We start from the raw sequence: 72,089 nt of genomic DNA on the forward strand, positions 1-72,089 counted from the left end.
CAGTGTAAATCCTTCACATCATATCATGAATACAATATGCTACAAATGTTTTTAATGATTATATTGATTTATACACATAATCTCCACCTAGAAAACATTTTTATTTAAAAATTTGGTGGAGTCCACTGAAAAAGAGTTGCTAATTGTACCATCTATCTGAAAGTTACACATGTAATTTGAAGTAAATTGATACTGCATGTGAAAAAGAGATATTTTAAATTTATGCTTAGTATGTTATTAATACTATGAGTAATATTCAGAAAGCATCTATAATCTTAAAAACAACTTGAATATCTGATGTTCAGGATATATCATTAATTGACAAAAGCCAGGTGGAGAAAAGTGTGCATGATGTGCTATCATTTATCTATCACATCATACGCTACCATAAGGGAAGTTCAAATGTACATACAGTAGTCTCTTATTTGTGGCTTCACTTTCTGTGGTTTCTGTTACTCATGGTCAACCGCAGTCCAAAAATAGGTGAGTAAAATGCAATGAGATGTTTTTGTGAGAGAGAGAAAGAAAGATGACATTTACATAACTTTTGTTACAGAATATTGTTATAATTGCTCTATTTTATTATTAGTTATTGTTGTTAATTTCTTATTGTACCTAATTTATACATTAAATGTTATCATATATGTATAAAAACACACAGTATATTTTATAGGGTTTGGTACCGTCTGTGGTTTCAGGTATCCACAAGACTAGGGGTCTTGGAATGTATCCCCCTCAGATAAGGGAGGGCTACTGTATGTACTCTATATTGTGTTCTTTTTTTTGAGACAGGGTCTGGCTCTGTCACCCAGGCTGGAGTGCAATGGTGTAATCTCTGCTCACTGCAACCTCCACCTCCCGGGCTTAAGCCATCCTCCCACCTCAGCCTCCCAAGTAGCTGGGACTGCAGGTGTGCACCACTATACCCGGCTAATGTATTCTTATAGAATGTATTTCTTATAGGAAAAAAGAAAAGAAAAAAAGATAAACCAAAAACTTGTTCAAAATGGTTACCTACATAGGGGGAAAGAGTAGTAAGGAGAGGAACAGAATGCAAATTAGACTTCTCGAAGGAACTGTTTTGTAGATTTGACTTTGGTACCGCATATATATTTTGCATAATAAAAATGTTATTAATGAAACTTTTAAAAAAAGTAACCATTAGGTCCGGGCACGGTGGGTCACGCCTGTAATCCCAGCACTTTGGGAGGCCGAGGTGGGCGGATCACAGGGTCAAGAGATCGAGACCATCCTGGCAAACATGGTGAAACCATGTCTACTAAAAATACAAAAATTGCTGGGCATGGTGGCGTGCACCTGTAATCCCAGCTACTTGGGAGGCTGAGGCAGGAGAATCGCTTGAACTTGGGAGGTGGAGGTTGCAGTGAGCCAAGATTGCACCACTGCACTCCAGCCTGGCGACAGAGTGAGACTCCGTTTAAAAAACAAAGAAAAAAATAACCATTAGAAATCAGAAACAAAATGAGAAAGATGACTTTGTATTGAGTGATCAAGGCAGGAGATGATGGTGGCTTGGTTACTATTTGGAGAGGACAGGCAATGGGATTTGCCCATGGATTGGATTTCAATATAAAAGAGACAAGAGTCAAGAATACTATAGGTTTTAGGCCTGAGGAACTAGAAAAGTGATACGTGGAAGACTTCTGGAAGAGGCTTAGCTTTGGATATGTTTGAGATACTTTAATTAGACATTCAAGCAGAGTGGAACAAGTGAGTATACGAGTCTGGAGTTCAGAAAAAAAGGTCTTCAAAAGATTCAAATTAGAATGTAGAAAACAGGTAAGCAAACAGCAAATAAGAAAAGTATCTCTTTTTAAAATCATTTCAGCTAATTTTGTCTGTGAATACAAAACTAGATTATTACCATTTTGCAATCCCTTATAAATTAGTGGCTCTTGGGCCTAGCAATGAGTATCGATAGCTGCTAACATCTCAAAAGGAGATATAATCAGATACCACGTACCATCTGATGCAAAAACACTCGTACTACAGTCCTGCTGAAGGGGTTGAGCCTCTGGGTTGGCTACTTGGTAAATGGTGACCTGAATTTTGAGTATGCAATCAGCAAACCTACACTGTGGGAAACTCTGTCAGTTCGTCAACAATAAACTGCAAGGGAAAAAGAAAAAAGAAATGGAGGGGGAATAAGTGGATTTAAAGAGATTTAAAAGACATCAAATTAAAAAATGGGCAGGATTGGGCTCCCATCTGAGGATGTGTATTTGGGTGCTGATGCAATGAAGAAACAGGGAAATGACTACTATGGAAGCTGGGATGGTGTCTGATTTTGCTGGGATGGTGTTTGATTTTGCAGGGATGGTGTTTGCTTTTGCAGAGATGGAGGAAGCGGTGAATGGGACAGGACATATGGTGGGGGTGGCTGGCAGTATTCCGTTTTCTTTGGCCTAGATGATAATTGCTGCTGGAGAGAGTCCCTTGCTACACTTCACAAAGCTATACATTCATTAGATGTGATATCTTTGTATCTCTGTTTTACTTACGATAGAAAGGTTAAAACAAACCTACTCTAAAAAAAATGAAGAGCCTTAAAAATAATAGAACCTTTCTTTTCCCTCACTTCTTCCTTTACTAGCAACTGTTTTCAAGACTGATTTAGGCCATACCATGTAATGTCCTAAGTGAAGCTTAAGAGTGATGTCCACTGTTTTTTGTTGTTGTTGTTTTGTTTTGTTTTGAGACAAGGTCTTGCTCAATTGCCCAGGCTGGGGCGCAGTGGTGCGATCACAGCTCACTGCAGCCTTGACCTCCCTGGCTCAGTTGATCCTCCCACCTCAGTTTCCCAAGTAGCTGGGACTATACAGGTGCTTGCCACCACACACAGCTAATTTTTTGTAGAGATGGGGTTTCACCATAGTGCCTAGGTTTGTCTCAACTCCTGGGCTCAAGGGATCCACCCGTCTCAGCCTCCCAAAATTTTGGGGTTACAGGCGTGAGCCACCATGCCCAGCCAGCCACTGTTCTCATTCTTATTAAAGATATTTTAAGGTAGATGTTTCCTTTTTCGTTAATGAAATGTTTTGGGTATACCCAAAAGAATGGAGAATAAGATAACAAGAACACTTTTAGACCTGTCTAAAAGTGCTAGACTAGTTAGATACAGTAAATATATCCTCTTTATACCCTTCCTTAAATTTATTTTCTGTTTTCCATTTGAAAAGGTAAACACTATCTTAATTTGGTGTTTATCATCTCCATTCCTGATTTTATACTTTTACAGATAGAAGTTCTCCTTTCTGAGGGTTCGATCAAGAGTATGTGTAACTAGTGTTTACGTCATCATCGGAATTATTTTCTGGTAATTGTTCAAAAACAGATCTGTATTAGAACTTACTTTACCTTCCCATTTGAATTATGGTCTTTGGTTCAGCTCTAAGAAGCACTAATCTAAGCACTTTTGCCACTGCTTCCTAAAAATAAATTGTCAGCATTTACTTTGCAGAAGATTGTAGTGTATTTCATTATTCTCCTCCTAAATTTATCAATGTTCTAATTAGTTTATTAAGGAAAACCAGTTCACTAGGAGAACTAATGAGTGGGGATTCATAATGCATGGTAACAGTCAAGTGATCCTGAAATATTCATATGAATCTGAAGAAAAATATTAAAACCACATAAATATACATATAATATACACATATATGTGTGCAAATATAGGTTGAACTACATAATCTTATTTTTATTTTTTGTTTTTTTTGAAATGGAGTCTCGCTCTGTCGCCCAGGCTGGAGTGCAGTGGCGCGATCTCTGCTCACTGCAAGCCCTGCCTCCTGGGTTCACGCCAGTCTCCTGCCTCAGCCTCCTGAGTAGCTGGGACTATAGGCGCCCGCCGCCACGCCCGGCTAATTTTTTTGCATTTTTAGTAGAGACGGGGTTTCATTGTGTCAGCCAGGATGGTCTCGATCTCCTGACCTCGTGATCTGACCGCCTCGGCCTCCCAAAGTGCTAGGATTACAGGCGTGAGCCACTGCACCCGGCCCCATTTTTACTTCTTTTGTGATACTGCAGTTGCTTCAGGCCATCTGGATCAATAATCTTATTTTTACAATCATATCTTATACATGGTTTCAAGGCTGGAAAGCACTATCTAATCAAACATCTTTTCAGTAACCACTAGCTACTGAAACTATAAATAAAATGTTAATAGTTAAGGATATTCATCTTTTATTTTCTGAATACCCTAAGCAGTCTTACCTTATTTTTTAAGATAAAAATTTTTATTCACTATTGTTCACTGATCTCTTTCTAAAAAACAAACAATTGCTAAGAACTCTTATACCTGTTTCTTATAAGGCTCATTCTTTGGGGAAAAATTTGTAAGATACTATGACTATCCAGAATAACTTAAATGTAATCAGTTATATTCAGTCCCATTAATTTACTTTAGAAGTGTTAAAGAAATCTGAAAGTTACCCGAGAAGTCTTGAATGGCTATAATCCCAATTAATTTTTCCATTTTCACAAAATAACACGAAATAAAAACTTTTATGGAAGGGTAAAAGTTATTATTAATGGTAGAAAGTAAAACCGGAAACTCTTGGTATTGCCTGAAAAGTCCCAGTGATATTTTCTAGGAAAGGATTTCCTAAAAAACTTGAAAAATTAAAGGGACACACAAACTCTCAATTATTAGTAATGGAACATATTCCCACATTTTCCCCCAAGTGTCTCTAATGTATAGTGTAAACATTGGTATCTTAGCAAAATTTGAAACAAAACAAATGGCAATATGAGGCAGTAAAATGAATGGCAAAGTGGGTTCTAGTTGTGTTTCTAGAATTAATGTGTTGCATGACTTAGTGACTTGTCTGGGTCTGTTTACTCGTGGGAAGAATGAAGAGATTGGACAGATGATCTCTAGGATCCCGTTCAGTGCCAGGATTCTATAATAGCAGTTAGTTGGATCTCATGATTAAACTTTGGTACTCATGTTTTTCAAATGGATATAAAATTTTTTATATCCTTGGCATTGAGGGAAGATGTGATACTTTTTTCTTTCCTTTTAACCTGAACTATTTCTTGAAGCTCCTTGCTATTCTTTTTCTCCTCCCTAGTCAGCTTTTTGCACAGCAGTCATTCCAGGCCTTCAATGCTCTCCCCCAATTATATACTGCCTTATACCTCTACTTTCTTCCCTTCCTGTATGCTTCACCAAGAGAGGTCACTTGGGGCTTATGAAAGATTTTAGTTTTCTCTCTCCTTTCTTAATTAACAAATTAAAAAAACATTTATTGAGAACTTACTGCCTATTATGTATTAGGCATTGTACACTGGAAAGACAGAGATGAAGACTGTCCCTGTCCTTGAGTTCGATGGTAGAGACAGACAAGTGAAAGAAGATTCTAATTCAGCCTGGTAAGTAGTTTGGTAGAGGAATGTAAGTTAACCTGTGTGTAGTGGAGGCTTCAAGGAGAAAAACTGAGAAGAGTCTCAAAGCATAAATGTTATACTGCCCCAAAATGGAGAAAAGTAATTTCCAGGTAGAAGGAAAAGGAGATGCAGAGGGAGACCATGGTGAGATTGCAGAACAGCACGAAATTCAGGACAGTTGGAGCACATGGGTATGTGGGGAAGGGAAGGAGATAACCAGAGAGGGCCTTGAGTGCCAGGCTAAGGAGTGTGGGTAATGTAATAAGTAGCCACCAAATTATTTTAAGCAGGGGAGTGATATGATCCTATTTGCTTTTAGGAACTATCATTGGGGCAGCAGTGTGGAAGTTGTTTTTTAGTAGGACAAGGCTGAAGTCTGGGAGATTAGTTAGGAGGCGTTTTCAATAAGCCTGGTGAGAGGGGCTGGGATGAAGACATGGTTCAGAAACAAGGAGATAGATTTGAGATATACTCAGGAGATACAAAACTGATAGAACTGGGTGATGAATGAATAGATGTGAAGCGGAAGAAGGGAAACAACTGGAGGTGACTCCCAGTTTCCAGCTTGAATAGCTCAGTAGAGCTACTAAGCAAGATCAGAAATAGTCATGTGTCACTTAACGACAGAGATACGTTCTGAGAAATGAGTCATTAGCCAATTTGCTTGTGTGCAAACATCATAGAGTGCACTTACACAAACTTAGATGGTCTAGCCTACTACACACCTAAGCTATTATGGTATTGCCTATTGCTCCTAGGCTACAAACCTGGACAGTATGTTACTGCACTGAATATTGTAGGCAATTCGAGCACAATGGTATTTGTGTATGTAAATGTCATAAACATAGAACAGGTACAGTAAAAATGTGGTATTATAATCTTATGGGACCACTGTCATATATATGGCCTGTCATTGGCCAAATCATCATTAGGCAGTGCATGACTGTATGCAAGGAGGAATCTGTTAGGAAAGACAATTAATTTAGTTCTGGACATGATATGTTCTATTAGGCAATCTAACTCAGGACAGAGATAACTTTGGAAGTGGGTTTGGCTGTAATCAGAGGAAAGGTGTCTATGGATGTGAATGAGTGTGTCAAGTTAAAAGAGGACTACAACGAGAACCTTAAGGAACACAGCATGTAAGGGATTGGTAAAGAAGAGAGCCCCAGGAGGAGACTGAATCATATGTCTATATTCACATTCTCCTTTCCTGAAGAGAAAGAGGGTATTCCCCTAATCTGAGGCTCACATCTCTACTGCCAAATTGGATTCCATCCTTTTGTGCCCCTTCAAGCCTTACTCCACCAATAGCCCCCTCATCTCTTATATCTTTGACCTTTTCTTTCCATTAGCTTAACTTACATGTGAAAGTTTTCCTTATATTAAAAAAATGAGGTGCCTTCCTGGATCATGCTGCATCTAGCTTTCACTCTATCTCATTCCCTTTCTAAATTTTTGAAGGAACAGTCTAACCTCATTCTCCCTACTTTCCTATCTCTCACTCATTTGGCCTAAAGGTACTGGGCTTCTGCCTCTGCTCTTCTCCCAAACTGCTTACAGTACAATCACCAATCATCTTCCCACTGTAGAGTCTAATGAACACCTTTTAGTTCTTGCTCAAGGTGTTGACTGGACTAGACATGAACTTATTGGGGACATGCTCAACTTACTGGGGATATGAGAAATTCTTGTAAATTTCTTCTTTTGGCTTGTAGGACACCACAGCTCACATTTGATGACCCATCTCTCTACTTTCTTCTTAAACCATGTTCTGCCTTTTGGTCCTCCTCTTTTCTCACTTTCTATACATTTCCTGGGCAGTCTTACCCATTTCTACTCCTTTTAACGGTCAGTCTTGACTCTCTGAATGCTAGAGCAATATATTCATTACCTACTAGACATTTTTCTGACTTAAAACCCTTTGGAAATAGGTGGAAAAATAAACACACATATAGATTTGGCCATTTTCAACAGGTAACAAAATTCAACATGTCCCAAACTCTATTCTTCTCCCCTACATTCCCTCCCACCATTTTTCTCCTCTTTCTATGTTCTCTTTGTAGTTCAATGCCACCTATGAAAAAATTCTGAGGCTTATCCTGTGCATTACCTTGTCCAGCATCCGACATATTCAACCAGTTATCAACTCCTGAGAATGAAGTTTAGAAAGTCTCCTTAGGGGCCGGGATCGGTGGCTTGTGCCTGTAATCCCAGCACTTTGGGAGGCCGAGGCAGGCAGATCATCTGATGTCAGGAGTTCGAGACCAGGCTGACCAACATGGAGAAACCCGGTCTCTACTGAAAATACAAAATTAGCTGGGTGTGGTGGCGCATGCCTGTAATCCCAGCTACTTGGGCGGCTGAGACAGGAGAATTGCTTGAACCCGGGAGGCAGAGGTTGCAGTGAGCCGAGATTGCGCCATTGCACTCCAGCCTGAGCAACAAGAGTGAAACTCTGTCTCAAAAAAAAAAAAAAGTCTCCTTAGGATCTGCCCCTTCTTTCCATTTGCACCATCATTGTCTTAGTGCAGGCCCATCCATTCTAAATGGATGTCACCCTCCCAATCTACCTTCCACATTGTAACCAGACCAAACTTATCAGAAGGTAAATCAGATCTTGCTATTCCTCTGTTTATAAATCTTAGTTGCTCCCCAGGTTCTCTGGGATGAGAAAACAGCTGTATATAGGACCCTTCATTTGCTGTCTTCTGCCCACTTTCCTGGCCTTATCTCCAGCCTCTACACCCTCATCCTTGTGTTCCAGCCACACTGAGGTTCGTGGGAATCTGCAGACACACCATGCTCTTTTCTCTCCATGGAGTTCTCATTCCCCTTTCCTGTGCCAGGCTAGGACTAATTCTTACAAGTTTATAAGCCAAGAGCCCATCTTGAAAACTACAAGAACAATCGCAACCTACCTCCGTTGAAATACTTTTTACACTCTAGGACAATTGTCTATAGCCCTTGGATATGAAGGGGCAACGCCAGGCTCATGTTCACTGCTGAATCCCTGATATTCTTTACTCTGGGATTTTGTGACAGAAATATGTTCAATAAATGTGTGCTGAACTGCAGGTCATTTCTCCGCAGGAGAAAGACAAATTTTAGGGTCTATCAAAGTTGGACCTGGGTTCAAATAGCCACCAAACCCAGCACGTGCAGCGCCAGCTCTGTCCCCTAGGTGACGCACGTGCGGCTGCCGCCGGGACGCCAGCCTCTCGCGGGGGCGGGGCCTCTTGCGGGGGCGGGGTCTCTCGCGGGGCGGGAGCTTGTGTCCCCCGAGCCGGTTCCGGACCACCTCGCAGCGCCGCGTCCTTAGGGGCGGGCTCGGGGGGCACCACCCTCGAGGGGCGGAACCCGTGGGGGCGGTGGCGTGGATCCGGAGGTAGCTGGTAAGAACCTCCAGTCAGTGTCAGCTCCGCTAGGACCGCTCGGCCATTAACAATGCAGCTGTAGATGATCGTCACAGCAGGCGGGCCAGTGAAGGAAAGGCTCCTCTGGACCTAACCGTCCGGGACAGCCTCGGGGCGGTGACCGGGGCGGGGCTTCGGGAGAGGGCGGTGCGTGCGCAGGCGCGAAGAGGGACTGATTGGCAGGGAGAGAGGCGGGGCCGTCTCCAGCCCTAGCGGCGCGTTTGACGGGACACGGGCGGGGTCTCTGGAGAAACCTGCTTTGGGTGGCAGCCTTTCTCCTTAAAATCATTTGTCGAGCGCCAGTGTACTTCATAGTGTTTACCTCCTTATGATTCATTCACAATCTAGAGCATGTGAAATGTAGACCTTGATTTTAAAGAAAATTAATTCATTAATCCAGGCATTTATTGAACTCCGGCTGTGCGCTAAATGCCTTAGATTCCTGGGTATGCAAGTAGGTCGGCCCCGACCTTGAAGTTGAGGAGTTCATATTCTAGTAGTAGTTACAGAGGCACATGCGGAGAAACGCCAGTCTCAAGTGGTATGCGTGTGCTATCAGGGAAAGATGAACAAAGCTGCAGAAGATGGGATGGAGAGCTAGCAAAGCTTTGAAAGTCCTTGACTTAGAGGATGGGTTGGCGTTCTCTAAGTGGGGAGGAAAGAAAGATAGGAGAGTCTAGGCAGAGGGAATAGCTTCTGTAAAGGCTTGAAAGAAGGCAGGTGGGTTTGGGGGATGAGTGTGGCAGAGAAAAGGTGTATGAGAGAGTAGGTAGGAGGGCAGAGTGGAAGGAGTGGTAGCATGACTTTTGTTGTCTTAGACCTTGGGTGCCTTGACAATAATTTTTTAAAAGTGTGACCTTATATATTTTCATCACCAAGGTATTGTGGTAGAGTGGAAAGAGTTTGCATTTGAAGTCAGACAAACTTAGATTCGTATGTGGGCATTGCCCATGTACTCCATGCGTTTATGTAACTTAATCTTTCTGAGAGTCAGTTTCCTAGTTCATAAAATGGGGGTAATTGTCAAGTTTAAATGAAATAATTATGCAAAAATATTAGCATACAGTAGTTATGCAATTGCAGTAATTTGTGATAAGTACATATTACTTTCTTGCTCCCAATGGTGTAATCTTTTTTTTTTTTTTGAGACAGGGTCTAGAGTGCAGTGGCATGATCACGGCTCACTGTAACCTCCACCTTCTGGGTTGAAACGATCCTTCCACCTCAGCCTCCTGAGTAGCTGGGACCACAGGTGTGTGCCATCACGCCTGACTAATTTTTGTATTTTTAGTAGAGACGGGGTTTCACCATGTTGGCCAGACTGGTCTTGAACTCTTGACCTCAAGTGGTCCACTCTCCTTGGTCTCCTAAAGTGCTGGGATTACAGGTGTGTCACTGCGCCTGAACCCAATGGTGTAACCTTAAAGAATGACAATCAGTATCCTTCTGGGTGTCTGGGTGAAGGCAGGTAGTCAATTCTGTTTCCTTTAACACAGGGTAATCAAATTGGATTTGACAAGGAAGGAGCGAAACTGGTCTGCACTATAGTTCCTGAGAAAAATGCCTTGTTGAATCATGTATCCTATATACAGGAAATCTCGAATCAGTGTGTCTTATCAGCTTGATAAGTGTGTCTGTGTTACAGGCAGGGTGACTGATTAAAAGCACTGGTCACATTACTTATGCCTGGGAAGAGGAAATTTGTTAACTCTGGGGTAATGCTTTTGTTTACCCCAGGGTCTTGCTTACAGTAAAAACAAACCGAATAAACCTCACCACAAATCTATCTTTTTTGAGCCCCTTCTCCCTGGTGAGCTTTCAGCACAGCAGTCATTCTAAGCCTTTAATCCTCCCCTCCAATTGCATACTGTCCCTTGTGCTTTCTTTCCTTCCTGTATGTTTTCTGTATGCTGTATTATTCCTGATAGCCAAGGCTTACTGTAGTCAATGCCAGGTTTCCTCACTTCACTCAGGATTTCTCCCTTTCCTTCTTTCCCCATGGGGTGGCATCTCTGAGTGTGGGAAACTTGGTGGAGGGAAAGAGCTTCCAATTAGTGACCTTCGTCCCTCTAAGGTGGAATCTGCAGCTAATGTTTGTTTTCTGTCTGTCTCTGATCACCAGTCACACACTCTACTTGGAACCCCAAGGCCCCTTTAGGTGCTCTGGTTCTCTTTCAGCCACTTTTTTGGTTCTCTTGGAGGCGAAGAAAAATTCCCACTGCTCCCACATGTCATTCTGAGGCTGCGGGTGGCTCCAGAGGCTGTGTCACAATATGCCCTCCTGTTGCACTCTCCTGTTGTGCTGTGTCACTGCTATCATGTGGGGAGCAGCTTTTAGACCTTACTTCATTTGGGAAGCAAGCTCTTGGATTCCCAATTTACTAGGAGTCTTCTCATCACCACACTATGTCACCTCTCACTTCCTAGAGAGGGCTCTAGCTAGTTGGAGTGCTTCCTTCTCATTCTGTCCTTCTCTGACATGTGGACATTCCAGCAAGTCTAGGTAGGTCAACTCTGACCACCCTGGGCGTTTTCCCAATTGATGCCATGAACATTGATTGTCTGAAACCTTTTTTTCCCCATATACTCTGTTTTCAGAGAGTTCCCAAAATCTATTTTGAAACTTTTTAGAATGAGAAGCTTTTCTGTCTTACCCTCTTCTTCCTCCATCTCTCCTTCCTCCTCCTCCATTTTTTTCATTCTCCATTTTTGTGCCAAAGAGAATAACTGAGAATGAAAACCATGGCAGGTAATATAAAATATCACAGACATTTCCACTTTCCCTTGATAGTTTGATACAATCTTGAGGATGCAGCAGAAAGAGTGGTGAGAAGCTAGGATCCTGGGAAGGTGAAATGGGACATTTCACTGTTGTTAATTTCTTTCACAACATGCTTTTAGACTCATCAGTACTTTGACTGGTGAATACTACTATCATTGCTTTTTATTTTATTTATTTTTGAGACAGAGTCTTACTCCGTTGCCCAGGCTTGAGTGCAGTAGCACGATCTCGACTCACTGCAACCTCTGCCTCCTGGGTTAAAGTGATCAGCCTCCTGAATAGCTGAGATTACAAGTGTGCACCACCACACCTGGCTAATTTTGTATTTTTAGTAGAGACAGGGTTTCATCATGTTGGTCAGTCTGGTCTCGAACCCCTGACCTTAAGTGATCCGACCCCCTCAGCCTCCCGAAGTGCTGGGATTACCTGCGTGAGCCACTATGCCTGAATTATCATTGCTTTTTAGAGGTTAGCTTCCCAGAAGGAAGAGCAACTAATTTTTTAGTCATCTGACTTCTTAGGTCATTAGAGAGTTTGTAAGTGTTTTTGTCAGCTGGAGACTTTCAAGCACTCACTAATTCAAGATGCGTCTTATTAAGTATTGAAGTTCTCTCATAAAGGACTGTTTTTTTAGTTATTGTTCTTGAAAATGGAACATTTTTATAATTTTTTTCTTTAAGTATGTGATCACTGTAAAAATTTAGGCTGGGCACAGTGGCTGAAGCCTGTAATCCCAGCAGTTTGGGAGGCCCAGGTGGGAGACCCACCTTAGCCCAGGAGTTCAAGACCAGCCTGGACAACATGGTGAAACCCCGTCTCTACAAAAAATAGAAAAATTAGCTGGACGTGATGGTGCGTACCTGTGGTCCCGGCTACTTGGGAGGCTGAATTGGGAAAATTGTTTGAGTCTGAGAAGTCAAGGCTGCAGTGAGTCATGATCGCACCGCTGCACTCCAGCCTAGGCAATAGAGTGAGACCTTGTCTTAAAAAAAAAAAAAAAAGCAAACAATACTAGAGTAAAAGCCTGTCTATTTTTACCATCCCATAAAAGAACCACTGGAATAATCTAATTTATATTTGTCTTTTCATTTTTGTGCATTTTATATACATTTTTCTGAAAAAAAATTTTTTTTAGACCGAGTCTTACTCTGTTTTCCAGGCTAGAGTGCAGTGGTGGGATCATAGCTGACTGCAGCCTCGAACTCTTGGTCTCAAGTGATCTTCCTGCCTTCGCCTCCTGAGTAGCTGGGAGTACAGACAAGTGCCGCCATGCTCTGCTAATTTTGTTCTTTTTATTTTTAGGCAGGGTCTCACTGGTCACCTAGGCTGGAGTGCAGTGGCACAATCTTGGCTCACTGCAGCCTTGACTTCTCAGAATCATGCTGTCATCCTACCTCAGTCTCCTGAGCAGCTGGGAATACAGGCACATGCTACCATGCCTGGCTAATTTTTGTACTTTTTGTAGAGACTGGGTTTCACCATGTGGCCCAGGCTGGTCTTGAACTCCTGGACTCAAGAGATTCATCTGCCTTGGCCTCCCGGAGTGCTGGGATTACAGGCGTGAGTCACCATGCCCAGCCTGTTCTTTCTTTTCTTTTCTTTTTTTTTTTTTTTTTGAGATGGAGTCTCCCTCTTGCTGCCCAGGCTGGAATGCAGTGGTGCGGTCTCGGCACACTGCAACCTCCATCTCCTGGGTTCCAGAGATTCTCCTCCTCAGCCACCCAAGCAGCTGGGATTACAGGTGTGTGCCACCACACCTGGCTAATTTTTATATTTTTGGTAGAGACGGGATTTCACCATGTTTGCCAGGCTGGTCTCGAACTCCTGACCTCAGGTGATCTGCCCGCCTTGGCGTCCTAAAGTGCTAGGATTACAGGCGTGAGCCACCGTGCCTGGCCTGTTTTTTAAATTAACAATGTTTTCTTTGACTATCATATATATATCTCAGATGTTTCTTTTGAGGTTTATTATTTGATTTTTCTTTTTCTTTATGGTGTCTATTTTTTTATTTAGACATTTTTGTTGGACCTTAGTGTCATACTAGGCAAGGCCTCTTTTTCTATCCCCATCCCCAAATGTAAATGTTTTCTTATTTTTTTCTGTTACTTTTATATGTTTGTTTTAATGTTTAAATCTTTAATCCACCTGGAATTTGTTTTTGTGCCCTTTATGAGGTTGGAATTTGCATCTTCCCAAATGGACAGCCAACGATTTTATTTTTTTAATTATACTTTAAATTCTGGGGTGCATGTGCAGAATGTGCAGTTTTGTAACATAGGTATACACGTGCCATGGTGGTTTGCTGCACCCATCAACCCATCAGCTACATTAGGTATTTCTTCTAATGCTATCCCTCCCCTAGTCCCCCACCCCCCAACAGGCGCTGGTGTGTGATGTTCCCCTCCCTGTATCCATGTGTTCTCATTGTTCAACTCCCACTTATGAGTGAGAACATGCGGTGTTTGGTTATCTGATCTCGTGATAGTTTGCTGAGAATGATGGTTTCCAGCTTCATCCATGTCCCTGCAAAGGACATGAACTCATCCTTTTTTATGGCTGCATAGTATTCCATGGTATATATGTGCCACATTTTCTTTATCCAGTCTAATATTGATGGACATTTGGGTTGGTTCCCAGTCTTTGCTATTGTGAATAGTGCTGCAATAAACATACGTGTGCATGTGTCTTTACAGTAGAATGATTTATAATCCTTTGGATATATACCCAGTAATGGGATTGCTGGGTCAAATGGTATTTCTAGTTCTAGATCCTTGAGGAATTGCCACACTGTCTTCCACAATGGTTGAACTAATTTACACTCCCACCAACAGTGTAAAAGCATTCCTATTTTTCCACACCCTCTCCAGCATCTATTGTTTCCTGACTTTTTAATGATAGCCATTCTAACTCGTGTACAATGGTATCTCATTGTGGTTTTGATTTCCATTTCTCTGTTGACCAGTGATGATGAGCATTTTTTCATATGTCTGTTGGCTGTATAAATGTCTTCTTTTGAGAAGTGTCTGTTCATATCCTTTGCCCACTTTTTGATGGGGTTGTTTGTTTTTTTTCTTGTAAAAGTGTTTAAGTTCTTTGTAGATTCTGGATATTAGCCCTTGGTCAGTTGGATAGATAGCAAATTTTTTCTCCCATTCTGTAGGTTGCCTGTTCACTCTGATGGTAGTTTCTTTTGCTGTGCAGAAGCTCTTTAGTTTAATTAGATCCCATTTGTCAATTTTGGCTTTTGTTGCCATTGCTTTTGGTGTTTTAGACATGAAGGCTTTGCCCATGCCTGTGTCCTGAATGGTATTGCCCAGGTTTTCTTCTAGGATTTTTATGGTCCTAGGTCTTACGTTTAAGTCTTTGATCCTCTTGAGTTGATTTTCATGTAAGGTGTAAGGACAGGGTCCAGTTTCAGTTTTCTACATATGGCTAGCTAGTTTTCCCAACAACATTTATTAAACAGGGAATCTTTTCCCCATTGCTTGTTTGTGTCAGGTTTGTCAAAGATCATATGGTGGTAGATGTGTGGTGGTATTTCTGAGGCCTCTGTTCTGTTCCATTGGTCTATATATCTGTTTTGGTACCAGTACCATGCTGTTTTGGTTACTGCAGCCTTGTAGTAAAGTTTGAAGTCAGGTAGTGTGATGCCTCCAGCTTTGTTCTTCTTGTCCAGGGTTGTCTTGGCTATGTGGGTTCTCTGTTGGTTCCATATGAAGTTTAAAGTAGTTTTTTCCAATTCTGTGAAGAAAATCAGTGGTAGCTTGATGGGGATAGCATTGAATCTATAAATTACTTTGGGCAGTATGTCCATTTTCACGATATTGATTCTTCCTATTCATGAGCATGGAATGTTTTTCCATTTGTTTGTGTCCTCTCTGATTTCCTTGAGCAGTGGTTTGTAGTTCTCCTTGAAGAGGTCCTTCATATCCTAGGTATTTTATTCTCTTTGTAGCATCTATGAATGGGAGTTCACTCATGATTTGGCTGTCTGTCTATTATTGGTGTATAGGAATGCTTGTGATTTTTGCACATTGATTTTGTATCCTGAGACTTTGCTGAAGTTGCTTAAGGAAATTTTGGGCCGAGACGATGGGGTTTTCTAAATATACAATCATGTCATCTGCAGAGACAATTTGACTTCCTCTCTTCCTATTTGAATACCCTTTATTTCTTTCTCTTGCCTGATTGCCTTGGCCAGAACTTCCAATACTGTGTTGAATAGGAGTGGCGAGAGCGGGCATCCTCGTCTTGTGCCGGTTTTCAAAAGGAATGCTTCCAGTTTTTGCCCTTTCAGTGATATTGGCTGTGGGTTTGTCATAAATAGCTCTTATTATTTTGAGATACGTTCCATTGATACCCAGTTTATTGAGGGTTTTAGCATGAAGCAGTGTTGAATCTTGTCGAAGGCCTTTTCTGCATCTATTGAGATATTCTGTGGTTTTTGTGATTGGTTCTGTTTATGTGATGGATTATGTTTATTGATTTGCATATGTTGAACCAGCCTTGCATCCCAGGGATGAAGCTGACTTGATCATGGTGGATAAGCTTTTTGATGTGCTGCTGGATTCGGTTTGCCAGTATTTTATTGAGAATTTTCGCATCGATGTTCATCAGGGATATTGGCCTGAAATTTTCTTTTTTTGTTGTGTCTCTGCCAGGTTTTGGTATCAGGATGATGCTAGGCTAGCCTCATAAAATGAGTTAGGGAGGTTTCCCTCTTTTTTAATTGTTTGAAATAGTTTCAGAAGGAATGGTGCGAGCTCCTGTTTGTACCTCTGGTAGAATTCGGCTGTGAATCCATCTGTTCATGGACTTTTTTTGGTTGGTTAGCTACTAATTACTGCCTCAATTTCAGAACTTGTTATTGGTTTATTCAGGGATTTGACTGCTTCCTGGATTAGACTTGGGAGGGTGTGTGTGTCCAGGAATTTATCAATTTCTTCTAGATTTTCTAGTTTATTTGCATAGAGGTGTTTATAGTATTCTCTGATGGTAGTTTGTATTTCTGTGGGATCAGTGGTGATATACCCTATATCATTTTTTATTGCATCTATTTGATTCTTCTCTTTTCTTCTTTGTTAGTCTGGCTAGCAGTCTATCTATTTTGTTGATCTTTTCAAAAAACCAGGTCCTGGATTCATTGATTTTTTGATGGGTTTTTCCTATCTCTATCTCCTTCAGTTCTGTTCTGATCTTAGTTATTTCTTGTCTTCTGCTAGATTTTGAATTTGTTTGCTGTTGCTTTTCTAGTTCTTTTCTTTTGTCAGAATCAGACTTTATTTAGCAATCTGAAAATGTGTTCTTCTGGCTTTAAGTCTTGCAAAATGGGTCATAAGTCAAAGATTTATTCACTGTCCTCTGAGTATGTGTGGTTATGTCTCTGTGTAGACAAGTGTCTGTGTCTATAGATACTTTTGCTTTTTATAGTGATTATAGCTCCACCTTAGTTAATGTATAAAGTCTTATTCTAATAATGCTAAAACCTGAATTAAATATTCCCTGAGTCTAATGTTCTCTTCTCCTCCCAGCCTGCCTCCCTCCATCCCTCCCATAAGGCTGCTCCTCCACCTCCATTAATGCCAGGTCTTTAGACAGCACCATCATTTTACTGAGAACCCAGGGATGGATGCTGTCTCTTATATCCCTCTGACCTATACCCTCTGGTTGAAGAGCTTCTCTGGGGAGGTGTGGGGCTTGGGGAATCTTGGCAGTTTCTCTTCAGAGTTGTGCATTTTCACTTGTAGATACCTCTTCTTGAGGTTCAGGTGCTGTGAGGTTGCTCTTGTCTGGTACTGTGGAGACTTTAAGCTGGTCTTGGCCCTCCGAGGAGTCAGCTGAGACAAGCTTATTATCATTTTCCTTGTCTTCCATCTTCTTTGCCTCTCCAGGCTCTGAAGCAATCTGAGATGTCATTAAGGTGGGGGAAGTACAAAGTTCTTCGAGGTTCTGATTGTGGATGTTTTCGTTTTCTTTGGCCTCAGGAGTTCTTACTGGCTTCTCTGGTGGTTCTGGATTAGGAGAGACCTCTAGGGAGGTCCTAGGACTTGGAGTCCCAGTCCCCAAGGAGGCCCTAGGGCTGGTGGGTGAACCCCCTCCAGAGGCTGGAGGGCTGGAGGGTATGTTCCCTGAGGAGGGCCTGGGGCTTGCGGTGGCTCTGGGTGGAGGAGGCCTACTAGGGGGTGCTGAGGTCCTCTGGATAGAGGCTCTCTTCTTTGATTGTTCAGATTTGTCACCTGCGGTGCGGGTTCGGAGGACTACTTCTGCGGCAGATGATAAAGGGTGTCATGAAGGGCTTAGGGCTCCACCTGGTGATAGAGCAGGGGAGCTGGGGGGAACTTCCTCCTGGGACCTGGCACTCTCAATGATAGGAGAGGGCTGGGCCTGGGAGGGGCCGTTGCAGGTTAGTAGAGGCTCTTCTTCCTCAGAGGAGCTTGCTTCAGATCCTTCCTTCCCTATTTCCTCATCTTCTAAGAGCTCCTTGATCTAAGAATTGTCTTCCCCCTGGGCTGCATCAGGTGCCAGATCTTCAGTTGCTGAGACGGATTCACTCTTACTCTTCGAGGAAAGTGTAGAGGGACTAGTAGGTGAGGTAAGTGGACTGGAGACTGTAGATGTTCGAACTGGGGGAGAAATGACTAAAGAGCGCCTGCTGCTGCTTGATAGTCTCTTCACCACAAAGACTTTACTGGAATGTTGCTTCTCCAGTTTGCTCATCACCTCGGAGAGATTGTGGTTCAGCTTGCTCATTTCCCTGTAGAAGACATCCCTCAAGTTGGAAATGTTTTGGAAGATGGTCACATAGAGCCAGTATGACTATTATAAAGAATAGGCAACTCCTCTAGTAGTTTGTTGATTTGCATATGTTGGTTCAGATCTTCACACACAGTCTGGGCTTTGTTGAACTATTCCTCTGCCTTGGCAGTCTTGGCCTCATCTTTCTTGGCATTCTGCACTGCCTCCAGGTGATGTCGGGCACTGTCACAGTCCACGAGTTTCCACCCCGCTTGGCAATTGTCTCCTTAGTTTTGCTGAACTGGGTAATGTACTTTTCCATGGTCCTCACAGCCCGGTCAGCAAGTTTCTCCTCTAGTCTTCCCAAAGGAGATCATTATTCTCTATGATGGCCTTCAGCTCCTCATGACCATCCCACTCACTGCTGTAGATCTCCTGCAGGGTTTCTTACACTCTTTTTGAGCTTTCATGCATCACTTTGACTGCACTAAGGAAGTTCTTCAGGTCCTTGTATAGTTGTGGCCTTCTGCCTGTTGTTGGTAGAAGTTGTTAGCACTTTGTTCAAATTGTTCATCTTTGGTTTCTACAGTTTTCCCTGATTTCTGCAGCACCTTCTCCTGGGCCCTGCTGAACTTCTGCACCTGCTTGGTGAAGAGGCCGGCTGTGCTGCCCGCCTTGCCCTCTGCCATCCTGCCGGCTCCCTGGGGGCTGCCACCCTGGCCCCATGCCCTGTGGTTTTCTTGCTTCCCTAGTTCTTTTAATTGTGATGTTAGGGTGTCAATTTTAGATCTTTCTTGCTTTCTCTTGTGGGTATTTAGTGCTATAAATTTCCCTCTACACACTGCTTTAAATGTGTCCCAGAGATTCTGGTACGTTGTGTCTTCGTTCTCTTTGGTTTCGAAGAACATCTTTATTTCTGCCTTAATTTCTTTTTACACAGTAGTCATTCAGGAGTAGGTTGTTCAGTTTCCATGTAGTTGTGTGGTTTTGAGTGTTTCTTAATCCTGAGTTCTGGTTTGATTGCACTGTGGTCTGAGAGACTGTTTGTTGTGATTTCTGTTCTTTTGCATTTGCTGAGGAGTGTTTTACTTCCAATTATGTGGTCAACTTTAGAATAAGTGCGATGTAGTGCTGAGAAGAATGCATATTCTGCTGATTTGGGGTGGAGAGTTCTGTAGATGTCTATTAGGTCCACTTGGTCCAGAGCTGAGTTCAAGTCCTGAATACCCTTGTTAATTTTCTGTCTTGTTGATCTGTCTAATGTTGACAGTGGGATGTTAACGTCTCCCATTATTATTGTGTGGGAGTCTAAGTCTCTTTGTAGGTCTCTAAGAACTTGCTTTATGAATCTGGGTGCTCTTGTACTGGGTGCATATATATTTAGGATAGTTAGCTATTCTTGCTGCATTGATTCCTTTACCATTATGTAATGCCCTTCTTTGTCTCTTTGATCTTTGTTGGTTTAAAGTCTGTTTTATCAGAGACTGGGATTGCAACCCTTGCTTTTTTTTTTGCTTTCCATTTGCTTGGTAAATATTCCTCCATCCCTTTATTTTGAGCCTATGTGTGTCTTTGCATGTGAGCTGGGTCTTCTGAATATAGCACACTGATGGGTCTTGACTCTTTATCCAACTTGCCAGTCTGTGTCTTTTAATTGGGACATTTAGCCTGTTTACATTTAAGGTTAATATTGTTATGTGTGAATTTGATCCTGTCATTATGATGCTAACTGGTTGTTTTGCCCATTAATTGATGCAGTTTCTTCATAGTGTTGATGTTCTTTACAATTTGATATGTTTTTGCAGTGGCTGCTACCAGTTGTTCCTTTCCATGTTTAGTGCTTCCTTCAGGAGCTCTTGTAAGGCAGGCCTGGTGGTGACAAAATCTCTCAGCATTTGCTTGTCTGTAAAGGATTTTATTTCTCCTTCGCTTATGAAGCTTAGTTTGGCTGAATATGAAATTCTGGGTTGAAAATTTTTTCCTTTAAGAATGTTGAATATTGGCCCCCACTCTATTTTGGCTTGTAGGGTTTCTGCAGAGATCTGCTATTAGTCTGATGAGCTTCCCTCTGTGGGTAACTCTACCTTTCTCTCTGGCTGCCCTTACCAGTTTTTCCTTCATTTCAACCTTGGTGAATCAGGCGATTATGTGTCTTGGGGTTGCTCTTCTCAAGGAGTATTTTAGTGGTGTTCTCTGTATTTCCTGAATTTGAATGTTGGCTTGTCTTGCTAGGTTGGGGAAGTTCTCCTGGATAATATCCTGCAGAGTGTTTTCCAACTTGGTTCCATTCTCCTCGTCACTTTCAGGTACACCAGTCAAACATAGATTTGATGTTTTCACGTAGTCTTATATTTCTTGGAGGCTGTGTTCATTCCTTTTTATTCTTTTTTCTGGAATCTTGTCTTCTCTCTTTATTTCATTAAGTTGATCTTCAATCTCTGATATCCTTTCTTCTGTTTGATTGATTCAGCTATTGAAACGTGTGTATGTTTCACGAAGTTGTCGTGCTGTGTTTTTTAGCTCCCTCAGGTCATTTGTGTTCTTCTCTACACTGGTTATTCTAGTTAGCCATTTGTCTAACCTTTTTTCAAGGTTCTTAGCTTCCTTGCATTGGGTTAGAACATGCTCCTTCAGCTCAGAGGAGTTTGTTATTACCCACCTTCTGAAAACTACTTCTGTCAATTTGTCAAACTCATTCTCTGTCCAGTTTTGTTCCCTTGCTGGCGAGGAGATGTGATCCTTTGGAGGAGAAGAGGCGTTCTGGTTTTTGGAATTTTCAGCCTTTTGCACTGGTTTCTGCCCATCTTTGTGGATTTATCTACCTTTGGTCTTTGGTGTTGGTGACCTTTGGATGGAGTCTTTGAGTGGACATGCTATTTCTTTCTGTTTGTTAGTTTTCCTTCTGACAGGCCCCCTACTGCCCATCTGCTGGAGTTTGCTGGAGGTCCACTCCCAAACCTGTTTGCCTGGGTATCAACAGCGGAGGCTGCAGAACAGCAAATTTTGCTGCATGATCTTTCCTCTGGAAGGTTTGTTCCAGAGGGGCACCTGTCAGATGCCAGCCAGTGCTCTCCTGTGTGAGGTGTCTGTCGGCCCCTACTGGGAGGTGTCCCCCAGTCAGGATACATGGGGGTCAGGGACGCACTTGAGGAGGCAGTCTGACCCTTAGCAGAGCTTGAACGCTCTGCTGAGAGGTCTGCTGCTCTCTTCAGAGCCATCAGGCAGGGACGTTTAAGTCTGCTGAAGCTTTGCCCACAGCTGCCCCTTTCCCCAGGTGCTCTGTCCCCAGGGAGATGGGGGTTTTATCTATAAGTCCCTGACTGGGTCTGCTGCCTTTTTTTCAGAGATGCCCTGCTCAGAGAAGGGAAATCTGGCAGTCTGGCCACAGCAGCCTTGCTGAGCTGCTGTGGGCTCCACCCAGTTTGAACTTCCCAGCAGCTTTGTTTACACTGTGAGTGTAAAACCACCTACTCAAGCCTCAGCAATGGCAGGCACCCCTCCCCTCACCACGCTTGAACATCCCAGGTTGATCTCAGACTGCTGCTGTGCTAGCGGCGAGAATTTCAAGCCCGTGGATCTTAGTTTGCTGGGCTCCGTGGGAGTGGGGCCTGTTTAGCCAGATCACTTGGCTCCCTGGCTTTAGCACCCCTTTCCAGTGGAGTCAGCGGTTCTGTCTCTCTAGCATTCCAGGTAACACTGGGGTATGGAAAAAAAGAACTCCTGTAGCTAGTTCGGTGTCTGCCCAAATGGCCACCCAGTTTTGTGCTTGAAACCCAGGGCCCTCGTGGGGTGGGCACCGGAGGGAATCTCCTGGTTTGCAGGTTGTGAAAACAGTGGGACAAGCATAGTATCTGTGCCAGCGTTCCTCAGGCTCAGTCCCTCACGGCTTCCTTTAGGTGGGGGAGAAAATTCCCCGATACCTTGCACTTCCCGGGTGAGGCGATGCCCCACTGTGCTTTGGCTCACCCTCTGTGGGCTGCACCCACTGTCCAACCAGTCCCAGTGAGATGAACCAGGTACCTCAGTTGGAAATGCAGAAATCACCTGCCTTCTGTGTTGATCTCACTGGGAGCTGCAGACCGGAGCTGTTCCTATTTGGCCATCTTGCCACAGAATCCTACTGCCAACTATTTTATAACACTTACTGAATATCCTTTCCCCACTCATTTTTTTTTTTTTTGAGGGATGGGGTCTCACTCTTATCACCCAGGCTGCAGTGCAGTGGGGTTATCATCACTCACTACAGCCTCGAACTCCTGGCTCCATCCTTCCATCTCAGCCTCCCAAGTAGCTGAAATTATAGGCATGAACCACTGCATCTGGCTTCCACAGTAATTTGAAATGCCACTTTTACCATAGGTTAAAGTCCCATATATATATATGACTTTATATATATATATGACTTTATATATATTGTATATTGTTCTATATATATATTGTTCATTGGACTTTAGGGTTGATTTCTGTGCTCATTTCTGTGCTAATATCACAATGATTCGGTAATTGTAGCTTAAATGACTTTACATTTAACAATTTGGAGATAATTAATACATTTACAATATTCAGTCATTGAGTCTTCCCATCTAGAAACGTGAGTTGTCTTTCTGTTTATTCTACTGACTTCCTATGATCTTTTTCATAAAGGCTTGACAAATTTTTGTTACATTTATTCTGGGATATTTTGGCTGTTCTTGTTAATGGAATTTGTTCTCCATAATGTTTTCAAACTGGCTAATTTTGGCATGTAGAAAATCTATTAGCTATATTTAATTATTTGCATATAGTCCATGCTCCATTATATTTTAATTTCCTTAAGGCCAGTGGCTTCCCATAGAGCTCAAAGAGCTTTGCTCAGCATGAACATGACATAGGATACTATTGCTGACTGTCATATTAGTCTTTTCCACTATGCTTAGCAACCAGTGGAGGAAACCTCAGGTAACAGTATTTGTGGAAACTGGATAATGATTCAAGGTAGCGTAGTAAGAAGACACTGAAGGGACTTTGGCATCAAGCATACCTGGATTTGAATCCTTACTTTGCATCTCTGAACTACACTTTGTTCCTTAGGCTCATCTCTGTGCCTAATTCATAAAATGAGCTAAGGCATATAAAGCATAAAGCATATAGTGACTGGCCTTTAGTAGGTGTCCATAATGGGGGTAGCTGTAACAGATGGCAGTTATGATCATGATGGTTTCATATTTTCATGTAACCAAATCTATCCATTAAGATGCACATTACATTTTTTAAAAATTTCTTCCTTTTTTTTTTTTGAGACCAAGTCTCACTCTATCGCCCAGGCTGGAGTGCAGTGGCACGATCTCGGCTCACTGCAACTTCTCCTCTTGGGCTCAAGCGATCCTCTCACCTCAGTCTCCCAAGTAGCTGGGATTACAGGCATGCACCATCCCACCAGGATAATTCTTTGTATTTTTAGTAGAGACGGGGTTTCGCCATGTTGGTCAGGCTTGTCTCAAACTCCTGACCTCAAGTAATGCGCCCGCCTTGGCCTCCCAAAGTGCTGGGATTACAGGCGTGCACCATTATGTCTGGCTAATTTTTGTATTCTTTTTGTAGAGATAGGATTTCATCATGTTGCCCAGGCTGGCCTTGAACTCCTGGGCTCAAGCAGTCCTCCTGCCTCAGCCTCCCAGAGGGCTGGGATTACAAGCATGAGCCACGGCACCCGACCCACACCTGGGTCTATATTTACAAAACTTTATGGAAGGTATATTAATATAAATAATAAAAAATCCATAAAAAGAGTTATTTGAAGTGTTGGGTGTGTGTGTGGGGAAGGGTGCGTGTGAGATGGGCTGGTCAGGAACACTACAAACCTGTGATTACAGAGTGGATGTATCAAATATTTCCTTTGACCTTCAGAAATACCATATATCCCAAATCCAAAAACAGTCATTTGCTACCTGAACCTTCTGCACCAGCTACCAATTGTGAAACTCAACATGATGGGCTTCTGTTCTTTGCCTAAATCATGGTGAAAACATTCACACAAAGCCATTAGTTCTCTCTCTCTCTGTGTCTCTCTTTCTTTCGATGAGGTGTCTGTCACCCAGGCTGGAGTGCAGTGGTGCGATCTCAGCTCACTGCAACCTCTGCCTCCCTGGTTCAAGCGATTCTCCTGCCTCAGCCTCCTGAGTAGCTGGGACTACAGGCGTGCGCCACCATGCCTGGCCAATTTTTGGGGTATTTTTTTTTTTTTGTAGAGACGGGGTTTCACCATGTTGCCCAGACTGGTCTCGAACTCCTCAGCTCAAGCTCGAACTGCCTCAGCCTTGAGTGCTGGGATTACAGGCGTGAGCCACTGCACCGAGCCCATGATGAATATTTAAGAAAGTCCAGCCTGGACTGTGTGAGGTACCTCTTTATACGTTTAGAGGACATGTTTGAGTCATCATTTAAGGCATATGTTATAGGAATTTTCTAAAATTCTTCGTTTTGAAAAGTGTGTTATATGTCAGTCTCCCCTCACTAGCTTGTAAATTTCCTGAGAGCAGGGGCCATGTATTACCAAATCTTTTTATCCTCAGTACCACGCACAGTTGTGGACACAAATTAAGTGGCTGCATTTCATAGTATGAAGTACAATAATTTATTTAATCATTCCCTTCCTGTCTCCACTTTTTTTTAATAATACAAAAGAGGTTGAATTTTCATTTTTTGCTAAGAAGTATAGCCATATTTAAGACAGCATGTACAAGTGGGAAACATTGCTGAAGGCCACCCAAATGTGGGCATTGTACTATCCTGTGGTTGTTTTAAATGTAGCTGGCATGTGAGAGCCAGCAGAGGGAGCACAGAGCACAGCGTTGAGGGAGAAAGCAGCCTACAGTTGTGCTAGGGAAGAATTGAAGAGGACACTCAGGGATTTTACAGAGGAAGGAAATGAGAGCTGGGAAGAAGGTCATTTCTCATCTTCATTCTTGTCTGCCTTGCTCTCTTTTGTAACTCATTCAGGCTCAGACAGGCTTGTTCTTATCTTTTGTCCCCTGCACTGCAGCTTTCCACAGCCCATTCCTGTCCTTTAGTTAATTACACAAGAAGACCCACAAGTGCCATCATGTTCTCCACGCTGGTTTCTCTTTGGGCCAGCTCAGTTACTTAGCTCAGATGCAGCAGGTAAGTATTGGTGAGATTCCCAGAAAAACACTGAGGAACCCAGGAGCCTTGATCACACATCTGTACTGAATAAAGCCAAGTGGGGACCTGAAGGATGGGAGAGAGGACTGGGCTTAGCTCATCTCTGCACTAGGATTTAAAGAGGCAAATGAAGCCTGGCCAGGGGAGTGCTGTAGGGAGTGGGGTTTCTGGAGAGAGGAAGGAATACCACTTCCTGTTATATTGTCTTGCATAAGCAGATCTGAGGCAAGCACAGAACCACATGTGACATGTCCCCGGTCACAAAGAAGCCAATGTAGGCTGGAGTTTCTCAGCTTTTCCTGTGCAATACTAGAGTGTTAATAGGTATTCTGTAAGAATAAGATTTGTCATCAAATGTGTGTGTGGATTGAAAAAATTAAACAGTTTTCTTTACTGTGGGAGTCCTTAGGTCCTTCATTAGGCATGTTAATATAGTTTGTGAAATTCTGATAGAAGGGGCTATGCTATGTGGGCTTTCCCAGCTTATGTGGACTGAATTTATTTCATTTTATTTTATTTTAGAGACAAGGTCTCACTATCTTGCCCACACCTGAACTCCAGTGCTCAAGCAATTCTCCCACCTTAGTTTTTTGAGTAGTTTGGACTATAGGTGCATGTCGTCATGTCTGGCTTAATTTTTAATAGATGGTATCTTACGAGATGAGTATACTATGAATTACATTTTGGAAAGTGTTGAAACAGATTTGCCTAATGTTTAGGAAATTAGGTCATTAAACCATGAAATACAGTCATAACACTTTCAAAAGGGCACTGTCTTCTAAGGTCTCCCGTGGCTTTTCATTCCCAGGGAGGTGTGGAGGGGTAGGATGGTGAAGGGAGGCATATCAGAATCCTGAGTGGGGCTTTTTGAAATCTCTTCCTCTCAGTTATTTCAATAACATTCTTACTATCTCTCCCCATAGTTGAGGACCTTTTGAATAGTGAGCCACTGCTATTACTGGAAATGATTGCATCTCTCAGGTGTATTGGAGGAGAGAAAGCAATTGTAAACCATTGTTCTACAAGTTGAGTCAAAAATTCTCTACATGGCTGGGCATGGTGGCTCATGCCTATAATCCCAGCACTTTGGGAGGCTGAGGTGGGAGGATCACTTGAGCCCAGGAGTTCAAGATCAGCCTGGGCAACATAATGAGACCCTATCTCAAAAACAAACAAACAAACAAACAAAAAAAACCCAAATTCTCTACATGTTGTTTAAGGTTTTCTATTGCATTCTCCAACTCCAGTGTTTTCCTTACTTTAACCTTCTTCTCCTCCCCATGTTAATCACTACCATAGCCAAATTAGTTTACTCACTTACCTGAGATTATATTATGCCAGTGACAGACTGGAAGCTTGTGGTTATATAATCTTTCCCATGTTCTCCTAATTCTTTCTCCATCTTTCAACATCTAGCTTAAGTCTTACTTCCTTCTGAGGTCTCTGGTAATCTACAAGCCTACATCACCTAATTTTTACATTATTGGCTACTGTAATTAATTGCATACAGCTGATTCTTTGTTATCAAATTTATTTGGTTTCAAAAGTTTGTAAAGTTGATTGTTTGGAATGTAGAGCACATTTCTCTGCAGCAATATTGTAGCTAAGTCAAGGCACATTTGCAATAAAAATAGTAGAAAGCAATCTCTAGCAATTAAACAAATCAGAACTCTAGTAATTAAACAAAACAGGGAATCAATAAGACTGAATTAGCTTATTCTCATTTATCTTGGGGTGCTGGTTTTTAAGGAATAGTAGGTTTAATTAAAAGAGGATGAAGAGGTATTGGAAATTCATGGATATTCTGAATGGGCCTTATGGGGCAATTTCACAGAAGACATGGGCTCTTTGTTATGTCTTCATTATTTCGCAACCTGTAGCCCTCCATTTCCATGATGCTGATATCTAGCTACTAGCGCTTTTGTACTTAGCCACGATTTGGATTATTTTTGTCTTAAAAAACATTGTGGGAGAATGTCAGCAAAAATGGCTGAGTAAGGACCTCTCAAAATTTTCCCTTCCATAAGAGAAATGAAAAAACTGGCAAAATTATTCAGAATTAACATTTTCAGAACTCCAGAAATTAACTAACAGCTTGTAGCAAACCAGGGATCATTTATTTAAGAAAAATGGCTGCATCTCAGTAAGAACAGTGAAGTCTGTGGCATTTTTTTTATTATACTTTAAGTTCTAGGGTACATGTGCACAACGTGCAGGTTTGTTACATATGTATACATGTGCTATGTTGGTGTGCTGCACCCATTAACTCATCATTTACATTAGGTATATCTCCTAATGCTATCCCTCCCCACTCCCTCCACTCCACAACAGGCTCTGGTGTGTGATGTTCCCTACCCTGTGTCCAAGTGTTCTCATTGTTCAATTCCCACCTATGAGTGAGAACATGCGGTGTTTGTTTTTCTGTCCTTGCAATAGTTTGCTCAGAATGATGGTTTCCAACTTCATCCGTGTCCCTACAAAGGACATGAACTCATCATTTTTTATGGCTGCATAGTATTCCGTGGTGTTTATGTGCCACATTTTCTTAATCCATTTGGGTTGGTTCCAAGTCTTTGCTATTGTGAATAATGCCACAATAAACATACATGTGCATGTGTCTTTATAGCAGCATGATTTATAATCCTTTGGGTATATACCCAGTAATGGGATTGCTGTGTCAAATGGTATTTCCAGTTCTAGATCCTTGAGGAATTGCCACACTGTCTTCCACAGTGGTTGAACTAACCCTAGTCCCACCTTCTACTTTCCAGCTATGCAATAGCCTTAAAAAGTAACAACCCATATTTTTGGGGGCAGCCACCAGAGTGGGTCTATAACTCTTTCAAAGCCTTGTGCTCTAAGAATTGTCATCCAACTTGTCTGATGGTTCCCTAGAAGACCCCACCTATAAGGCTGACTGAGAACTCACTCAGTGTTAAGTCCCTTTCTGTCCTAGGGGGCATTGTAAAAGACAATTGTAGGCAAGTGTTTTAACTTTGCCTACAAAGTTGCCTGAGGTGATGGACAATAACTGGGGCAAAATAGACTAACAAAAAGCTTAAAAGGACTAACTGGAGAATGAAATATGCATAGGGGCTTTGCAAAGCTTTAATATATTCCTGGTATCTGGAAGGTCATTTACATGAAAGGGCTGTAAGCATGCTTAGAAAAGAATTGAGAAGACTCTAAGCTAAGCTCTCAACTCTGGTTTATCTTGAGATTCTGTACAAGCAGGAAGTGAAGGCTAAGGTGGAGTTGTAAGATTTTCTGGTCTTAAAGGTGTGCACTAGTACCCACACAAAGTCACTCAGAATACTCTGGGAGATGTATTGGTTCCAGATGTAAGGAAATCTCTGTTTAATCATTAGCTTGTCAAAAGTTAACCAAGTAGAGACAGGAACATGGCAATGAATACAGACTTTACAGAATTAGTTCTGAATAGTCACTAAAACAAACAACAACAATTCCTGTAGATGAGGAGGGAGGATCTGATTGTAAGAGTTGTAACATTATATTATTATATTTTTTTATTTTTAATGTTTTTTTTTTTTTTGAAATATAGTCTCACTCTGTTGCCCAGGCTGGAGTGCAATGGCGCGATCTTGGCTCACTGCAACCTCCATCTCCCGGGTTCAAGTGATTCTTCTGCCTCAGCCTCCTGAGTAGCTGGGATCACAGGCACCCGCCATTATGCCCAGCTAGTTTTTGTATTTTTGTAGAGATGGGGTTTCACCATGTTGGCCAGGCTGGTCTTGAACTCCTGACCTCAGGTGATCTGCCCCCCTTGGCCTCCCAAAGTGCTGGGATTACAGGCATGAGCCACTGTGCCTGGCCAACATTATATTATTTTAAATGTCCAGTTTTCAACAAAAAATGAGTGCGCTTTACTAAGTTTTGAACTTACTTGGGATCCATTACTCTTTCTTATATCCTATTTTTCCCTTTTGGTATGGGAATGTCTTTCCTATGCCTGTCCTACCATTGTATTTTGGAAGTGCATAACTTTTTTAGTTTTACAGGTTCATAGCTGGAGAGGAATTTTGCATCAGGAAGACTTGTCACTTGTCTCACCCACATCTGATTTAAATTTTTTTTTGGAGACAGTCTCACTCTGTCACCCAGGCTGGAGTGCAGTTGCATGATCACGGCTTACTGCAGCCTTGACTTCCTGGGCTCAATCGATCCTCCTGTCTCAGCCTCCTGAATAGCTGGGACTATAGGCATGTGTCACTACGCATGGCTAATTTTTGTATTTTTTGTAGAGATGGGGTTTTGCTGTGTTGCCCAGGCTGGTCTCAAACTCCTGGGCTCAAGGGATCCTCCTGCCTCAGTCTCCCAAAGTGCTGAGATTACAGGCATAAGCCACTGCACCTGGCCTGATTTAAATATTTAAGTGAGACATTGGACCTTAGACTTTAGAGTTGATGCTGGAATGAGTTACCATTTTGGGGGCTGTTGAAATAGAATGAATGTATTTGGCATATGAGAAGGACATGAATTTTGAGGGGCCTGGAGTAAAATGCTATGGATTGAATATCTGTGTCCCCACAAAATTCATATGTTGAAACCTTATTCCCCAATATTATGGTATTTGGAGATAGGCCTTTGGGAGGTGAGCAGGTCATGAGGTTGGTGCCCTCATGCTGAGATTAAAATGCTCTTATAGGAAGAGACATAAGATAATTTACTTCTTCCCTCTCCACTGTGTTAGGGTACAATGAGTAGGTGGTGGTCTACAAACCAGGAAGAGCCCCTTGCCAGACACTGGATCTGCTGGTGCTTTGGTCTTGGACTTCCCAGCTCCCAGAACTGTAAGAAAAACACGTTTGTTGTTTAAGCTACCTAGGCTATGGTATTTTTGTTATAGCAGCTGGAACTAAGAAAGAGTCCTTTAGGTTGAATCGAAAGAACTCTATACAGTAACTCAAACCTATATGAAGAAATAACACAAGTAAAGTAATCATGTAGATAAATATTAAAGGCATATAAATGTATTTGTTGTTTATTATTTATCTTTTTTTCTCATATCTGACTTAGAAGGCAATTGCATGGGGCAATAACTATAAATCTGTATTGATGAGCACATAATAATAATAGCATAGAGGAGTTGAACTATTTAGAGCATTTAAAAAAATATACCATTGGGCTGGGCACGGTGGCTCATGCCTGTAATTCCAGCACTTTGGGAGGCCAAGGTCTGTGGATCATTTGAGGTCAGGAGTTTGAGACCAGTCTGACCAACGTGGTGAAACCCCGCCTCTACTAAAAATACAAAAATAAGCTGGGTGTGATGGCACTTCCCTGTAGTCCCAGCTACTTGGGAGGCTGAGGCAGGAGAATTGCTTGAGCCTGGGAGGCAGAGGTTGTAGTGAGCCAAGATTGCACCACTGCACTCCAGCCTGGGTGACAAAGCGAGACTCCATCTCAAAAAACTATATATATATATATATATATATATATATATATATATATATATATATATAGTTGAAATTAAGTTGATATTAATCAGAACTAGATCGTTATAAACTGAGATGTTAATGGTAACTCCCAGGGCAGCCAATAAGAAAATAACTCAAAAATATATAATAAAAGAATTGACAAGGGAATTAAAATGGTACATGAGAAAATATCTATTTAACACCAAAGAAGGCAATATTGGGGGACTTGAGGAACAAAAAAGACAGGTAGAAAACAGATAGCAAAATGGCAGACATATATCCTACCTTATCAGTAATTAAATTAAATATAAATGGGTTATGCTCTCTGTTTGAAAGCAGAGATTGGCAGCATGAATAAAAAAAAGATCCAACTGTATGCCATCTACAAAAGACTCACTTTAGATTCAAAGACACAAGTAAATTGAAAGTAAAGGTTGGATAAAGATATGCCATGCAAATAGTAACCAAAGAGATGGAGTAGCTATACCAATATGAGACAAATAGATTTTAAGACAAAAAATGTCACTAGAGACAAAGAAAGACATTTTGTCATGCTTAAAAGGTCAATCCATCAGGAAGACAAATTTATAAACATATATGCACCTAACAACAGAGTCCCACATTACACAAACTAAAAACTCATAGTTGAATTAAAAAAATAGAAAATTAAAAAACAATAGTTGGGACTCCACTTTCAGAAGGGGAGAGAACAACTAGGCAAAAAAGTAAACAAGGAAATAGAAGACTTAACACTATAAAGCAATGATGCCTAATAGATAACCATAGGACACTCCAACAGCAGAATGCACAATATTCTCATGTACCCATAGAATGAATATCCTCCCAGGTAGACCATATATTAGGCTACAAAAGAAGCCTCAGTAAGTTTAAAGGGATTGAAATTATTACAAAATATGTTATCCAACCACAGTTCAATGACATTTGAAATCAGTAGCAGAAGGAATTTCTGGAAATTCAACATATGTGAAAATTAAACAACATACTCCAAAATAACCAAGAAGTCAAAGAAGAAATCACAAGAGAAATTCAGTCACACTTGGAAATGAATAAAAATGAAAACACGACCATGAAAACCTGCCAAAATATAGGATGCAGCTAAAATGGTACTTAGAGGGAATTTATAGAAATATAAATTATAAATTCAAATTCTATCAATTAAACAGTCAATCAATAACTCTTTAGATTTAGTAGAAAATCCTAAAGAATCCACTAAAAATCTGTTAGAACTAGCAAACTATTTCAGCAAGATTGCAGGATACAAGATCAACATACAAAGGTCAACATACAAAGATTAATTATAGTTTTAGACACTTGCAATGAGCAATCAAAAAATAAAATTTAAAAAATTCCATTTATGATGTTATCAAAAATAATTAAAAGAATAGGAATAGATTTAACAAAAGAAGTACAAACCTTATAGTCTGAAAACCAGAAAATATGTTTGAAAGGAATTAAAGAAGGTCTAAATAGAAGAAATCCTATGTTTATGGATTGGAAGACTAAACATTGTTAAGATGACAGTATGCCCCCAATTAATCTACAGATATGATACAATTCCTATTAGAATCCCAGTTGACTTCTTTATAGAAACTGTCAAGCTGATTCTAACATATGTCAAGAGATATTAATAGCCAAAACAATCATGAAAAGGAGGAACAAAGTACAATAGCTCACACTTCCCAATTTCAAAACCTACTACAAAGCAATGGTTATCAAGACAGCATGGTACTGGCATAAGAATAGACATGTAGATTAATGGAGTAGAACCGACAGTACAGACATTGGTCCTACATTTATGGTCCACTGATTTTTGACAAGGGTGCCATAACCATCCACTGGGGAAAGAATAGTCCCTCCAACAAATGTTGCTGGGACACCCGGATAGTTACAAACAAAAGAATGAAGTTTACACTGTATAAAAAACTAACTCAAAGTAGATGAAAGACGTAAATGTAATAGCTACAACTATAAGACTCTTAGAAGAAAACACAGCCAGTAGGTAAATCTTCATGACCTTGGATTTGGCAAAGCAGTCTTAGATATGATACCAAAAGCATAAGTAACAAAAGGAAAGACAGATAAATTGGACTTAATCAAAATGAAAAACTTTTATGCATCAAAGGACACCAACAAGGAAGTGAAAGGCAGCCCACAGAATGGGAGAAAATATTTGCAAATCATATATCTGATAAGGGACTTGTACCTAGAATATATAAAGAACTCTTACAACTCAGTAATAAAAGACAAGTAACTCAATTAAGAAATGGGACCTAAATAGTCATCTCTCCAAAGAAGATATACAAATGTCCAATAAACACATGAAAAGATGCTCAGCATTATTAGTTATCAGAGAAATGCAAATCAAAATCTTTTTGAGATATCACTTTAAACCCAGTAGGATGGCTTGAATCGAAAAGCCAGATAATAACAAGTATCACTGAGGTTGTGGAGAAATCAGAACCTTTATACACTGCTATTGGGAATGTAAAATGGTGCAGCTGCTGGCAGTTCCTCAGATGATTAAACATAGAGTTACCGTGTGACCCAGGAGTTCCATCCAAGAGAAATGAAAACACATATCCACATAAAAACTTGTACATAAAATTTTACATTATTTTTAGTTGACACATAATAATTGTACATATTTATGGGGTACAGTGTGAGATTTCAATACATGTATACAATATATGTGCAATGATCAAATCAGGGTAATTAGCATATCCATCACCTCAAACATTTATTATTTCTTTGTGTTGGAAACATTCAAAATCCTCTCTTCTAGTTATTTGAAAATAAACAATAAAATATTGTGAACTATAGTCACCCTATAGAGCTATAGGACACTAAAACTTATTCCTCCTATGTTGCCATACTTTTGTATCCATTAACCAATCTCTCCTTATTCCCCTCTCTTCCCACATTTACAGCCTTGAGTAATCACTATTGTACTCCTTATTTCTATATGAACTTTTTAAAGATTCCATCCAACCCCACCGGAAATGAGGAAAAATAAAAAAAATAAAAAATTAAGATTCCATATGAGTGACAATATGTGTTACTTATCTTTTTTGCCTGGTTTATTTCACTTACTAACGTAATCACGGCTATACTAATTTACATTCCCACCAACAGGGTGTAAGAACTCCCTTTTCTCCATATCCTTTCTGACATTTGCTATTTTTTGTCTTTTTGATAATTGCCATTCTAACTAGGGTGAGATGATATCTCACTGCGGTTTTGATTTGCATTTCCCTGGTAAGTGATGTTGAGCATTTTTTCATATACTTCTTGACCATTTGTATGTCTTCTTTTGAGAAATGTTCAGTTCCTTTAAAAATCAGATTATTATTATTATTATGTTGAGTTGTTTCAATTCCTTGTATATTCTGCATATTAATCTTTTGTTGGATAAATAGTTTGCAAATATTTTCTCCCATTCTGCAGGTGGTCTGTTCATTCTGTTGATGGTTTCCTTTGCTGTGCAGAAGCTTTTTAGTTTGACAGAATTTCATTTATCTATTTTTGCTTTTGTTGTCTGTACTTTTGAGGTCTTATCCATAAAATCTTTGCCCAGATGAAGGTCCTGAAGCATTTTCCCTGTTATCTTCTGGTAGTTTCTTAGTTTTGATCTTACATTAAAGTCTTTAATCCATTTTGAGTTGCTTTTTGTATATGGTGAGAGATAGGGGTTTGGTTTCATTCCTCTGCATCTGGATATCTAGTTTTCTCAGCACTATTTGTTAAAGAGACTATTCTTTCCCCAATGTATGTTCTTGGTGCTTTTGTTGAAAATCAGTTGGCTGTAAATATTTGGATTTATTTCTGGGCTCTCTGTTCTATTCCATTGGTCTATGTGTCTGTTTTTATGCCAGTACCATGCCATTTTGATTATTATAGCTTTGTAGCATATCTTGAAGTCAGGTAGTATGATGCCTCCAGCTTTGTTCTTTTTGCTTAGGAGTGCTTTGGCTATTCAGGGTCCTTGGTGGTTCCATATAAATTTTAAGATTGTGTGTTCTTGTATGTGAATTTTTATAGCAGCATTATTCATAGTAGCTGAAAGATAGAAACAACCCAAATGTCTATCAGCTGACAAATGGATAAATAAAATATGATGCATACTATAATGGAACATTTTTAAACCATAAAAAGAAATAAGGTACAGATAAATGCTACAACTTGGGTAAACCTTGAAAATACACTAAGTGAAAGAAGCCAGACACAAAAGTCTACGTATTACATGATTCTATTTATAAGAAAGTCCAGAATAGGGAAATAGATGAAGACAGAAGGCAGAATAGTGATTGCTTTGGGCTGCAGGAGAGATAGCAGCCCAGAGGGAGGGTTATAACTAAAAGACGTATCACCTTTTTTGAGGTGATGAACTGTTCTAAAATTGGCGATGGTTGCACATATCCGTGAATTAAATCTTTGAACTAAAAATCATTGAGTTGTATACTCTAAATGGGTGAATTGTATGGTATGTAAGTTATAGCTCAGTAAAGCTGTTTTTTTTTTTTAAGATATCAAATCTACAATCTCATCTTCCATCTTAAAGTAGAAAAAGAAGAACAAGGCCGGGTGTGGTGGCTCACACTTGTAATCCCAGCACTTTCGGAGGCTGAGGTGGGTGGATTACTTGAGGTCAGGAGTTCCAGACCAGCCTGGCCAACATGGTAAAACCCCTTCTCAACTAAAAATACAAAAATTAGCCAAGTGTGGTGGCACATGCCTGTAATCTCAGCTCCTTGGGAGGCTGAGGCAGGAGAATTGCTTGAACCTAGGAGGGAGGCGGAGGTTGCAGAGAGCCAAGATCATACCACTGCACTCCAGCCTGGGTGACAGAGTGAGACTCTGTTTCCAAAAAAAGGAAAAGAACAAATGAAACCCAACATAAACAGAAAGAAAAAAATTAGACTGGCAATAATGAAATAGAGAATAGAAAAACAGTAAAGAAAATCAACAAAGCCCAGGTGCAGTGGCTCACACCTGTAATCCCAGCACTTTGGGAGGCTGAGGCGGGTGGATCACAAGGTCAGGAGATTGAGACCATCCTGGCCAACATGATGTGAAACCCCATCTCTACTAGAATACAAAAAAAAAAAAAAAATTAGCCGGGCATGGTGGTGCACACCTGTAGTCCCAGCTGCTTGGGAGGCTGAGGGAGGGGAATAGTTTGGACCTGGTAGGCACAGGTTGCGTTGAGCCAAGATTGCGGCACTGCACTCCAGCCTGGTGACAGAGCAAGACTCCATCTCAAAAAAAAAAAAAAAAAAAAAAAAAAAATCAACAAAACTAAATGCTGGTTCTTAGAAAAGACCAACAAAATTGAGTGAAAAAGTAACTAATAGGAAGTCAAATAAGAATAATAAGAATTATTTTTATTATCTTTAGAGATATGGTCTCATTCTATTGCTTAGGCTGGAGTGCAATGATGTGATCATGGTTCACTGCAGCCTTGAACTCCTGGGCTCAAACGATCCTCCCACCTCAGCTTCCTAAATAGCTGGGACTATAGGCGTGTATCACCACACCTGGCTAATTTTTAAATTTTTAGTAGAGATGGGATCTAGCTATGTTGTCCAGGCTAGTCTTGAACTCCTGGCCTCCAGCAATCCTCACGCTTCAGCCTCCCAAAGTGCTGGGATTACAGGTGCAAGCCACCGCACCTGGCCAAATAACTATTTATGTACTTGGGAAACTGGATTTGAGACCTAAATCTGCTACTAAGTTTCTGATGTGAGTTTAAGAATTTTCCTTAACCTTCTTAGGTTTCACTTCCTTATCTTTAAAATTAAAGCAGTTCATATGGATTCAATAAACTCTATTTCAACAAATTCAGCATTAGCAAGGTCCTACCATTAATAAGATATAATTCCTGTTGTGCCAGATGTGGAATTATTCTGTTTTGCAAACTGACCTAAGCCAATCTGGCTATTGTCAACAGACAGATTCTCTCAGTAAATGTTGGTACCTGTGATCATTAGAGGTGGGTGGAAGCTGTATCTCCTTTGCTACAACCTTGCTACCTAGAGCTATTTTTTGATAAAAGCAAGCTTTGAATCAAATTTTGCCTCAGGTACAAGGATCTATTGTTCCGCAAGCACAAAAACAATTATATAGCCAGTTCATATAAGCACAGTGAAGTCCTCATTCTCTCTCCTTTTAGGTTTCTGAGCAAGATGCTTGCATGAAAGATTCAATCTAAGGCCAATGCAAAAATATTGTGAAAGCAGCAGGATCAGCTAGCCTTCCAGTTGGGTGAGGCAATCAAATTCTTTGTTTTGATGTAGGTAGGGGGAATCATAGCGTTGAATGCACTTCTATTTCTAGAGTCAATTCTAAAGATGTTAAGCTGCTAGTCTTGGCTGATTCTTACATCAAAGGGCAGAAGTGACTGCACAATTTATTAAGCTAACTACACATTAAGAACATCACTCATTTCACCAATGAAACATTGTATCTAACCTTGTATCAGCTATCTGTTGCCACAGTGATACTGCATAACAAAGAATCAGAAAGTCTTAGTGCATAAAAAATAAGTTTATTGCTAAAGTGCCTGAGTTCAGTGGAGGGTCAATTAAGCAGCTTATCTGATCTTGCCTGGGTTTGCCTACATATGTGGGGGTCAGTTGGCTGTTGGCTGGGGCTACTGGGGCAGCATAGTTTTGTTCCATGTGCCTGTCGTCCTCCAGAAGACTATGCAGGGCATGTTCTCATGGTGATAACAGAGATGCAAGACCAAATAAGCTCAATCAGCAAGCTCTTTCCAAGTGTGTGCTGATGTCATGTCTGCTAACATCCTATTGGCCAAAATAAATTATGTGACTGAGCTAGAGTCAAGGGGTGGGGCAAACACACTCTCCATAGTGGAAGGGCACTGGTGTTCTCACTGTGTTATTCTCTGTAATGTTGCTTGTTTCTGTTTTTGAATTAGGTGTAGAATTTTAAAAACCCAAGATAAAAGCAGTGAACATCATGTTGCTTTCATTATCCAAGGTCTGTGGCTGTGAATTAACACATGCCATGAGTTCATATGTCAGAAAACTGCTTCAGTATTGTATTCTAGTCATTGGTGTCCATGGAGGAAATATTTATCTACTGTTACACATCTTTATCAGCAGTGTTAGATACCATGGTTTAAATGGTACTGGAAAATGATTTTTAAATCTGGCTTATCTTTTGAGGCTATCAGTCTTCAAATAGTGAGTCTTGCTGGGGCTCTATTAACTAGGCCAAATCAAGAACGCTTTGCTAACCTGTGAAGTTGGAGAATAGAAATGGAGAAAGTTGAACATCATATAAGCTAATTTTTGTATTGTCCACTTGGTGGTAGAATTGTTTTCAGAAAGTAGTGTGAAGAGTAATGAGCCAAGTAAAAGAGAAATAGAATGTTATGAATTCTTAGCCAGGAGAAAAATGCAGCACGTTTTAAGTAGGTATTCTAATCAGCATTATTACTTTTATTAAAGTATAAAAGATAGTATAATCCAGGGTAGGTGTGTTTATATAATAAGTTTTAAATGTTTTTAATTTTTTTTAAGGAGTAGTGATAATTCTATTTCCCAACACATCAAATGAAGCTACTTGCTTACTGGTTAGAGTTCAGTGCTCAGAAATACAGATTTTAGAGATTGTCTTAATTTGGGTATTCCTTAGCACCATTTAATCTTTTCTTTCTCCTATTAAAATTAGAAAAGTTCTTGTATATAACACTACTCTTACAATGTTATGTAAGTCCTTCCTACTCAAATTGTGCCGGGAGTTCACAATCAGTCTGGGCAATATGGCAAAACCCTGTCTCTACAAAAAAGAAAATACAGAAATTAGCCAGGCATGGTGGTGCACACCTGTAGTCCCAGCTACTTAGGAGGCCGAGGCAGGAGGATTGATTGAGTCTGGGAGGTCGAGGCTGTAATGAGCCGTGATCATGCCATTGCACTCCAGCCTGGGCAACAGAGCAAGACCCTGTCTCAACAAAACCCCCAAAACAAAAAACAAAAAACAAAGTGTGGTGAGCAACATTGGCATCACTTGGGAGCTTGTTAAAAACATGTGGAATCTTGGCTTTCATTCCACATCTACTCAAACAGACTGAAATTTAACAAGGAGAATCTCCCAGGTGATTTGAGTATAGTTTTACATGCACTGTTCTCCACTGGTAGAATGCAAACAGTGGATGATGAGGTACGAAGTGAAGAAAAGTGGGACAGATATCAGGACTGGAACCATTTAACAGGTATTCATGGATCTATTCTGAACTTTCACTTGCCCATGCTCCAGCACTGTAGATTGTGTTTAAGAAGCCATCTGTAGTTCTTTTAGATTCTAAAAGAAAGAAGGCAGAGTGTGTCACTAATTCACCCACTTATCAATCAATCATCAAAATACAGGAGATTCTATTTTGGCCTAGCCAGCCACTGATGGTGTGACATTTGGTAGGGCATTAATCTCTGAGTCCTTAGCATCCTTATCTGAAAACAATGAGATGGTTGGGCAAGTTCATCCTTTTCAGCTTTTTGGAAGATGCTATGCTTTTAGGCAGGGTTGATAGTCAACTGGTAAACACAGGTGGCCCTGTCCCCATCTTTAGACTGGGTTTTGTTTGGACTGGCTGGTGCCAGTCACCTACTGGTACTTAGGTGGTTTGAATATTTTTCCAAACAATGATTATAGGGGAACTTGCCAGGTGCAGTGGCTCTGCCTGTAAGCCTAGCACTTTGGGAGGCCAAGATGGGAGGATCGTTTGAGCCTTGAAGTTTGAGACCAGCCTGGGAAACATAGCAAGACTCTGTCGCTATCAAAAAAATTTTTTAGGCTTGGTGCAGTGGCTCACACTTGTAATCCCAGCCCTTTGGGAGGCTGAGGTGGGCAAATTGCTTGAGCCCAGGAGTTTGAGATCAGCCTGGGCAACATGGTGAAACCCCATCTCCACTAAAAACACAAAAATTATCCAGGTGTGATGTTATGTGTCTGTAATCCCAGCAACTCGGGAGGCTGAGATGAGGGGATTGCTTAAGCCTGGGAGGTCGAGGCTGCAGTGAGCTGTGATCATGCCACTGCACTTCAGCCTGGGTGGCAGTGAGACTCTGTCTAAAAACATTTATTTTTCTAAATTTAAAAAATAATGATAGGGGAGCTAAGTGTCAGGGACTGTTAGGGACTAAGTAGTACCATCATAGGTTCCAGAGTACTTGTTTGTCATGGACTCAGATACATGTCTATGTAGAACTGAGGAATCAGAAAGTTGAATTAGGCAGAGCAGAGAATGGAAGGTACATGGGCTTTAGTGTCAGTCTTGGGTTTCTATGCTAGTTCTGTTGTTTACTAGTTATATGGTTTTGAGTATATTACCTGAAATCACTTAGTATCTTTTTTAGGCTATAACATGAGATTAACATAATAATAACATGTACCTCAAAGTAAAATTGTGAGGAATTAATAAGAGAATTTATGTAGAGGGTCTGGCAAGTGGCAGATGCTCGGTAGATGTTAGTTTCCTTTTCACATGTGTGTCCATACCCAAATAGCTTGTATGTAGAGCTTTACTTCTGCAAACTTCTATAAGGTGATACAGCAAATGAACAAAGACACCAGGTACCTTAATAAATTACAAAAAAAGCTAATCATTAGGGCAATTCTAGTTGGGGTGGAGGGAGGTTATACATTCACCTGAAACTCTTGCCAAAATCAAAGATGGACTTTCTTCTTTCAGCCAGTGATCTTTCAACATTTTTGCTTGCATGCTCTCTTCAAGCATTTTGAAAAAAACAAACACAAAAATAGCTATGTATTCCACATACATTTTAGAGTTGACATCTAAAATTAATCATCATAAGTTTAAATAGTTGCAAAGGATGTAATTTCTGGCATAATATAAATATTACCATTTGAAAATAAAACTATTGTTTATCTATCATAGATTAGAATATTTAAAGCAAGAAGCAAGAAGCACACTGGGAAATACCAATTTACAAGGTGGACCATTCTGAATTTTTACAGTTCTTAGTGAGAAACAGCTTGGTGAGGACTTGCTTTCCCAGCATCTCATTCTGTGTCCTGGGTGCTCCTTTAGGTTTATTTCAAGGAAGAGAAGGTGAAAGTTTACATATTTATTCCTGACAGTTCAACGCTGCATCTTTGAATAAAAGCTGGGGTTGGCAAACTTTTTTATTTTTATTTTTTTGAAGAGGAGTCTCGCTTTTGTCACCCAGGCTACAGTGCAATGGCACGATCTTGGCTCACTGCAACCTCTGCCTGTCAGGTTCAAGCAATTCTCCTGCCTCAGCCTCCCGAGTAGCTGGGATTACAGGCGCCTGCCACCACACCTGGCTATTTTTTTTGTATTTTTAGTAGAGACGGGGTTTCACCATGTTGGCCAGGCTGGTCTCGAACTCCTGACCTCAGATGATCCGCCTGCCTCTGCCTTCCAGACTGTTGGGATTACAGGCGTAAGCCACCGCACCTGGCCGGCAAACTTTTTCTTTTCTTTTTTTTTTTTTCTTTCTTTATTTTATTATTATTATACTTTAAGTTTTAGGGTGCATGTGCACAATGTGCAGGTTAGTTACATATGTATACATGTGCCATGCTGGTGTGCTGCACCCATTAACTCATCATTTAGCATTAGGTATATCTCCTAATGCTATCCCTCCCCACTCCCCCCACCCCACAACAGTCCCCGGAGTGTGATGTTCCCCTTCCTGTGTCCATGTGTTCTCATTGTTCAATTCCCACCTATGAGTGAGAACATGCGGGTTTGGTTTTTTGTCCTTGCGATAGTTTACTGAGAATGATGATTTCCAATTTCATCCATGTCCCTACAAAGGACATGAACTCATTATTTTTTATGGCTGCATAGTATTCCATGGTGTGTATATGTGCCACATTTTATTTCTCAAACTTTTTCTTAAAGGACAAAATAGTACATACTTTAGGCTTTGAGGGTCATACAGCCTCTGTTGTAATTACTCAGGTCTCCCATTGCAATGTGAATGCGGCCATAGGCAATACATAAATGAATGAACAGGCCTATGTTCCAATAAACTATGTACTCTTTTAGCAGTCACTCCTCATCTCCCCCATCACACTCATAACCCCTATCTCCCATCCTCTGCCCCCATCCCTAGGCAACCACTTACCTACTTTCTGTCTCTGTGCATTTACCTATGCTGGACTTTTGGAAGCCTAGAGCTCGCTCTGTGATTTTGTAAAAACCCAATTCTCTATATTAAATCTCTTTTTGCTTAAAATGCCTTGAGTGGTTTCTGTTTCTTGTACTGAACCCTAAGTGGTTCAGAGTTAAAGGAGAAAAATGAAGAATTTTCATCTTTTAAAGAAGAGGTTTTTTTTTTTTTTTTCTGAGAGGGAGTCTTGCTCTGTTGCCCAGGCTGGAGTGCAGTGGCATGATCTTGGCTCACTGCAACCTCTGCTTCCTGGGTTGAAGTGATTCTCCTGCCTCATCCTCCTGAGTAGCTGGGATTACAGGCATGTGCCACCACTCCCAGCTATTTTTTTTTTTTTAAATGGAGTCTCGCTCTGTTGCCCAGACTGGGGTGTACTGGTGTGATCTTGGCTCACTGCAACCTCCACCTCCCAGGTTCAAGCTATTCTCCTGCCTCAGCCTCCTGAGTAGCTGGGATTACAAACACGCACCACCACGCCCAGTTTAGTTTTGTATTTTTAGTAGAGACAGAGTTTCACCATGTTGATCAGGCTGGTCATGAACACTTGACCTTGTGATCCACCCGCCTCGGCCTCCCAAAGTGCTGGGATTACAGGCGTGAGCCACTGTGCCTGGCCTAATTTTTGTATTTTTAGTAGAGATTGGGTTTCACCATGTTGGCCAGGCTGGTCTTGAACTCCTAGCTTCAAGTGATCCGCCCTCCTCGGCCTCCCAAAGTGCTGGGATTACAGGCGTGAGCCACTGCGCCTGGCCAAGAGCTTGTTTTTTAATGAGTGATAATGAGTCTCAAATTGCTATATTTAGATTCAATTGTACACATGTTAAGACACCAATACTTACAGCACGCCAAAAATTATCCTTTTAAACTAATTATATTTATAATAAAAATTTAGATGTTTCACTTAAAACTGTGCAGAAGAGCACTAAAGTCATAATGGCAAGCTCACTAGTTTTGCAAATTTCTTAGAGGTGAAATGCAAGTGCAGGAGTCTGAAGACTTGCTTCAGGCTGCACATGATTATCTCCAGAATGTTCTTGGAACCTAAGCCTTTGACTTTATACTTTCTGGCTTCATTCTTTAAAATATGTCTATTAGCATTACAAGTCATTTTTGTTTGATTCCTTAAATGTCAAAACACCATGTATTTATTATTTAAAACTTTCTAACAATACAGACATGAAGGTTCTACCTTTAACTACACTTTCTAGGGGTCACCGTAATTAACATATTTTATCCTTTGAGATCTTTCTCTGAGACAGGAGCTGTAAGGGAAACTTACTCTGTATAGTAGATGACTTCTTGAGGTGTCTCCAAGGATCTAAGATCTACATACAAAATTAGTGTATTTCTTTGAAAGCCTAGCACAGTGCCCTACCTGTGGTACTTAAATGAATCTTTGTTGATACTCTTCTCCAATTTAAATGATTCAGAGCCGTGACAAGGAGTTAAAAAGTAAATCATTTAAGACATGAGTCTGAACTGCACATCTTTATAAGATCCTCTGCACAGCCAGTGCTTTTTTTTTTTTGTAATTACGTTATTCACCTTTTAAAGAATGTGGATACCTATAACACAGAAATAACAAATGTCTTTTTTTGTCAAGTGTTATTTTTGTGACGTGAACAAAATGAGGTGATTCTTTATGCTATATCATATTCAGTAAAAATAATACTGATAATACCTGAATTTATAATTGTTTTATTAAGTGCTTTATATTTTACTTCATAGGACTTTGAAATGTATCTTATTTGATCCTAGTGAGGCAGACTTAATAAGGTCATGCACATTTTAGAGATGAGTAAATAGAGGCTAACAGAGGTTCATCAACTTGTGAAGGTCACACAGTTAGTGGTAGAACTTCAACAAAAACATTTTGACCTTAATGTTCTTTTCCCTATGAATGCACCTTACATTGTCTAGCAATTGCCTTTATTAATTGGGTAAGATGACTTTGGGGGACAATTTTGAGACAGTTGGCATATGCCTCTGCAATTTTTGCTTATTATTGCATCACTTTCTCGTTTTGGAAGCCAAATGATAGTTTAGCACAGTTACTATAACTCAATAAATTAGTTGTGGCCTGATGAGGGTGCTCTTATCCAATGCATGATTTGAGAATTGATGTTCAATCTAGTTTATAACATCACATATTGCTTAAGTAAATGAGTGTGTGAGTATATTTATCTTGGACCAAATAGAGTATTTTAGTTTAGATCTTCCTCTCTTTTCCCACCTGTGCAAAGAACTGGAACCTCCACTTTCCCCCTTATTCTGAAGACACCACACTGTAGTTTTAAAATAATAATGAACCTTCCAGAGATCAGATTGATTTAACTCTGATTCTGGAGGGAGAGTATGGGAATATGGGAAGGGAGGCTGGATCTGTCCAGCACTGAGAATGGTCAGCAGCTGAGGAAACTCCTTTAAAAAGCCCTTCTGACCCTCTTCTCCCAACCCGAGTCCTAGCAGTCCAGGCATCACATAGGTAGGATTCCTTTGTGCACGTCCTCAGCTCTTAGATTAGCTTCCCTAAACTTTTGGCTGATGACAAAAGTTCTGAAGCGTAGATCTGTCCTTCTTGATTTACTGATGGAAAAATTACCTTTAGGTTCTGCTTTTGTATCCTATCTGCTCATTTATGGACTGACATGGATAACGCCTTCCTGGCTGGACCTTCTTCTCCGCTTCCGCCATCATACACACACACACACACACACACACACACACACACACACACACACACACACACACACACACACGTCTCTCTCGAGCAGGTGCCGTTCCACCCCCTAATCCTGGGAGGCTCTAGATAGTACAGGAACATCCTGTGCTCTGTCAACCCATTAAGCACTTTCATTGGCTTGCCTCTGGACAATACAATAATTTATTGAAACCCATTATAACTTGGAACATTTGATTCCTTAAATTAAATAGTATCAGACAGCAGTGACTCTGCCACTTCCTAGCCTGGAAACTCTGGACAAGTTACCTAACTTCTTTAGTTTTCGGTTTCCTCTTTTACAGAGTAGGGCTAATATGATAGTACCTACCTTAATGTGTGGTTGTGACAATTTAAAGATTCTGTAGGAAAACCAGTTCGCTTATGGCCTGATCATTATGTCTAGAATATCCTTTAAAACAAACTGACTTTATACTTTGTGGCTTCAGTCTTTTAAAAAAAGTTTTTTAACTTTTAGAAATAATTTTTCTTTGATTCCTTAAATCAGTGGTCCCTAACCTTTTTGGCACCAGAGACCAGTTTTGTGGAAGACAATTTTTCCATGGACTGGGGAGGTGGGGTGCAGGGACATGGTTTTGGGATGATTCAAGTGCATTACATTTATTGTGCACTTTATTTCTATTATTATTACATTGTAATATAAAATGATGTAATTATACCACTCACCATAATGTAGAATCAGTAGGAGCCCTGAGCTTGTTCCCTGTAACTAGACGGTCCCATCTGGTGGTGATGGGAGACAGTGACAGATCATCAGGTATTAGATTCTCATAAGGAGTGTGCAACCTAGATTCCTCACAGGCACAGTTCACAATAAGGCTTGTGCTCCTATGAGAATCAAATGCTGCTGCTGATCTGACAGGAGGCGGAGCTCAGGCAGTAATGGGAGCCATGGGGAACAGCTGTAAATACAGATGAAGCTTTGCTCACTCACCTGCCACTCACCTCCTGCTGAGCAGCCCAATTCCTAACAGGCCATGGACTGGTACTGGTCTGTGGCCTGGGGGTTGGTGACCCCTACCTTAAATGATAAGACATCATGTATTTATTATTGATATATGACAAATACTCAGTATTGTTAAACATACTTGGTCATAGGCACTAACTTTAGGGACCAGGGTATTTTGGAGTGGGGGCAGGACTAGTAAGAATAATCTTAGGAACAATAGCTTGAAATAGGGACCAAAGAATAGATCCTATAAAGTCAAAAGCAAGAACTTAATGATAAAAACTTAGGGTAGGGGGAGAGATTCAGGGTCCACACAGGAAATTAGTTATCATTTTGGGATATAGCATCTTGGGTATAAGTGGCAGTAAAGGGTGCTCGGATTACATTGGGAATCCCAGTCATTCCCTCCCTAAGCAGCCTAATAGGAAGGATGACTCAGTGTGAAACCTACCCAGGTTGAGTGCTGGAGCAGCTCAGGGAAACTCGGATCAGTCCATGCATTATACTCAGAAAGGCAGAGGTAGAAAAATCTACAGATTGGCACCTGAAATGATAAAATACAAGTATTTGCCTTCCTCCCCCAGCGTTTTACTCTTTCACAGTTTATTTTTATACATTTGAGATGATGTAGGTGCCCAGGATTTTTCTAGTCAAGAAAGTGCTCATTTGGAGATCTCAGATATTTTTGGTTTGGCACACTCTTTATAGTAATGGATTACTGAATTCCAGAGCATTTGAAATGATACAATTGATATGATTTTTAGTGCTGAAAAAAGAGGACTCTCCCAATATATATATAAACTTTCAGTGATGTTCTTTTTCTTACCATCACTAAGTTGGTGTTTTAAACTTATCCTTGTCTTCTTTCTCTGTTTTCAGCTTCTTAAATGCTGCATTGAAAGGATGAAACAGAACGGATGTGAACAAGAGTTCCCTGAGAAAGGACAGCTCTTAGAGAGATAGGATAATTACTGGACTCAAGAAGATACCAAATCATGGTGTGCATTTCTGCGTTGTGTTTGGAAGAGGAACTAGGATTGTTATGAAAAGGAAGGATGTGTTCAACTTAGAAGAATTAAACCTCAACCATCTGTCTCTTCCAAATGGCATTCTTGATTCCAAAATCTTAAGTAGAGTGTAAAGTTATTGATGGATACTGTAGTAGCCAGGCTAAGCTGAGCTATTCAGTGGAACAGATAAACCCGAAAATCTCAGTGGCTTAACACAACAAGATTTATTTCTTTTTAGTATCACAATCTGATGTAGATTGGGTTGGTCTCCTGCTTGGCTTTCCATCAAGTGACAGCTCAGGGATCCAAGTTGCTTTTATTTGGAAACTGTCATCTTGAGAGCATTTTGTTTCCAGCTGTATGGACAGGAGATCCAGAAGGTGTGGAGAAGTGCATCCTTCCTGGATCACAAATGATACATCACTTTAGCTCACATTCCATTGTTAAGAATTAGTGACATGATCCCACTGGGATTCATGGGGTCTGGGATATGGAACACATGGATATTTGGCGAGCATGAACAATCTTTGCAATAGAAACATTACCTCTATTATGTTATTCTGTATCCCTTATCTTCTCATGGTAGATTTCACATAGGATTAGTATCAGGAAAACGTTTTTCTCTCCTAAAATGTTGGTATTCTTCTTTTTTCCCTCTGGAGTCAGGAACTTTAGATTTAATATTAATGACTATCTAATCTGAGATTTTTAGTAGCATCATGTATGCTATTTCTCTATTGTGTTTCTGGAATAGTTTTATTATTGCATTTTAACTGACTAACTGTATTTGATTTTTTAAAAATTGCCATAATCCTTTCTAGTTTTAGCTGTTCATTTAATGAACACTTACCAATAGCAGATGTGTTGATAAGGATGAAGGATGTTTTTGGCTGCAACAGAAAAACTAATAAGTGGTTTAAGCAATAAGAGTTTAATTATCTGACACAAGAAGTCTGGCAGTTTCAGGATAGGTTAATTCAATGGTGTGATATCATAGAGGATCGTGTATACTCACTTTTTCTGTTTTATAAACGTCAACGTTTGATGGTGTTCCCCCTTCCTGTCACATACAGCTTAGTAGTTCCAAGTGTTGCTTGTCATGGTAGACCCTAGTCAGGCCTGGGTCTTGTGACGCAGGAGACAAATATGCTCACAGACTGGTCGTTATGACATGGCTGCAGTGTGGTGCCACCAGGCCTGCATCACGCCTACTCATCATATAATATTAGATTATATAGTCTGTGGAAAATGTTGCAAAATGATACTGGTGGCAGGGTCAGAAATTGTATTCAGACTTGGATGTTAGATCCAGGCAAATGGCTTGTTGAAAAGAGATTTCTCTTTAGAGAGAAATCATGTTGGTGTACCAGGTGACATGTTTGGTTGGGGGTGGGGTGGGGGGACTGCTTGGATAGCATGGTAGTGATAGAAGTGTGATAAGCTGGATGCTGGATATAGTTAGAAGGATTTACTGATCAATTGGATGTGAGGAGTGATATAGAGAGAGATGTTGGGAATGACTCCAAGTTTTGGCCTGAGTGATGGGAAAAATTGAGTTGCTATTTATCAAGATAGGGAAGACCAATGAGTTTGGTGCTGTCATAAAATAAAATGTATCAGATTTTTAGCAACAACTGGAAGTAAGACATTGCAAGGAGTCTGGGCTGGGCTGAGATAGAGTTCAGATGGCGAGCTGGAATCAGACTGCTGCCCCAGGTCCTGGGACCCTGCCATGCAGAAAAGACACTTGGCATGGGCAAGGACTCCAGTATGCCAGAGCCTCTTCCTCCTTTCTCAGGCCAAATTTGTGTCCTTGCAAAATTTGGCTACAAATGTTAAATTTACAAAGACCTCTGATACCCATTATCCCACCCAACTCTCTGGAGAACCTTTGTAATGTGGTAACTGCTCTTAAGCACATAGCCAAAGACTTGAAAACAGTCTCAGAAAAGTTGTAATTTCTACCTTCATTCATTTAAAGAACACTTACTAAACACTTATTTATTTATTTTTATTTTATTTATTTATTTATTTTTGAGGCACAGTCTCAGTTTGTTGCCCAGGCTGGGGTGCAGTGGTACGATCTCGGCTCACTGCAACCTCTGCCTCTCGGGTTCAAGCGATTCTCCTGCCTCAGCCTCCCAAGTAGCTGGGACTACAGTCATGCACCACCACACCTGACAAATTTTTGTACTTTTGGTGGAGACAGGGTTTCACCATGTTGGCCAGGCTGGTCTCGAACTCCTGACCTCAAGGGACCTGCCTGCCTCTGCCTCCCAAAGTGCTGGGATTACAGGCATGAGCCACTGTGCCTGGTCCCAAACATCTATTAAGTACTTGCTGTATGTGGTGAAATAAACCCCAGCTCTCCTGATTCAAGGTTAGTGTTCTTTTCACAAATCTACTTCAATACATCAAATCCTACTTCTCTTTCTTTCTATATTTAACTCATAAATATTCCTCTTCTGTCATTTGTGGTTTTGAAATGTCTGCAAACTCATGGATACTATTCACTTCTAATGAATAGAATAAAGCAGAAGTGATGGAATATAACTTCAGAGGCCATTTCATGAAAGCCACTGTGGCTTCCTACTTGTTCTCTTGCTCTCTCTCTTAGAACACTTGCTCTGGGGAAAGCCAGCTGCCATATTGTGAGCAGACCTATGAAAAGGCCCACTTGGTGAAGAACTGAGGCCTCTGGCTGATGGACACATGGGTGACCTTGCAATCAAGTCTTCTGGCCTCAACCAAGCCTTCAGCTGAGACTGCAGCCTCATGACAGATCCTGAGCTAGAAGCATCCTGCCATCCTAATAAGCCACTCTTGAATTTCTGACCCTTAAAAATTGTGAGATAAGCACCTGTGCTTTTTTTAAGTATTAGATTTAAAAAACCCTGAAAAAATAAAGAAGAAAAAAGACAACTCATAATCTCACCACATTAAAAAGAATAGCTATAGAAAAATTCCAGTAGTATAAAAAGGAAAAATGGAAATAACTCCCCACCATCCCTGATCTTTAGTTCTTTTTCCCAGTGACATTTTCTTTCCCAAGAAATGTTCATGCATATGCAATATATGTGTAAACCCTTTAAGATGTTCACAAAAGGATCATGTTACACTCATTCGAAAAACTTAATATTATATCTTGAAGGTGTCTTCATATCAGTATACATACATCTATCTTAGTTTGTTAATAGATTTCCCATAATTTAAATGTACCATATTTCTTTTACCAGTCCCCATATATGGACATTTAGGATATTTCCAGTATTCTTTTCTGTTATTAAAATATGGTGATAAACATTTTCATGCTTTTTTGAGTATCTTCAAGTAAAGTCCTATGGGTAGCATTCTGGCATCACATTGTATATGCATTTAAAGTTGATGCTATTCACTTGTTCCACAATCTTTGCTCCGAGTTTACACTGATGAAGCATGAGAATGCTATATCCCCACAAACCTGTGCATATTGTTGATAGTAAGCATTGTTTGCTATTTTGACTATTTATTTTTCTTCTTTTGAGAATTGCCATGCCTAGAAGAGTGCCTGTCTTATAATATATAAGATAATAACTTGATAGCTAGCATTTCTGAGGCTTCTTGTGCCTTTAACGTATATTTACTGTTTTGATACTTACAAAGACCCTATGAAGTAGGCACTATTATTATCTGCTTATGGCTGGTGGGAAAACTGAGCTGTAGAGAATTTAAACAAACTGTCCCAGGTCACACAACTAGGAAGGGTGGAGCCAGGATGCAAATGATATGGAATTTTAAAAAATGGATAGTTGAGTGAATGAATAAATAGATGACCTGTTTACATCCTTTCTCATTTTTAATTGAATTTTGTTTCTTTTTCTTTCTTATTTGTAGGATCTTTGTATATATTATGAATATTAACTTCTTTCCTTTTCTACATGTTGCAGATATTCCCTCTGGTCTGTTATTTGTCTTTAACTTATTTATTTGCCACCTTTTGATATTCATTTCTTATTCACATTAGAAAACCCTCAAAGTACTTAAAAATATGACTCCAGATATTGTTGTTAGGACATGTTTGAGGAAAATAGTGATGATAATTTAGGTGTACAGAGAAATTCTGACGTGGGTAATACAGAGTCTCCCTAAGTTAATCTAAACATGAAAAATAACCACAGGGGAATTAGTCGCTTTGTTCACACTGCGGTACTTTAACATTATAATTCCCCTTTAGGCATATTTATAATTGAAAAAGAAGGTGTTGGGGGCTTTTGTATTATTAGATTGACATTTGAGGAAATGAATTTTTACTTTATCTGCAACAAATGAATCCCAATTAGTTAAGTGGCTCTGGGCTAAAGGAACTATAGCGACTTTCTCATTTTCTTTCTACTTTTTGAAATGCCCTTCCTTCCCATTCCTATGAACTTCTCTCATCCTGCTGAGCCAAGTCACATTTCGCTTTGCTTGAGGCCTCTAACCCTTCTCTGATGTCCTGAAGGATTCTTCAGGGAGACTCTATGGCAAACGTCTTTCTTTCCTGTGACAGCCCCACATTTGATTAGGTGTTCACTTTCCATCCTGTGTCCTCAGGAATGTGATCATATCTCTAGCTTCAGAGTTTAAGTTTGAATTAGTCTAAGCCTAAGCCAGTGTTCTCAAACTCTAGCATGCATGAGATTCACTTGGGGAATGTATTAAAACACAGGCTGCTGAGCTGCACCCCCAGAATATCTGATTCCATAGGTCTTGGGTAGGGCATTTCTATTAAGTTTTGAGGGAATGCTGATGCTGATGGCCCAAGGACCAAACTTTGAGAATCAGTGTTCTAAGCCAGTCATGATGATCCAGTATTCTTTGCCCAGGATTCGTTTAGGAATGGACGTGTGCCCCAAATCCTGGTCAATGGCACTGAGGGGACATCTTCTGTAGAAGGGTTGTCTCACTAACAAATGCATGGATGGAGACCCTCCTTCTTTGCTGGGTATATTCCTGGGTTTTTGTAACATTTGGAAGTTCTGTGGTCAGTTTGTGAGCAGAAGGAAAGACTGTTGATAAATTGAGGATTGCAAAGTGAGCAGAAGAGTGGAGAGGATCTTGATCCTGGATGATGTCATTGTGCCACTGAAGAGCCAGCTCTGGATCCAGCCTAACCCTGGGCTTTTTTGTAGAGTTGTCATAGATACTTTGTGGAGTTTTATTAATAATTTGTGTTAAGCATTAAATAGCATTAAATCTATAAAATACAGAGAATAACAATATATGAACACGCATTCACACAAAGCCTAGCATAAGAAAATGATATTACCATTACCCTTGCGGTCTCCCAGAGGCAATAATGGGTATTGAAGGTAATAAGGGGATGGAAGCTCCTGCTTCCCCTAACAAAATTTCCATCCCTGTAAAATTTGTGTACATCATTCTCTGGCTTTGTGTATGTGTTTTCAGTTCATTTGTTTTTAAATGTTTTTTTTTCCCACATGTATTTGTATTCTTAAAAGTATATTACTTAATTTTGCCTGGTCTTCAATATTGTACACATGGTATCATACTGCATATTTTTTTAAACTTGTTTATGCTGGACATTATGTTTCTCAGATCCATTCATGTTGTTATTGCAATTTATTTGCTTTTACTGCTATATTCTGCTACATGACTCTTCTGTTAATGGATATTTTGATTGTTTCTAGAGTTTTCTATTCTTTCTGTATTTCTCCCTCTCTTTCTCTCCCTCTTTTTTTTTTTAGAGTCAGGATCTTGCTTCTGTTGCCCAGACTAAGGTCCAGTGGCATGATCATAGCTCACTGCAGCCTCAAACTCTTGAGTTCAAGCCGATCCTCCCACCTCAGCCTCCTGAGTAGCTACAGGAGAGCACCACGACTCCTGACTATTCTTTTTTATTTTTAAAATTTTATTATTATTTTTTCCAAATAAAAAAAATAGAGACAGAGTCTTGCTATGTTGTCCAGGCTGCTCTCAAATTCCTGGGTCAAGTGATTCTTCTGCTTCGGCCTCCCGAAGTGCTGGGATTACAGGCACGAACCACCGTTCGTTTGTTCGTTCTTTCTTTCTTTTGTTCTTTCTCTCTTTCTTTCCTTCTTTCTTTTGTCTTTTCTTTCTTTCTTCTTTCTCTTTCTCTCCCTCCCTTCCTTCCTTTCCCTCCTCCTTCCTTCCTTTCGTTCTTTCTTTCCTTCTTTCTTTCTTTCATTCCCTCCCTCCCTCCATTTCTCTCTTTCTTTCTTTCCTTCGTTCCTCCCTCCCTCCCTTGCTCTTTCTTTCTTTTTCTTTCTTTCTTTCTTTCTCTTCCTTCCTCTCTCTCTTTCTTTCTCTTTTCTCTTCCTCCCTTCCTTCTCTCTCTCTCTCTCTCTCTCTCTCTCTCCCTCTCTCCCTCTCTTCTTTCCAGGGTCTGGTTATTCATGTGATCTCGGCTCACTGCAGCCTCAACTTGCCAGGCTCAAGCGATCCTCCCACCTCAGCCTTCCAGGCAGCTGGGACTACAGGCACACACCACTGTGCCCAGGTAATTTTTATATTTTTCATAGAGATGGGTTTCGCCACGTTGCCTAGACTGATCTCAAACTGCTGAGCTGAAGCGATCCTCCCATCTTGATCTCCCAAAGTGCTGGGATGACAGGCTTGCACCACTATGACCGGCAGTCTCTTATTTCCTATGGTGAACATGTGAGAGTGTTTTTCTACAGCAGCATTTCTCGAGTGATGTGCTTTGCACATTGCTGTGCTGCAAATGGGTTACAGGGGTGTGGAGATACTGATTCCCTCTGGCCCTTGGGGTGACTGGGCAGGGCCTGGGCAGTGATAGCCCTGGAGCATGTCACCCCCTGGCCCAGTCAACTCTGGTTCAGAGCAAGGAGGGCTTCCCTAAAGATGGAATTGCTGGGCTTCAGGAAGGTACTTTTCAACCCTGCTAAGGATGAAGTGATTCCCAAGATGCTTATATTTATTTATCCTCTTTCCATGGAAATAAGTGTTCTCTTGTTCTACATCCTTGAGAATCCTTGCTGTCTGACTTTAAAATTTTTGACGATATGTTGTTGTGAAATATTTCACTGATATTTTAATTTGTATTTATATGATTATATTTTTGTATGTTCATTAGCTATTTGGCTTCCTTCTCTGAAATACTTAATTTTTTTGCCTGTTTTTTCCTATTTTTTTTCTATTGGATTCCATGAATTTTACTTATTTATTTTTAGAAGTTCTTTATATATTTTAGATGTGAATTCTTTAATAATTACATAACCTACAAAGATCTTTCAGTGAAGACTTAATTTTTGACTCATTTTATTGTGCCTTTTGTTGAATAGAGTTTCTTAATTTTAAGTTACTCAAATTTATTATTTTCTTTTATGGCTTCTGCTTTTTGTGTCTTGTTAAATAAATCCTTACTTTGAGTACACATTATCTTCTAACAGTTTTATAATTTTGCCTTTCACAGCTAAATGTATAATCCACCTGGAACTGGTGTGAGGAAAGAGGTCCAATTTATTATTATTACTATGATTATTATTTGAGGCGAGGTCTTGTTACATTGCCCAGGCTGCCTTTGAACTCCTGGACTCAAGTGATCTTCCTGCCTCAGTCTCTTGAGTAGCTGTGACTACAGGTGCACACTCCCGTGTGCAGCTTTTATTATTTTTTTAATACAGTTAACCAATTATCCTAGGAGTATTTATTGGTGTCTGTCCTCTTCAGTGATCTATCTTACCAGCTCCATCGTATCAGGTTTCCATATGTGTGAAAACTGCCTATCCCTTCACCAATACCAGTATCTTAAAGCCTTGTAATAATTTTTGATATCTGGTAAGATAAGGCCCTTCACCTCCAACTTGTTCTTCTTTATTGCTTTCTTGGCTATTCTTAGCCCTTTGCTCTTCCATATTTTTTTTTAGAATCATGTAGTCAAGATCTGAAAAAGAGTATCTTTTGGGAATTTGATTAGTGTTACATTCAAACCATGGATTGGTGTGATGAGAATTAACTTTTTTTTTTTTTTTTTTTTGAGACAGAGTCTCACTCTGTCACCCAGGCTGGAGTGCAATGGTGCGATCTCAGCTCACTGCAACCTCTGCCTCCTGGGTTCAAGCGATTCTCCTGCCTCAGCCTCCCTAGTAGCTGGGATTACAGGTGCACGCCACCACGCCTGGCTAATTTTTGTATTTTTAGTAGAGACGGGGTTTCACTGTGTTGGTCAGGCTGGTCTTGAACTCCTGACCTCGTGATCCGCCCACCTTGGCCTCCCAAAGTGCCTGGATTACAGGCGTACCACCACGCCTGGCCTGATAATTAACATTTTTATGATACTGAATTTTCTAATCTGTTAATATGATATTTAGCCTTTTTTTTAAAATGAAGTTTTATAGTTTTATCAGAAAGGTATTGCTCATCTTCTAATAAGTTTATTATTAGGGACTTTATATGTTTTAGTGCTATTATATATGGTACGTATTCATTAAATATTTCCTTTTTGTTGATAGTGAATGGAAATGCAATAGATTTTTATACCTTGATTTTGTATTGTTCAACTTTGCTAAACTCCCTTATTATTAACTCTTTTATTAACTCTCTTATAGGTTATTATTTAATCTTTTACATAGACAATTACATCATCTGTAAACATGACTGTTTGTTTCTTCCTTTTGATTCTTTATTTTTTTTTCTTGCATTACTACACTGGTTAGGATACCCAACCAATGTTGAGTAAGAGTGGAAGTACAGGAACTCTTGTCTTCTTCCTAATCTTAAAGTGAATGCTTTTGGTATTCTTTTCTTTTTTTTTTTTTAGTCAGTCTTGCTCTGTCGCCTAGGCTGGAATGCAGTGGCGTAATCTTGGTTCACTGCAACCTCTGTCCTATGGGTTCAAGTGATTCTCATGTCTGAGCCTCCTGAGTAGCTGGGACTACAGGCACCCGCCACCACGCCTGGCTAATTTTTGTATTTTTAGTAGAGACAGGGTTTCACCATGTTGGCCAGGCTGGTCTCAAACTCCTGACCTCAAGTGATCCGCCTACCTCAGCCTCCCAAAGTGCTTGGATTACAGGCATGAGCCACTATGCTCGGCCACTTTCAGTGTTTTATCATTAAGTGTAAAGTTTGCTATAGGTTTTTATAGATATTCTTTATTTTTATTTTTAAGTTTTGGGGTACATGTGCAGGATGTGCAGGTTTGTTACATAGGTAAACATGTGCCATGGTGGTTTGCTGCACCCATCAACCCGTCACCTAGGTATTAAGCCCAGCATGCATTAACTATTTTTCCTGATGTTCTCCCTCCCTTTACCTCATCCCCCACAGGTCCCAGTGTGTGTTGTTCCCCTCCCTGTGTCCATGTGTTCTCATCTTTCAGCTCCCACTTATAAGTGAGAAAACGTGATGTTTGGTTTTCTGTTCCTGCATTAGTTTGCTGAGGATAATGGCTTCCACTTCTATCCATGTCCTTGCAAAGGACATGATATTGTTCCTTTTTATGGCTGCATAGTATTCCATGGTGTATGTGTACCACATTTTCTTTATCCAGTCCATCATGGTTGGGCATTTGGGTTGATTCCATGTCTTTGTTAGTGTAAATAGTGCTGGAATGAACATATGGGTGCATTATCTTTGTAATAGAATGATTTATATTCCTTTGGGTATATACCAAGTAATGGGATTGCTGGGGTCAAATTTTTATAGATATTCTCTACTAGGTTAAGAAGTTCTAGTTTGCTAAAAGTTGCTGTTATGAGATTTATCAAATACTTTTTCTGCATCTGTTGAGGTAATTGTATAATTCTTTCCATTAATTTTTAATGTGGTAAACTATATTTTCTGATTTTCTAATATTAGACTAAGTTTTCATTCCTGGGGTAAAACCAACTTGTTTGTAATATATTTTCTCTTTTATGCATTGTTCTGTTGTTCACCGATATTTTCCTTAGGATATTTGCATCTGTGTCCCTGAGAAATACTGGGCTGTAATTTCTTTTGTCCTTCTGCCCTCGACAAGTTTTTGAATCAAGGTTTTGCTAGACTCGTAATAAAACGAGTTGACTTGTAGATGTATCAGTCCAATCTCTGCCTCCATCACCAAGTGACATTTTCTTCCTGTCCGTGTGTCCAAATTTCTCTCTTCTTTTAAAGATACCAGTCACTGTATTAGGGCCCACCGTAACTCAGTATGACCTCATCTCAACATCTGCAAAGACCCTATTTCCAAATAAGGTCACATTCATGGGTATCGGGAGTTAAGACTTGAACATATCTTTTTGGTGGACACAATTCAACCCGTAACATAAATATGTATATTTAAGTCACCTAAGTCTAAAATTAGCCAATGTCTTTACTTTCCTTTAGACAACATAATAATGGTAGAACATTTCACTGCTTTCTGTCTCCTTAACTTATGTGGTATCATTGCTGTTTTTCTTTACCACACAAGTCCTTTTTATTATTGTGTTTATAGTCTGCATTTGTTTAGATTTAAGCATGCATTTGCCACTTTGGTTATCAATCCATTATCTTCTTGTCCACATTATTGCTGTTGCGTAGTCAGCTCACAGTCCAATTGCCATTCCTCTGCCTTTCATTAGGGTGTTTTTAAAAAAAGCTTTACTTTTTCTTTTCTGTTCTACAGTTTCAATATAATTTGTTTAGCTGTGTTTTATATATCTTGTTTGAAATTCATTGGAATTCTCGAATCTGTGGATTGGTATCTTTTTATCAGTTCTGGAAAATTCTTAGCTATTATATCTTCAAATATTGCCTCTACTCTCTCTCCTCTCCCTTAAAAAAGCTCTCCTATTAGAGGTTTATTTTTAGTCCCTTTCATTCTTTCTTCCATGACTCAATTTTATTTCATATTTTTCATCTTTTTGACTCTGTTTTCTATTCTGGATAATTTTTTTTCAGATTCATCTTCTAGTTCACTAATTCTTTTGTCAACTATGATACAGTTTTTTCAAATCTACTTGGAGATTTTTATAGTGTGGTGCTCTTATGTTTTCAATGCCTTCATTTATTCTTTATATTATACTATGTTGTATTATACTTATAGCAAGATGCATCAGAGTATTCTAATAGCTGAAGTCTTGCAGATCTGATTCTGCCAACTGCTCTTTCTGCCTCTAGCATATGTTGTTCCCGTATGTGTTCTGTATCTCTTTTGTTTGTATTATGAACTCATATTTTTTTGAACTTATCTGTGATCATTCCTTTTAGTTTAGGCTGAAGGTAGCTTACATCATGGAGGATTTGCCCTTGTATCAGGTAACTGCAGGTATCACCAGCCTGGGGCTATTTTAAATTCTGAGTGAAGTTGAATTTTTTAGGTAGGAATTTGGGCTGCTATGAGGGCCAACTTGTAGATACAAAAATTCTCAGGGTTGATATTTAACACCAGGATTGAAATTTCCCTTTTGGAGATCTGGTTTTGTTTTTCTACTCCACATGAATTTTGAGGGTGTAGTTTCTTTGGGGATAGGCAGTTCCTGCTCTGTATGGGACCATCTTCTATGTGCCTCACCTCTTGGGATGGCTTGTCATTGACTTCTATCCTCTATGGCCTGTGTGTTAGTCGAGTCTCACACTGCTATGAAGAATTACTGGAGACCGGGTAATTTATGAAGAAAAGAGGTTTAATTGACTCGCAGTTCCACAGGTTTACAGAAAGCATGACTGGGAGGCCTCAGAAAACTTACAATCATGGTGGAAGGCAAAGGGGAAGAAAGGACCTTCTTCACATGGTGGCAGGAGAGAGAGAACAAGGGGAAAGTGTCACACACTTTTAAACCATCAGATCTTGTGAGAACTCACTCACTATCACAAGAACAGCAAAAGGGAAATCCACCCCCATGATTCAATCACTTCCCACCAGACCCCTCCTCCGATTCGACATGAGATTTGTGTGGGGACAGAAAGCCAAGCCAAATCAGCCTGTGAGGCCTTGAAACTCTCATGGCTCAGCTTCATACAGTTCAGTGAATGCTTCAAGGTGAAAGGCAGCTTCTGTGTTCTTCCTCTCTGGTCACCATTTCCACCCAGTGTTTTTTTCGCTCTGAATATTTATTACTAATTGGAATACTCAGCTTGTCATTTAGAAGACTAAAAATATTTTATTCAGTGTTGTCTATTGTTTACAATGGTAGTGTTAGCCATAGTACTTAGTAATCCATGTTGCTAGAATTGGAAATGCAACACCTTAGTTTAATTGGCTCTTATCTTAATTGCTACATTTAATTGGCTCTTATGTTAAGTGCAGTTGAAAGCTAGCTGACTTACATGCTATTTAGTATTTTTTTAATTTAATTTTTTTATGTCTTGCCCCCTCTGTGTGAAAGTATCTTATAAGTAGGGACTCTGTCTCATAGTTATTTATTTATCTATCCTTTATTTTCTGGAGTGATTTAAAATTTCCTTCTTCTTGTTCTATGAACACCATCAAAAATTCCATTGTGGTGTAATCTACATTGTATCATACAGATTGGATATTACATCCAGAAATTGACACAAAATAATTTCTCAGATAATGTCTTGATATGTACTATGTAAAATATGACCACCATCTTAGATGATTTCTATGTTTTTGTTTCTAAAGACTGTACACATAAAACAGATCCAAGTGTATAAAAAGTTCGCATGGATGCATAAAGATACGTTTGCAGTTCTACGCTTCAGGTAAGTGGGTTTGTGAGGAATTCTGGTACATGGACTTGGATGTCAGACTGGCCTATTTGGGTTATGCTTTTTCTGCACTGTACTAACTACATGTACTTGGTAAATGACTTAAGTTCTTACCTTCAGTTTTCTAATTTGCAAGATGGGGACAATCATTCTGATCTTGTGGTGTTGTTTTATTAATAATGTTTGCAAAGAGTCTGTCAGATGGTAGGCACTCCAATTATTATTATAGTTGACTTGACCATTTCCGAGGGCATCTAGCCTAGTAGCAACTTGATTTTTAGGTATCCAAGCCCTACCACTAGGCTCCTAATAGTCACATTCTTAGTTAAGACTATCCATGTACCTCCTGGATTACTCTGCTCCTATCTGTCAGTCCCATAGCAACTACCCATTTTATGGGCCAGCACCCTAAATGGGAGTAGGAAGTCAAGTAGACGTTGCAACAGGTGCAGCCTTGACCCTCATTCTCTAGGCTTCTGTGTCTTGGTGAATGTGGCTGCTTCCAGGTGTTGCATGGTGAATATTACTATGGCAGAAAATCTCTTGTTCCTTTTTAGTTAATCAACGGAAGAATATTCTTTGAATTTCTTATTAAGACCAAGCCATTCAATATTACTTCTAGTCACTGGTGAAATTTATTTAAGAAGATAGGGAGACTTTGCCGGAGGGTGACCTTCATGAGTTTGTCTTTTGCTTTCTCAATACAGACTCAAGGAGAAGTCCTGAGAATAGCCTGGAAGCCTAAGGCTGTAGAACTTATTGTCGTTCCTCAGGCCACTTACACCTTAACCAAATATGAAGAAAATTGAAATTCAAAATAAGCTTTGATGAAGTCACCATTTTTCCTCATTTACTTCTACATTTGATGTGTATAGTCAATAGTATTTGATAATATTCATATGACTACTTCATGTATTATTACCAGTTATTCATTTAAAATCTAATTTATCTATAGGGCAAGGGTTTACTTGTGAAAACTCTGATTTTAGAAACCATTAGAACTTTTCAAATACAGATTTTCAGTGCACTTGTAACCACTTCAAGGCTGGCTTCCAAATCTGTCCTAGTGGTACTATGGAAACCTTTTAGTGTTGTGCATGGGTCATATAATTATAAATTATAACCTCTTGCTCATTTTGATACTTTTGGTATTCTTAAAAAAACTTGAAAGGGCAGGGAAAATGCTTCACGGGGAAAAACAATATAGTAATTTTCTTTTCTTTTCATTGAATCAATGTCAATTTATTTTAATTATTCTTTATTTGCTTTATTTAAACATTTAAAAAAAAGTCTTTTTTTTTTTTGAGACAGGGTCATGCTCTGTTGGCCAGACTGGAGTGCAGTGGCATGATCATTGCTCACTGCAGCCTTGAACTCCTGGGCTCCGTTAATCCCCCCCTCCTCAATCTCCTGAGTAGCTGGGACTACAGGTATGCACAACCATGACTGGCTAATTTTTAAATTTTTTTTTGTAGAGGTTGAGTGTCACTATGTTGCCCAGGCTGGTCTCAAACTCCCAGACTCAAGGGATCCTCTCGCCTCAGCCTCCCAAATTTTGGGTTTACAGGTGTGAGCCACTGCATCCAACCTCTAATTTATTTTAGTTGTTTAAAGTGTAAGTCACTCAAATTGCCAACCAATCAAAAAAATCAGTCTTGAAGTAGACAACAATATAGAATTCCCAAACTAGGCTTTGCTCCAGTTTTTTTCTTTTTCTTTTTTTTAAGGAGAATCCGATTCTAAATACAGTCTCTTATCAATTTACAGATCGTTAGAAGTCACATATTTTAAACCAGTTTGGATTTTCTGTGATTATCACTCAAACTTATTTACTAATTATTTTTCTAAATAGGAAGATAAATCTCTACTCAGTCTTTCCCCCTCTGATGGTCCCATAAGAAATCATTTTGCTATTAGCCTGGAAATGTTCCAAAAACCTAACAGTGTGGTGGCAGTCTGCAGCATGGTATCAAGGGAGACATCAGATGTTAGTTCAAATGTGACTTTTATGCTCTTGATCCCACATCTGAAAGTAAAGATGCAATGTATCTCTCAAAAGGTGGTGCTGAATAGGAGTGTTCTATCTCTGTCAGCTCATCAGCCTCTGGGGAAGTACAATCTAAAAGCCATCAGTGGGCTCCTGGGCATTGCCTTTAATCTGGGTCTTTTTTTGGGTCTTGAAATATGGCAGTAGTAACCAATTTAAAGCAAGCAAATGCTAATCATGCAGAAGCCAGCTGTATGAGCAGCTCTCATCTGGGGATTTAAAAACACTTTGCAAAACACAAGACATTAATCTTCACAGTGGTCCTTTGGAGTCATAAACATTCATCACCACCCATCTTTGCCACTGGGAAATCTGGGATTTCAAAGCCTTGGTGCAGGGCTGCCCCCAAGGTCCTAGGCAGGTCCCGTAATCCAAGCTGTGAGCAGACCATAAGGCTCTGGAATTAATGTAGTGAGCAAGGCACAATGGGCCAGTGGGGACTTGTGGCTGACAGGATGGGGCCACTTTTGGGTCTGTGAAAGTACTGGCTCTACCTGGACCCTGTTCAAATGCTCTGTGTTATCTGAGGAAGTGTTAATGGGAAACAGAGTGAGCTGTTACTTTTGGCTTTGGTCTCTCCGTTTCCCTGATTATTTCTCTCTCTATAGGTCTGTCTTTCCTACGATCACTCTCTTAATTCGATTTATCATGTCTGAAGTCATAGATTCCTGGCCTTTTAGGACGCAAAGAATCCTCAGAAATCTACCACTTTTAGTCTCTCCATGAAATTGGGCAGGGGTGAAGTTATTGGCAGTGAAGTCTTAGGCATAAGGGAAGAACTCTATTCCTGTTTCTTTACCTTTTCCCCTGAAAATTCTTGGCCCGTGGCAGGTGCTTCATAAATATGTTCTGAATAAATGTATGAATGAGTAAAACCATGTTGGGGGTAGGGGTTGGAAGAAAAGGAATCGTGGCAGTGGTAATTGTTCCAACATTGTTCAGGTAAGGCTCAGAGATTTGTTGAAGATCCATGTCTTCAGGTTGCTATCCTAGTGGCTAGGTACCTTTAACCAGTTCACATCCCTAATTTTACAGAACAAAATACTAAGGACCACAGAGACTTTAAGTGATCTGCCTAAAGTCTCGTAATTCTTAAAAATGCAGGCATATAGCAAAATATAAGAAATCACTGGATTCTTTCCTACTTAATGTAGAACCAAAAAGTAATTGGTATAATGTCTCTGGACAAGTGGGTTAAAGTCTTGATCTGTCCTTTGTTATTTGTGACTGGCCAAGGTCACTTAATTTTAATAAGTAGTTATTTCTTCATCTGTAAAATGCTAATAATGATGCTAACTGAACAGGGTCATCATGGAGATTAAATAGGAGAATGAATATGAAAGTGGTTAGCAGATGGTAGCATATATATATTAATAAATAGGTATTTTATAATTCTGTTTAAATATTAAGGTTCTTATTGGATTTTTTTTCTTACTGAATTACATATAGCAACTTATTCATGGTGACTCATTAGACTTCCAGACAATTTGGTAGTTATTTAACAAAGGGTGTATTATCGAGGAATGAGATTTTGTAAATATATCTGGGGAGTGTCAACCATACCCAACAAAGAACAATTACGTATTGCATCAATGACAATGTTGAAATAAAAATATTGGGAAATATATTGCAGGAAGTTTGAGGCTTCCTTGTGTGTGAGAGAGAAGGGAGTGGGTGAGGCAGAATGCCTGTGAATGTTATGAGCTGTGTGATACATAGTTGATAGAAATCTCGAAGGTAGAAATTTGGGCCTTAGAGTTTTAGAAAAAGACTTTATCTATATATAGGTATGTATGTATGTATTCACCTATCTATCCGCCCCAACCCCATCCATCTATCCTGTATCCATAGCAGATGCTTGGTTGTCTACTCAGTAAACATTTTCTACTACCTCTTCCCTTCTGGAAAACACACCTCTTAAGTGAAGCTGAAAATGACAGATTCTCCTTTTCTCAACAGTGAATCGTATTTATATGACTCAGTTTTGACCAATGAGATGTAAAAAGAATTCTTCCAGGATGTTTTTGGGGAAGACCTTTCTCCCTGTTAGATTTATATGAGGAGGACATTTTTTTCTCTTCCTGTTCTGTGCCCTGTGGTGTGAGGACATGGTATTTGGAGTTGTTGCAGTGATCTTACTTCCTGAGACAATCAGCCAAAGGATGAAAACCCAATGTGCTGAGCATATCAGAGCAAAAAGATGGAAAGAGCCTAGGTCCTGGATGACACCATAAGTTGCTGGACCAATTCTTGAGCTACGTGCCTTCAGATTTTGTCGGACTTGAAATAATTAGATGTCTTTATTGCTTAAATCACTCTAAGTTTGGTATTACTTTAACACAGTCCTAGGTATACAAATATTGTCTCTTATTTTATTTTTAAAGAGACAGGGTCTCACTCTGTTGCCTAGGCTGGGTAGCCGGGATTATAGGCATGAGCCACTGCGCCCAGTGTACAGGTATAATCTTAATGTACTTTTTCGCCTCTTTGTCTTAGAAAGAATTTAAGGTATGCCACAATGCAGTATGGTTAAAGAAAGTTGAAATAGGTGAAAAAAGAGGCAAAAAAAAAAAAAAAGGAATATGGAGTGAGGACTGATGTCAATACACAAAAGGTATATCATGAAATCTTGTATACTTTCTAGGAGAAAGCAATATTTTATTTTGTGGTAGAAGAAACACTGTTAGCACGATGTTCAATAGTTTCCCATAAAAGTTTGTTGAATGAGTGATTAAGAGTAACAGCCCCTGTGGGCAGAAGCTCCTTCCTTCTCTCCTTCCCTCCTTTGAGCATGAAGATTTTAGCATGGAGAGTCGGGGAAGTCTCCAATGAACAAGTGTTGAGACTGAGGCACTGAAGTGCCATTATCAGATGGTTTCCTGACCCTGGGGATTTTCATTGGCCACTCTGCCAGAAGGAAAAAAGGAACTCATCTGCAGAGAGGAAGGCTGAGAAGATTAAAAACTAGTCCTCGGATCTCAATTCTATAAATCTATTAAAAAATGACAAAACATGGAAAGTGTTGTCACTACATAATTTGTAATGGCAAGAACTGGAAAGAACTTAAATGCCAACCTAAAAAGGTGGGGACCATATTGTACAGTTTCACATTGTAAATTGTGATTTATCTGGCGGATGGAATGTTAGGTGGTTAGCATTTATTTACATACTTCTACCCATATTTACATTTTCCACAACAATAACATGTCCCTGCCTAAGGTTTCGCAGTTGACTCGGTCCAATGGAAACACATTTTCTCCCCAGCACAGGCAAACCTAGCATCCTAGCAGTCAATGCCTCTACCTCTGCGGGATGTTGGCTTTCCCCCCAACCCCTTTAGATCCAGCTTGCAGAACTGCATTCATCATCCTCCTTCTTCAGGATGCACTCTCATCATTGGTTCTGAGTGATGATCATACCTATTTTAATTTGGTTAGAATCGCAGCTAGATATCCTATATTTCAAGGACTATATTGTAAAGTTAATCACATCAATATACTTTATATAAAATGGGGAAAAAGTGGATGGAAAAATGTATGGATTAAGAAGTAGGGAAGAAAATATATAACGTATAGCTGCTACAGTCCTCATTTATGCAACTGGCTGGAAAAATAGTTGATATTCATAACCCTTTTTTTCTACCATTTATGCTGTTTCCTTTGCTCTCAGCCAGCAGGTTGTGATTTTTTTACCTGGTGGGTGACCCAAACTCCCATTTCTATTACATGTGAGCCTTTAGTTGTCCTGAATGCATCAAGTGGCTAAGTCTTCTATTCATATTTTACCAGTGGGCATGATGGTACTAGGAGCCACCATCTCCTGGTTCCACGTATACTCCTCCCTAGCCCTAGCCCCACGGCATTGCCTGCTTTTTTTTTTTTTTTTTGAGACAGAGTTTCGCTCTGTCGCCCAGGCTGGAGTGCAGTGGCATGATCTCAGCTCACTGCAACCTCCACCTCACGGGTTCATGTCATTCTCCTGCCTCAGCCTCCCGAGTAGCTGGGACCACAGGCGCCCGCCACCACGCCTGGCTAATTTTTTATATTTTTAGTAGAGACGGGGTTTCACCGTGTCAGCCAGGATGGTCTCAATCTCCTGATCCGCCCGCCTCGGCCTCCCAAAATGCTGGGATTACAGGTGTGAGCCACCACGCCCGGCTGCATTGCCTGTTTTTGATCCCCAAGCCAATAGGTAGGTCTTTGTTTTCCGCTGTTGCTTGTCTCTAGATTTTTTCTGGGTCACAGATAAACTTATTTTATTTTTGAGCACTGCTATACCTTTGAAATATTTTAAGTTTCTCATTACTATGCTTTTGGAAAGGAGGTGGGAGTGAGATCACTTCTGCTATACTATATTGACACACTGTGGTGCCCCAACCCAATTCCCTCTTCAGGGCTGGCACTTCCGTGACTGCTAAGAGGATGGGACACCCAGGCTCACAGCTGTGTCCTTCACTGTGATTTGCCTCGGCTGCAGGTAACTGCCTCACCCAAGCTTATGCCTCCTCTTGGCTAATGTGGCTGTACAAACATCTACCTGCTTGCTTCAATTTGGAGCAACTTCTGCAGGGCCATCCCAACCTAGAGCCTCCTGTAGATGGGCTGGCATCTCAGCTGCAACTGCTTTGCTATCAGCTTCTCTTTCTGCCCCCTCCTGCCTTATTCAACTCTTTACAGGTGAAGCAGCTTATTTACCTCCTCACAGGTGAAGCAGCTTATTTAACTCCTTACAGGTGAAGCAGCTTATTTACCTCCTTGCAGGTGAAGCAGCTTACTCACCTCCTTACAGATGAGGTGGAGAGTAGAGTGCTCCTGAAAACACTGAACTTTCCACCTCAGAGTCTATTTGGGAACCAGTCTAAGACTAGAAGTTCACCAGAGAAACTATTCAGTGCCCTGCTAATGAAACCTGTGCTTTAACTGGTGCGGTGGGTATCTATTATATTTTTCCTAGCAAGCCTTCTCTTTTCTGGAACTTGCTCTTCTTTTGGAAACTTTCATTCCCTGTGACCCCAGTCACATTATTTATTGTAAGATCTTCAATATTCTTATGTGACCTTACTTTTTATAATTCCTCTTTTGGCTTAATCTAGTTCGAACTGGGATTTCTGCTTTTTGCAAAGAAGCATTAGAAAGTAGTTCACTAGGTTAAAGCATTATTTTACAAACCACTATATTAACAGGCATGGTTTATTAGATTAACCAACTGCAGCCCAACGAAGGGCAGATTTTAAGACAAGATAAATGAATTAGGAAATATAGTATTTGTTATTTATTTTTCTTAACAGAAAAAGTAGTACAGCTTATTGTGGAAAACTTGGAAAGTAGGGGGGAAAAGCTCATAATCCCACTGCCTAGAAATACTTAACTTTTATCATGATTATTTTGTATATTCCTCTATTCTTTTATCTAGAGATATGTGTTATGTATACATATTTTCTTTTAGAACAATGGGATCATACTGTTGGTGAGCTGCTTTGAAATGTTCTAATATACTATGAAAATATTTTGTGTCATTAAGTACTCTTTTATCACATGCTTTTTAAAAAACTGTTTAAGTTCAAGGGTACAAGTGCATGTTTGTGGTTTCTGTTAAAGTTGTGTCACGGGGGTTTGTTATACAGATTATGTCATCACCCAGGTATTAAACCTAGTACCCATTAGTTATTTTGCCTGATCCTCTCCCTTCTCTCACCCTTCACCCTCTGAAAGGACCCCTTGTGTGTTGTTCCCCTCTGTGTCCATGTGTTCTCATCATTTAGCTCTCACTTATAAGTGAGAATATGCAATATTTAGTTTTCTGCTCCTGTGTTAGTTTTCTAAGGATAATGGCCTCCAGCTCCATCTGTGTCCCTGCAAAAGACATGATCTCATTATTTTTTATGGCTGTGTAGTATTTCATGGTGTATATATACCACATTTTCTTTATCCAGTCTGTTACTGGTGGGCATTTAGGTTGATTCCATGTCTTTGCTATTGTAATAGTGCTGTAGTGAACCTACGCATGCATGTATCTTTATAATAGAATGATTTATATTCCTTTGGGCATATACCCAGTAATGGGATTGCTGGGTGGAATGGTATTTCTGTCTTTAGGTCTGTGAGGAATTGCCACACTGTCTTCCACAATGGCTGAACTAATTTACACTGCCACCAACAGTGTATAAGCATTCCTTTTTCCCCACAACCTCATCAGCGTCTGTTAGGTTTTCTTTTTAATTATAGCCACTCTGACTGGTGTTAGACGATGTCTCATTGTATCACATAGTTTTTAATAGCTGCATAGTATTCCACCATATGGTTGTATTATAATTCGTTGAATCAAACATGAATTCAGGTTGTTTCCAAATTATTTCTGTTGCCAATGATATAGAGAATGAGGTCTTAGCTGAATCTTCGAACATAATTCCTGGAAGTGTAATTGATGAATCAAAACATTTGTATATTTTAAGACCTTTTATATGAATTGCTAAATTGGTTTCTAAAATGATTGTATCACCTTACACAGCAGCAGTATATAAAAGTACACTTTTCTAACATTGAGTTGTTTTCTTAAAAGAATTTTGTCAATTTGATAGGCAAACGGTCCTTTCTTTAACTCACGTTTTTTAAATTACCAATAGATGAAACATATTTTCATGTTTATTGTTTCTGTGTGTGTGTGCGTGTGTGTGTGTGTGTGCATATGTATGTAAATTATGTCCTTTGTCCAAGTTGTTTTGGCATGTTAAAAATTTTCTATATTTTACAATGCAGATATTTTTTCCAGTTTGTCATTTGCCTTCTAATTTTATTCATGGAGTCTTTTGATGTGCACAGTCAAATTTAATAAGTTTCTTCTGTGGTTTCTGTTATGCTTGAAAAGGCCTTCTCCCACCCTAGGGAAGAGGAACTTCGCTGGGAGGTGGGGTCACCTCTGAGGGAAGACAAAAGGGAATAGACAGAGAAGAAGGCAGACTAAGCCTGCGGCAAACTCCAGAATCCTGACAGGGGCCCTGAATTGTGTCTTCTCTCTCCCTCATTTTACAGATGAAGGAGCAGTGGTCTGGGGAGAATAAGAAATCAGATTGAAGTAGCAGATTACAAAGTCTCATAATAACAGCATTATCCATGGAGGGATCTATTATATTTTTGTAAAAAATAATTAATTTAGTGATGGTTAAAAGCTTAAAAATTCCTTTCGTGCTCATTTTATAGTCTAATGCTGGTCACAATATTGAAATAAGGAATTAAAAATGCCCCTGCAAGCTGATTACATCTTTACACTTAGAATTGATGGTTCTAATTTCTTTTTATTGATTGTGTAGCATTTTATAAAAGCTATATGGATGTCATGGTGCTTACCCAAAGCAAACTCGCTGTAGCAATCATCATCCATCTATAATTGTTAACAGTGTCCACAAATTAAACTGGAGGAACTTGAACCTGAAGAGGGAAAATAGGCTGTGTAGCACTCAAAATGTGGTAGCTTGTCTTGTTGGCTCAAGGACTGGAAACAAATGGCAAGTAAGTCAATGTTCCAGAAACAGGCTTTCCATCCATGAAGTAGTATATAGGGCTGCCAGATTTAACAAATAAAATGTGGGACACTCAGTTAAATTTGAATTTCAGATAAACAATGAATAATTTTTAATATAAGTCTGCCCTATGCATGATTTGGGGCATACTTGTACAATAAAATTGTTCATTCTTTATGTGAAATTAAAATTTAATGATGCATCCCTGTTTAATGCAACAGAGACCATTTGTTATACATATTAAATACTAAACCCATTCATTGCATGTATTATATGAGGTTCTTTCTTTAGCACTCCAACTGTAGTATAGTTGAATGAACAAGATACTTTCAAGGAAAAGTGGACCAAGAATCTCATATAGATTAGAAAAATGGCATGAAGTAGAAATATTGTATTAGTTTCCAAAGGCTGCTGAAAGAAAGTAGCACAAACTGGGTGGCTCAAAAATAACGGAATTTATTGTATCATAGTTCTGGAAGCTAGCAGTCTGAAACCAAGATGCCAGCGGTGTCCTGCTCCCTCAGAAACGTGGAGGGGAAGCCTTACTTGCATCTTCCTGGCTTCTGGTGGCTTGCAAATAATCCTTTCTGTTCCTTGATTTGCAGCTAGCTACAGCACTTTAATCTCTGCCTCTGTTGTCACGTGGCAAGCTTCCTGTGTGTCTCTCTTCATATGGTATTTCCTCTTTTTAGAAGGACAGCAGTGGGTTAGGGACTACTGGGTTAGGGCTCACACTAATGACCTCATCTTTAACCTGAATACATCTGCAAAGACCCTGTTTCCAAATAAGGTCACATTCACAGGTAGCAGGGGTAAGGACTTCAACATATCTTTTTGGGAGAGACAATTTAACATATAACAGACATGCTTGCTTAATATCCTTGGTTATATATTACAAATTAGAAAGCAACTTTTACTGTAGTCATTTTACTATTTGCCAATTACAAGTGCAGATACTGCCCAAATCAGTTTTTGATTGGAAAGATTTTCATTTTTGAAAGAACAAATAGACATTTTTATGTGGGGTTCTAGAATTTAAGCTTACATGTTTGGCCAGCAGCCTAAACTTCATGCTAGAAGGAGAAAGCTCTGGGGACTGCTGTATTAATCAAACAGAAGTTTATATTTCTCTGAACATAAGGTAAATTTTTCCTTTAAAGGAAAATAATAGTACTGCTATTAGACTCTCAGATGTGATGGTCAGGTGAAGGCCCCCTCTGCAGTCCCAGAGGGATCCCTCATAGCATCTTCAGTGACTTCTAGTATTAGTGTCATAAGAAGTGTGTGTAGGGGGATGTTATACAATTTCCAGGGAATTTTGCTCTAAAAAATTTTTTTATTTTAAAATACTTTAGGGGAGCATTTATACAACAAAGTCCAAGGAACTCCTTAGTGGTGAATAAATAACAAGAGCCTAAAATAAACAGCAAAGGTGGCCAAGTAACTTGAAATTAAGTTATGGTGTTGGTATCACATGGTATAGTTCATCATAGGCTAGATCAGATCAATTTTCTAATTCACACTAAGTCAAGGAAAGTAGGGTGTTTGAATATATATATATGTATATATCTATATGTACATATATACACACACATATATATGTATATATCTATATATACATATATACACACACATATATGTATATATCTATATATACATATATACACACACATATGTATATATCTATATATACATATATACACACATATATGTATATATTGATATATACATATATACACACATATATATGTATATATCTATATATACATATATACACACATATATATGTATATATCTATATATACATATATATACACACATATATATGTATATATCTCTATATACATATATATACACACACATATATATATGTTCTTGGAAAGACAATATAACAGCATTAAAGAAAAATTAGAAAAACATTTTTGAAAAAATTTAAAATTACCGTAATCTCAGAAGCCTTATACAAATATGTTCATTTCTGCATACTACCTTCCACTCTTTTTGTAGTGCAGTGACATACCATTTTAAAGTTGGTAATTTCCTTATAATAAAGTAATGCATGTGTTTGAAACTTCAACATTTCCTTCTTTGAAATGAAGGCCACCCAACTTTAAAAGACATCTTCAACTTTGGCCTGTCATATAAAAAGATCACAATAAAAATATTAAGAAATTGCTTGGCATGATGTATAAGGTTGGGTTGTCATAACAGAGGATGTTGGTTGGCCTTGGGAAGGATTTGTAGGCTGAGTTTTTTTTTTGTTTTTTTTTTTTAAAGACAGAATTTCACTCTTGTTGCCCAGGTGGAGTGCAATGGCATGATCTTGGCTCACTGCAACTTCCACCTCCCAGGTTCAAGCGATTCTCCTGCCTCAGCCTCCCAAGTAGTGGGGATTATAGGCCTGCACCACCACGCTTGGCTAATTTTTCATACTTTTGGTAGAGATGGGATTTCACCATGTTGGCCGGGCTGGTCTTGAATTCCTGACCTCAGGTGATCGGCCCGCCTTGGCCTCCCAAAATGCTGGGATTACAGGCATGAGCCACTGTGCCCAGCTGGTAGGCTGAGTTTTTAAAGTACAAACTCGTGATTCAGGTTTGCGAACGTTTTACCCAAATTGTTTAAGTTTAGATGTATTAGTCTGTTCTCATGCTGCTAATAAAGACATATCCAAGACTGGGTAACTAGAAAGAGGTTTAATGGACTCACAGTTCCACGTGGGTGGGGAAGCCTTACAGTCATGGTGGAAGGTGAAAGGCACATCTTACATGGCAGCAGGCAAAGAGAGAAAGAGAGCCACGTGAAAGAGGAAGCCTCTTATAAAACCATCAGATCTCATGAGACTTATTCACTACCCCAAGAACAATGTGGGGGAAACAGCCCCCATGATTCAATTATCTCCCCCCGGTTCCCTCCCACAACACGTGGGAACTGTGGGTGCTACAATTCAAGATGAGATTTGGGTGGGGACACAGCCAAACCATATCACTAGACATAAATTATTTTACTTCTCATTATTTTTGTG

General features: G+C 39.9%; 1 long non-coding RNA gene and 1 pseudogene across 2 annotated transcripts; one reads left to right on the forward strand and one right to left on the reverse strand.

Annotated features, from left to right (window-relative positions):
• The first annotated feature begins 8,672 nt into the window (after window positions 1–8,672).
• On the forward strand, window positions 8,673–56,378 carry LOC117979964 (uncharacterized). Of its 2 annotated transcripts, none has more exons than XR_004671049.3 (3): window positions 8,673–8,804; window positions 46,717–46,835; window positions 49,465–56,378. It is a non-coding gene; the product is annotated as an uncharacterized LOC117979964 (long non-coding RNA). The 2 variants fall into 2 exon arrangements; XR_010111967.1 differs by lacking the exon at window positions 8,673–8,804 and adding an exon at window positions 9,631–10,077.
• LOC100975543 (bridging integrator 2-like) lies at window positions 17,329–19,031 on the reverse strand (annotated as a pseudogene).
• Window positions 56,379–72,089: the final 15,711 nt, after the last annotated feature.

This window comes from Pan paniscus, chromosome 3 (assembly GCF_029289425.2).
Source record: "Pan paniscus chromosome 3, NHGRI_mPanPan1-v2.0_pri, whole genome shotgun sequence".
NCBI classification, from domain to species: Eukaryota; Metazoa; Chordata; class Mammalia; order Primates; family Hominidae; genus Pan; species Pan paniscus.